The following is a 69,209-nucleotide window of genomic DNA, read 5'->3' on the forward strand; positions in this document are numbered from 1 at the left end:
GTGAAGGACGCGTCCTTCACGAGCCTCCTCCACTGAGGCCGATCTTGACACCGCTGGTACCAGTCATCGGCAAGTCCACTCAGCTCCACGTCCTCCTGCACCACGTCACTCCATCTCTTCTCTAGCCCGTGCCGCGCCCGATTAGCCCCCTCGATCCGGCCGAACAAAAGCTGTTTAGGCATGCGCACACACATACAAACACACGTGGTAGGGATTCTCCACTCGGACTCGCCGACTGACCCACGGAGACCCTCCCAGATCTTTCGGCCGGCCGACGGCCAACGATCGGAGTTCAAAACTTTAAAATGCTGCCTCTACTGCCGCCAGAGCATTCCCGGCTCTCATTCAATCGCGGGGAGGCTGTCGTGTTTAGTTTCGGTGAAGGTAGTCAACAACACGGCCTCGTTACTTAGCAGTGTATCTACGAGATGTCTGTGCCCAGTTCCTCTCCAGGGGAGTTCGGGGGAGGGTGTGTGTGGGGGGAAGGCCATCTGAGTGGAATGGAAAGTGACGGGGGGGGGGCAACCTACACCCCACCCCCACCACCCCCCCCCGGACCCACCATCCCCCCACCCCCGTATTTTCCAGTGGCTACCCACCTCAAAACTATTCAAACTATTTTTTTATTTTGCCACGCAAGTCCCCCGACTGAGCTGCGTGGCTATTTTCCAGAAGCGACCGCCGCTGTCACGAATCAGAGGGCTGCTCAAAGAAGTGGCTTATCACGTGGGAATTCATGGCAGCCAAACACTCTAACGGCGTGTTTCTACAGACCCAAAGAAACCCATAGAGACCCACAGAGATCCAGATAATCATTTAGAACCATAGAGACACGTAGAGAGACTCACATACTCAGTGTTCCTATGTCCATGCTAAAGAAACGCGTTGCAAAATTTTATTTTTTGGAACTAAAAATATAGATTTCTCAAAAGAAGCCAACAGCAAGTGAGAGTTCATCTTCTTGGTTCTTTCGGTAAAGTCACGTAGAAGGGATATAATAAAATAACAAAAATAAAACATAATAAAATAATTCTCACGACGTTTCGGCCACAACGCAAGCAGCCGTCCTCAGATGAAGACCAGGTCTGTCGGGGAGACAGCGTCTGAATGCCATGAATATGCTAAATTCCTCTTGATATGCACATTCTTTTGTTAAGGCGCTCTTCTTCCACCTCCAACCCAGCTTATATATAAGCTCCTAGCTTGGTAGTGTCTCATTCTTCACCTGAAGACGGCTGCTTGCGTTGTAGCCGAAACGTCGTGAGAATTATTTGATTATGTTTTATTTTTATTATTGTATTACTTCCCTTCTACGTGACTTTACCGAAAGAACCAAGAAGATGAATCCCTGCAGTCACGAAAGCTTTAAATCGAAATTCAAGTGAGAGTTATTTCCCGGCTCAAATGAAGCCGAATTGCTCATCTCCCCGCTTACAGCCCCTGCAGGCCTCTTAACTCCATCGACAAACAAACCCAAGTCTTTTATTCTCACCTTGCTCCTCATTCATTCTCACCGGCCGAATCGGTTGGCAATCAAAGAGCGGCGCCGTTTGTTGCCGGCCGCTTGGCGTTTTCGGCGCCCGCGAGCGATCAGGGAACGAATTGAGAGCGACGCGAAATTCGTGTCGCAGGTTCACGGGGGGGGGTGGGCGATGTCTGTCAGCGACAGCAAGGACGATACGGAATCAGATCATTTTGGAGGAATCGCATGAGCTATAAAAGCGCTTAATCACAGACGCCCACTTCAAATGTTGGGGCGATCAAAGGCCAAAGAATTCGCGAATCGGATATCCAATATCCACGTGTATGTATGCACGCATTTTTATTAACCGTGTGGAAAGCGGTGGCGCCGTGGTTAGCGCTGCGCTACGAACCCGGCGACCCGAGTTCAATTCCCAACACCAGTGACGATTATCTAAACCGGCCCTGGGCCTCCCCCCTAGGTCGACTCAGCCTCTCATGAGCACCTGGTCTAGTGTGTAAACATCGCCACTCGGAAGACAAAGGTGGACAGGCGTGGTGCTGGCCACCCACCTGCTCGTGTGCCGTGCCGGCCTTCGTAGGTGCTCGCTAACAGCACTTGCCCCTACAGTCTGTTAAGGTTTTGCGGGGGATCTTTGTATTAACCATCATACATTCGCAGTCAGGTTGCTTGCCGATATAAACGGGGATAGAGCTTTGCACGTCAACGTTTAAAATCGTATTATTAGCATTTTATTATTTTTAAAATATTTATTTTTCACGAGAGTTGTTGCCAAAGCCGAATTCCTGCCCCCCCCCACCTCCTCCCCCGTTTCGTTCCCTCCGCAGAACAAAAACGGGGACGGCAAAATCGATTCCCGGCGACCGCTGGCGGAAGACGAGGAAGCGGTCGACGCGGAGAAGAGCAGCGGCCGCGCGGCCGAGAACGGCACGGCCGAGCGGGCGGCTCACGCGGCGGGGCCTCCCGGCCACGTCGCCGGGAGGCCCCGCGAACATTCGTCCGAGAGTTCCGACTCGGGCGGCGAGGAGCGCGAGAGGTGCGCGCCGGGAGAGGCCTCCGCCCGCGGCGAGAGCCATTCGGCGGCGGGAGGAGAATCGGCGTTGCCGGCGAACGGCGTTCCGAACGGCCGCGGCTCCGTCACGCCTCCCCAGGAGGGCTCGGGTGAACCTGCCTGCGCCACCGCCGCTGACAACGCAGATAACCCCACTGGTGAACAGAAGCAAGGCGATGGTGGTGGCGGTGGCGACGACGACGCCGAGTCATTCAAACCGAAAGAGCCTCTCAAGCTCCCCGGAGCGTTGGCCAACAGCCTGAAGGATCAGCTCGCGGCCAAGTTTGGGGCCCTTCAGAAGGGGCCCATGGGCAAGGGGCCACCGGGCAAAGGGCCTGCGGCGAAGGGACCCGGCCGTCTGTCGGGAAACCCGACGATCGTGGACGACGCCCTCAGGGGGGTCCAGAACAACGACCCCGAGCTGACGGAGGTCAACCTCAACAACATCGAGAACGTCCCCATGGAGACGCTGGTGCAGTTCGCCGAGGCGCTCAAGAAGAACAAGCACGTGAAGGTGTTCAGCATCGCCAACACGCACTCGGACGACAACGTGGCGTACGCCATCGCCAACATGCTGCGTGCCAACCGCAGCATCGACAAGCTTAACCTGGAGTCCAACTTCATCTCGGGCCGGGGCATCGTGGCCATCATGCGCTGCCTGCAGTTCAACGAGGCCCTGCTGGAGCTACGCTTCCACAACCAGCGGCACATCCTGGGCACGCAGGCCGAGATGGAGATCTCGCGCCTGCTCAAGGCCAACAACACCCTGCTCAAGATGGGCTACCACTTCGAGCTGCCGGGCCCGCGCATGATCGTCACCAACCTGCTGACGCGCAACCTCGACCGCCAGCGGCAGCAGCGGCTCATGGAGCAGCGCATCCAGGAGGAGCAGCAGCAGATCAGGAGGATGCTGGCTGCGGGCCTGGCCGAGATGGGCGAGGTGGGCAAGGAGGGCCACTATGACGAGGAGGAGGAGGAGGGCGAGGAGGAGGAGGAGGGCTGGCCGGACGGGCTCGCCGCGTCCCCGCGACACAAGGTCCTCCGTGGCTCCCAGTCGCTTCCGGCGTCGCCGCCGGCGCCGAGGTCTCCGCGGCCGCCCGGCTCGCCGGTCCCGGCCGATGGCAGGAAACCGAGGAGCGTCGGCCGGACGCAGGCCGAGTCGCACAGATCGTCGTCGGCCAGCAGCGAGGACGCGATGGGCGGCGGCCGCCGCGGCGGCGAAGGCGGCGGCGGGTGGAACATGCAGGGGGTGCTGTCGCAGGAGGAGACCGGCGGCACGGGGGGTCCCAGGCTGAAGAAGAGGCCCGAGGGCGAGAAGGATTCGTCGTCGAAGGCCCAGTCGCGTTTTCTGCTCAAGCGCGAGCAGCACGACTTCCGGCACGTGCTGCAGCCCACGAGGAAGCGGAAGGTGAAGCAGAACCCCAAGCCCAAGGAGAACTGCATCCACGAGGACCTCATGTCGGAGATTCGGACGACGAACGTGGCCATGCTGAAGATGGTAAGGGGCCCGCCGCGTGCTCGCGAGAGAATTGCGCGCGGCCGCGCCGTTCGCTTGTCCCCTCTCGCTCTCTCCGTGTGTGCGTCTGCCCCGTAGAGTGGGCCACGATCCCCTCGTACGTTCACCGCGTTATGTCCGATTCTCGTCACGAGACCGCTCGTCATAGAGACAGGTTGTGCGGTTGAACTTCTTTCGCACCGTACGTAGCCAACTGTGCTAATCGAAGGTGACCGCCTTTGTTCGATGGCGAGCCAAAAGCCCCCTGCGAGCACGACCGGAGTTTGGCGTGAAACGAGGTAACGGTAAGGTGCCGACACCGCGACACCATGGGGAGGCAACAGAGTTCACGTTGATGATGATGCTGATGATGCTCTCTCACGCAAACCTCCTCAGCCCTCCGCACGCCAGCAGAGCCGCCCGGATGGAGAGTGGGGGTGGGGGGGGGGATGGTGGTGGTGGAAAAAAGTGACCCAGGGCCTCACACAACAGAGGGCCTCACAACGACCCTCTTAATGGTCGCTAATGAGTAAGGGGGCCAGATCCACGTGGCCGTCTGCCAGGGGCCTTCAGGGAGCTCTGTTGGGTGGCCCTGAATGCCAAAATCAAAACCAAACAAACACTGGCTTGAGTTCATGATATTTCCCCACACCTCCGATTAGCACGGTTTGGCTACGTACGGTGCGAAAGAAGTTCAATGTACGTACGTACGTATGGTCAGCGCGCTGATCCGGGCGTGGAAGTTGAACCAACGGTGAGCGAACTCCGCTCACCGCTGTCCACCGGCGTTAATGGGTGCACTGTAGTTAGTTGGGCGCCACGGTGGCTAGGAGATGTTAACTACCTCGCCTGGTATTCAGGAGGCCGTGGGTCCGATCCCGACCCTGACGCCTGCTGCTGTATATTTGGAGTTTGCGTGTCTCTCTCCCCGCGCGTGGATTTTTCTCCGGGTTCTCCGGTTTTTCCCTCCGCAATATTTGGCTGCTATAAATGACCACGTGATAAGCCACAACATTTGCGATAGCCAGGTCGCTCAAAAGAGCCATATAGCTCAGTGGGGCCTTACCGTGGTTTTTGTGGATTTTTCTCCGGGCCCTCGGAGTTTTCCCTCCACATTTAGAATCAAACATTGCGCGTTTAGAGTAATTCGGCTGCTATACACTTCCACACGACGGTGACGATGACGATCATGAGCCACTTCGCTGAGCTGCCGGGGTCACCGGCGGCGGCGACGTCGCCTGCTCGTGTCTGCCGCGTGTCCCTCCCGGCGCTCGCCCCCTGTGTGTGTCCGACGAGAGGCTGTGTCCAGCATTGCCTGCCTCGACCGGGGGGGGTGGGGGGTGGGGGTGGTGTCGGCGAACCAAAATAACCAGAAGAGATTAAACGACAAAAATTCGGTCAAAAAAAGTAAAAAAGCAGCTCAATATTTCGAGAGCCGCAACAATGCTGCGCTGTGGTGGTGAGTACGAGACGGCGGGTCCGGAATGAGTCACGAAGCAGCAGTCACTTAGAGCAGGGGTCACCAACCCCCGGGCCGCCGACCGGTACCGGTCACGTGTCCTGTTAGGAACCGGGCCGCACAGCAGCAGGAGGTGAGAGCTGTGAGTCCGTGCGTGGCCCGCCCCCATTGTTTTATTATTGACCACTTCCGTCCGCGCCTCTTTCCCGCACTGCGCACTTGTCTCAGTCACGGTGTTGGTCAGCCCACAAGCTCTAACCCCTAGTAGCCACAATGAGTAAAAAAAAAACGTCGCCGGAGAGCTTCTTTGAAAAGGGGGAAGACCCAATAATGACCGCCCCCCACCCCCCGGTCCGTGAAAAAAATTGTCTTCCACGAAACCGGTCCCTGGTGCCGAAAAGGTTGTGGACCGCTGCCTTACAGAGCCGCGGGTTGCCCACCCCTGGGCTCGACTGAAGCCAGGATCGCACCTGGGCGAGTAGTTGCACACGGTTGCGCAACTGTTCGCAACCGGTTGCAGACGTCCACGTGGTTAGAGATTGGGGAAATAAAAAGAACAACTCAACGCATCCGTCGATGCCACTGTGCGCTGTGAAGAAGGGCCATTGCCCGAAACGTCGCCCACTATATACAATTTTTTTTTTTTAAGTCGATTGTCGTTGGCGTTAACTGTGCTTGCACACCGCTGCCAACGCAGCAGCAGTTTGCGGAAGTAATAGTGAATCTCGATTTAAAGCTTTCGTGACTGCAGGGATTCATCTTCTTGGTTCTTTCGGTAAAGTCACGTAGAAGGGAAGTAATACAATAATAAAAATAAAACATAATAAAATAATTCTCACGACGTTTCGGCTACAACGCAAGCAGCCGTCTTCAGCTGAAGAATGAGACACTACCAAGCTTGGAGCTTATATATAAGCTGGGTTGGAGGTGGAAGAAGAGCGCCTTAACAAAAGAATGTGCATATCAAGAGGAATTTAGCATATTCATGGGAAATGCATAGGAGGTGGGCGGGGGGGTTTCAAAGTCATATTATGCCCATGCATTATGCAGGATCAGCAGCCGAAACGTCGTGAAAATTATTTTATTATGTTTTATTTTTATTATTTTATTACTTCCCTTCTACGTGACTTTACCGAAAGAACCAAGAAGATAATAGTGAGTCGTTTGTTGCGCGTGCAACCAAGGTGCGCAAATGATTTCCCAGGTGTGGACCCAGGTATAGAATTAGAAGGGGGCAGAGCCTCCAGCAACGAGGGGCTCAGCCAATCCCCCACACCCCCCTCTCCCCCCCCCCCCCGCCGTCCCCGATGTTACAGGGCTGGCATGTGTGTGTGCGTGCGTGTGTGTAGCGGTTAGCGCGCTGCGCTATGAACCCGGCGACACGGGTTCGATTCCCGCTCACGGCCAACACCGGTGACGATTATCAGAACCGGTCCCGGGCCTCCCCTAGGTCGACTCAGCCTCAAATGAGTACCTGGTTGCGGTGTGTAAACATTGCCACTAGGGAGACAAAGGCGGTCGGGCGTGGTGCTGGCCACCCACCCCCCACGTGTACCGTTCCGGCCTTCATAGGTGCTCGCTAACAGCACTTGCCCCTACAGTCTGCTAAGGCTATATGGGGGATCTTTGTTTTGTGCGCGTGTGCTGTGTGTGTGCTGTGTGTGTGCTGTGTGTGTGTGTTGTGTGTGCTGTGTGTGTTGTGTGTGTGTTGTGTGTGCTGTGTGTGTTTGTTGTGTGTGCTGTGTGTGTGTGTGTTGTGTGTGCTGTGTGTGTTTGTTGTGTGTGCTGTGTGTGTGTGTGTTGTGTGTGCTGTGTGTGTGTGGTGTGTGTGTGCGCACGCACGCGTTTTTCTCCCACCTGCGTTCGCAGCTTCCCAACCTAATGCTCCTCGTTACGTCGGTGCACGCTTCGCACGCCCATTCAACTCCGGTCTGCGTTACAATGACGAGCGCGATGACGCCGCCCCACGGGGCTCGTGCGTGCCGCTGAACGGTCGTTTCTCACCGCGCGCGCCACCACCGACGAGGGAGCAACTCGCGTCCTCGCCGTGACGCCGCGTTTGGATTTCTCGCGAGAGAAACAAAGACACGCGCGGTGTGTGTGTGTGACCACCGCGTGCGATGTGTGCGCTTGTGCGTTTGTTTGGTTTGTTTTTTTTGTGCACGGACGCTTAACGACCTGCTTTCTCTTTTCCAGACCCCGAAATCGATGGAACAATTGAAGGAGGAATATCTGAAGTAGCGAAGACGTGGCAATGAAAGTCCCCACTCTTAAACTTTCGCGGACATTTCGGAGACGCCGCGTCGCGACACCCTGCGGAGGCAACGGTGTTCACTCTGATGCCCTCTCACGTGACCTGCTTAGCGCTCCGCACGCCAACGGAGCCGCCCGGATGTAGAGCGGGGGTGTGTGGGGTGGTGGTGGTGTCAAAAGACAAAGAGGTCGTGTTGCGGTTCTGGGTAGCAGTAGTGTAGCGGTTAGCGTGCTGCGTTATGAACCTGGCGACCCGGGTTCGATTCCCGCTCACGGCCAACGCCAGTGACGATTATATGAACCGGTCCTGGGCCTCTCCTAGGTCGACTCAGCCTTAAATGAGTCCCTAGTGCGATGTGTAAATATCGTCACTGGCGAGACAAACGCGGTCGGGCGTGGTGTTGGCCACCCACCCCCTTGTGTGCCATGCCGGCTTTTATAGGTGCTCGCTAACAGCACTTGCTCCAATAGTCTGTTAAGGCTAGTTTTGGTGGCAAAAGTGATCCGGGGCCTCACACAAAAGAGGGTCCCACAACGGCCCTCTTAATATGTTTTGGCACGAATGGGTCAAAGGGCCGGATCCACGTGGCCGTCTAAACTAAACTATTTTATTTTACCAGGTAAAGCCCCCACTGAGCTATATGGCTGTCTTCAGCGACCTGGCTATCGCAAATGATAACCCAATGAAGTGGCTTATCACGTGGTCATTTATAGCAGCCAAATATTGTGCAGGAAAAAAAACGGAGAACCCGGAAAAAAATCCACGCGACCGCGGGGAGAGAGACACGCAAACTCCAAATATACAGCAGCAGGCGTCACGGTCGGGATCGAACCCACAAACAGGCGAGGTAGTTAACATTTCGCCCCCTGTCAGAGACCTCTCTTGAGTGGCCCTGAATACCAACATCCCAAATCCACTGGCTGCCGCCAAATGTATTGGCCGTGTTCAATATAGGGTCAGAAGAAAATGTAAAATCTGCATTTCTGAGAAATTCGTCTTGAGCGGTGCATCATCGTTGTTGTCAACATTCTTACACGGCACACGGGGGGAAGACTTCACAGGACAGCAGCTGCCTCAACAAGAGCATCATCCTTGGGAAACACCACGAAGTTAAGGCAACCCGAGTTAGAATGTTCGTGGACATCATCGCTCCACATCAAGCGAGCTTGTACCTCTTCTTGGTTCTTTCGGTAAAGTCACGCAGAAGTGAAATAATAAAAAAATAAAAATAATACATAATAAAATAAAACTCTGTCTTCTCGACAGACCTGTTCTTCACCTGGGGACGGCTGCTTGCGTTGTGGCCGAAACGTCGTGATAATTATTTTATTATGTTTTATTTGTATTATTTTATCATTTCCATTCTACGTGACTTTACCGAAAGAACCAAGAAGATGAATCCCTGCAGTCACGAAAGCTTTAAATCGAAATTTTATTATTTTATTTTTTATTATTTTATTATTTCCCTTCTACGTGACTTCACCGAAAGAACCAAGAAGCTGAATCCCTGCAGTCACGAACGCTTTAAATCGAGCTTGTACCTGTTCACACGTCTACTGTTAGCCGGCAGACTCCTGTGGTTTTAAATTTTTACTTTTTTGTTTACGATTGGACCCAGACATCCGCCGAGTTGCTCTCACCTCCTGACATTCACAATGTTGCCATCGCCGCCACCAAACACCAACCTGCCCCTGACCCACTGCCGCCACCTTCGCTACCCACTCTGGGCTAAACGTAAGCAGCTAAAAGTGGCCGTTGTGTTCTTTTTTTGTTGTTTCATTATAATTATACTCTTTGGGTTCTAGATTTGAAGCTTTCGTGACTGCAAGGATTCATATTCTTAGAATTTTCGGTAAAGTCACGTAGGTAAAACATTAAAAATAAAAAAAGTAAAATAAAATAAAAATCACGACGTTTCGGAGGCAACACAAGCTTCGGTCTTCAGGTGGAACCGTCACAGCCACGACAGCTGTCGTGATTTTTATTTTATTTTACTTTTATTAATTTTAATGTTTTACCTACGTGACTTTACCGAAAAAACCTAAGAATATACTCTTTGGGTCTTTCGGTAAAGTCACGTAGATAGAAAAATATATATTTTTTAATCACGACGTTTCGATCGCAACACAAGCAATCGTCTTCAGGTGAAAAAACACAACAGGAGAACTGCTGAGGCAGGAGAAAATCTGATTAAAATTATCACAATTTATAATTATCACAGTTTTGGGATTTACCACCAGTGACGTAGCCTCGGTGGAATTGAATTAAGTGAGCCCCCCTCCCCCCCACAGCCGCTGTGTACGTATGTATGTTGAACTTCTTTCGCACCGTACGTAGGCAAAACGTGCTAATCGGAGGTTCGCATCTTCAATGTCCCAGTGCCCCACGGGTTCCGCCACTGATCACCAAGCCCCCATATTTCTGCATCACCTCCCTCGCAATGTCTTTGAAGGCCCCTAGAACGTGTTTACACTTTGACCCCCAGGGTACGAATGCGAGATGTTAACTACCTCGCGTGGTATACAGGAGGTTGTGGGTTAGATCTCGACCCCGATGCCTGTATATTTAGAGTTTGTGTGTTCTCTGTACCTGTGATTGCGTGGATTTTTCTCCCGCTCCACCGGGTTTTCCCTCCACATGTGGAATCAACATGCGTTTGGAGTTATTTGGCTGCTATAAGCTTCCATATAATGATGATGATGATGATTGGCCACTTCCTTGAGCTATCATTTGTGATCGCCAGGTCGCTTCCGAAAAAAGAGCTACACAGCTCAGTGGCGCCTTACCTCGTCAAATAAAACAAATAGTTGAGTTGAGTTTAGAAAACCGGGCCACTCTGCTTCACGTGCAACGGCATCGATGGTTGGCACGGGCCCTGTAATGAGTAAGCATGGGGTTCACCACCACCGGCGTAGCCTGATTGGCATGGGCCCCGGGGCAATGGGATTACCTGGGATCTGCATTCTGTCGAATTTATTACTCACCCAGCCCCCCGATCTTCGTCGGCCGGCTCCTGGGCCGCTCCGGCCCGGGGAAAGCTGGCGCAGTTGCACCGCCTGCACACTCGATAGCTACTCTAGCTGATGTTGTAGTAGTAGTAGCAGTATGATAATAGTGTGTGTGTTGTGTGTGGTTTTTTTGTACTAAATGTGACTGGTAGATGCGTGTTGGTCAGCCTATGCGCTTCGGATATCATACAATGACTCTGCGGATGTATTTGTTTGTTTGTTTTCGATCTTCTCCCTGTAACACGTGGACATGCGTTGTCGTAATTTAACAAACGAGGCCTGGCAGAAACACCGACAATAAATTTGCGGTATTCGGACGGAAAAAAAAACTGATTGAATGACAGCTTTGCTTCCTTGCGACTGCGTTTGCCCAAGTCTGCACCGATGGATTTATCATTGAGGTACCTCGACGACAATTTACAGCCCTTTGTCAATCCGCTGCTGGATGAAGGCCTGTCCATACGTTCCAGTCATGGCGGTTGACTGACCATACTTCACCACGCCGGTCACTGTGAGTTGATGGATGGATGGCCTGGGGGGTGAACCAGTCGGGATTTCACTCACCACTCATTCTGACTGTGGCTGGGAATCGAATGCGGGCCATTGGGTCGATAATTAATTCAATGCGCTAACCACTGCGTCGCCACTGCTCCCCTATCATCTATGTAACACCGGTTAATGGATAAAGGGCTGAATTAAATATTTATATTTTGCAAAAAGAAAAATTGGCAGAGTATGGAACGCGTCTAAATTTAGACTTTGTGAATGTGTTTATTCAGGGTAACGGTCAAGAAGCTATTTCAACTCACGCAAGCTGCGTCTGATCATACTTTGAGCTGCCCCACGACGTCCGCTTGCTGCGATGATAATGCGACGCAATTTGGGCCTGCGCAGCAGCAGCAGCATCTGAATAAACAGTCGGGGCTACCACACCGCGCCTCATTGGCGTGCAGAGTTACCTACCTAACGCTGCTGCTTGCGTTGGCAGTGGTGCACAAACAACAACAACAACGACAACAAACCTCAATACATTGCGTCAATAACGCTCTTTTAAATAGCTTTGCCCAGACTCCACGTCGTTGCACCAAGATGCCAACTTGGCCCGCGCCGCGGGTAGAGCATCCGTGTGCTGTCGGTCTCCGTTTTGCACCAAACGGCGGCTGCATTCAAAGGTGGCGACCCTATGGGTGGGTCACGCTTGTGTAGCTGCTCGTGCAAAAAAACAAAAACCGGTCAAGCCAAAACGATCCGTTGTGCGTGAGTCCTCGTGCAAGGGAACACCAAGTAAGTCCCTACTGAGCTATGCAGTTCTTTTTCAGAAGCGACCTGGCCACAAATGACAGCTCAAAAAAAAAGTGGCGTATCATAACGTGGGGCATTTACAGCAGCCAAACGCTCGAAACGCGTGTCGTTCCTAAATGTGGAGGGAAAGCCCCGGAGGATCCAGAGACATATCCACGCGACCACGGGGAGAAAACATGCAGACTCCAAATATACAGCAGGCGTCGCGGTGGGCATCGAACCCACAACCTCCTGTATACCAGGCGAGATAGTCAACATCTCCCAGCCACCGAGGCGCCCTAGTGTGGATACTTCTCACTTCTTCCAAGTATTCTGGCGAGCATGGAAGAGCAGACCAAAGTGCAACACAATCTGGAGGGAGCTCTGGAAAGAGTTCCCTGTAATTGCAGGAAGCCATTCCAGTAGCGGTGACACGAGCATGGGCTGCGCCTCCGCCTTGCTCTTAGGGGCCGTCCATAAATGACGTCACGCACCTGGGGGGGGGGGGGTCAGACATTTGTGACGATGTGTGACGAGGGGGGGGGGGGGGTTAAAAAAATGTGACGTCACATCAAAATGCGCAACTATAAATAAAATAGAAAACACGTTCTACTTAATAAAAAATACTTTTTAATCAATGTTTTCTCCTACAACATCAGAGTGCAGCGGCACATTAAATACGCACTACAATGGCAATAGTTTAAAGCGATTTGAAGCATGTCTTTTTTTTTTGGGGGGGGGGGGCAGAGCTTTGTGACGTCATGTGACGAGGGGGGGGGGGTCAAAAATCGTCTAAAATCGCGTGACGTCATTTACGAACGGCCCCTTACTCCAGTAGGCTGATTCTAAAAAGCGCATTTGGCAGAGTTTCTCCGACGTGAGATCGCCAAGCGAGTTTGCGAGCCGTGTTCAGGGGCGTCAGATGGTTGCAGCGCTCTCTGAAGAGGGCGCTTTGAGACGTTCAAACTAAAATGCGCGCTTGAAAAAGCCCTCCCGGCACGTTGAGCGGATGCATTTTTGATGCGCGCGAGAGCGAACCGGGCGCGTGTTAATGTTTAAACGGCGCTATTTGCGATTTGCGCGCGGACAGCGCAGAGAGGAAGAGAAAAAATTAACCCGTAAAAACAAAGTTTTTCACTATAAATCCTTTATATGCGTGGCATCGGTTTTTGGGCGGCTAGAGTCATCTCGTTCTCTGGCTTGAGATGGCTGCCACCTATGGGTCAGATGATTGCCTGCCACCATTAAGCAATTGGTAATTAAATATATATATTTTTCCAAAAATGTTGAAAATTTTGGGAAAAAAATTTCACGAAAATAAATTGTCACGCACAACGAGTCTGTGTGCAAAATGTCAGCTCGATTGGATCAAGGGAAGTGGGTTAAAAACGACCGAAAGATTTGCACGGTCGTAAGCGCGCAAGCAAGCAAGCAAGTGAACTTAATATAAAGGATTTAAAAAGAAGGAAAGCCAATTGTGCTGCGGGTCGTTGGAACGAGGTCTTTACGTAATCGCGTCCTCGGCCTCTTCCCGCGCCGTTCAGAAAGCGGGGAACGCGTGAGGTCTGCGTCGACGGCAATGCGGATACAACTTTGGCGGCGTGCTGGTGAACTCTGCGATGGAACGGAGAAGCCGTGAGTCAGAGGTCGTAAACGGGTTTTGATTCCTTACCCGTACCCGTACCCGGCCGAACCAGGGTCGCAAATGGGTACCCGTTCCCTACCCGTACCCGTACCCTACCCGAAATGAGTGACAAACGGTTACTCACCAGTGACTCACGGCCTACCCGTACCCGGCCGCACCAGGGTCGCAAACGGGTACCCGTACCTGGCCGGGTACGGGTAGCCGGGTATCGGGTAGGGTACGGGTATCGGGTACCCGGTTGCGACCTCTGCCGTGAGAGCATGGTTTAACCTTTTTATTTGTGACCTCCCTCTGCCAGCCCCCTGATTCCCCGCCAGTGGCCTCGCTCCCCCGTGAATCCTTGGACCCAGAGCCACACTCAATGCGGCAAAGCAGGCCGACAACAAAAACGTCGCCCCTATCAGCAGGATTATCCTAACGTCGCTATCCGACCGCGGCGGACATTTGCTCGATCGGTCACCGCCTCGTGCGCTTTCGGATGCGCTTCTGCGGCCGTTCTGGAACACTCCTCAGTCCGACAATAGGAAACCAGCGGAGCTCTGCACTTTAAAATCGGAAAGATTTAAAAGCTAATTTATTTAAACCGGCTTTTTGTAACATTGGACCGTTTTCATACTGCTTTTTGTGTTGAGGTTGTTCTTCCACCGCACCTCTGATCAGCACGTTTGGCTACGTACGGCGCGAAAGAAGCTCAACATACACGCATGTGGAACCTCTTTCGCACCGTACGTAGCCAACCGTGCTGATCGGAGGTGCGGTGGAAGGACGGCAATCTACGTACGTGTATGTATGTTGAACTTCTTTCGCACCGTACATAGACACCAGTGGTTGCCACTCCATCGTTCGTATCGACTGCCGGACGTCGTCCCTTCCAGCAACGTTTCGTATCACTCCATCTTTAAAAAAAAAATTAACCCGTAAAAACAAAGTTTTTCACTATAAATCCTTTATATGCGTGGCGGCTAGAGTCCTCTCGTCCTCTGGCTTGAGATGGCTGCCACCTATGGGTCAGATGATTGCCTGCCACCATTAAGCAATTGGTAATTAAATATAATTTAAAAAAAATTCCTAAAAAGTGTAACATTTTGGAAAAAAAATTTCACGAAAATAAATTGTCACGCACAACGAGTCTGTGTGCAAAATGTCAGCTCGATGGGATCACGGGAAGTGGGTTAAAAAAACGACCAAAAGATTTGCACGGTCGTAAGCGCGCAAGCAAGCAAGTGAACTTAATATAAAGGATTTAAAAACATCCCTCGATACCCCCACCATCACAGCTTACAAGAAAGCACCAAACCGCTGCTTGGAATGTGGCCGCCCACTTTTGGAAGGGCACATTTCTGCGCCAGTTGTTGCCCGGAGGCAGTTGTTGGCCGAGAGCCGAAAACCGTCGCAGTTCGCAACTTTGCATTGTGCCAGCTGTTGCAGCCATTATCCCATGGTCTAGAAATCATGTCACACGATGCAACAGCAAAGGTCCCCCATGTAGCCTTAACAGACTCTAGGAGCAAGTGCTGTTAGCAAGCACCTATGAAGGCCGGCACGGCACACGAGGGAGTACGTGTATATACGTATGTACGTTCAACTTCTTTCGTACCGTACGTAGCCAACGGTGCTAATCGGAGCCGCGGTGGCGAGCACCGCGCCCGGGCTGTCTCCCTAGCGGCGATGTTTACACTCCGCACCAGGTACTCATTTGAGGAGGCTGAGTCGACCTAGGGGAGGCCCAGGACCGGTTCAGATAATCGTCACCGGCGTTGGCCGTGAGCGGGGATCGAACTCGGGTGGCCGGGTTCGTCGCGCTCCCCACGTGTAGTGACAGCACATCAGCCTTCAAGACGCTACTGCGCCTGGTAATTGTCATTTCTCCCACACGGTATCCATGCCGTCGTCTACGCGACCGCTGTGTTGAGAAACCGCTGCTCCAGAGTGAACCCACCATCGAAAATACGACCCGTGTAGCTGCAGCGTCGTAGCACCGAGAATTCCGCACACGCGCACAAGACTGATGCCCTGCCCGTGATGTTCCATTCCGTGATGATGATGATGGGGCAGGTGGGGGGGTATAGCAGGAGGGGGACACGTCTCCTGTTTCTCCACTGGGGTGAGATTGCCACGGGCAAGAAGACGGTGGTTGGGCTGTACGAGGTTGCTGGTGATGTTATTGTCATCGGCCTCACAGTTGGTGTCAATGTTGCTTTCGTTGCGCTCGGGGAGGTATAAAAATAGAAGCGCCACTGTTGGCGGCTGTCGGAGTCTCGGACTGTGACGCCTCCCAACCGCCCCCGGTAATTTTCTCACCGCTCGACCACGGCGGCCAGAAATAGCGACTGTCTCATCAGGCGCATGCACACTGCTAGAACATTCCATGTGCTACTGCTGCTGCCACGACTACGGCTCCTGCTGCTGCTTCTGCTGCTTGCTGTTGTGTTGCAATGATGACGTCGTCACCTTTCAATCCAGCCTCCGGTCCCGATGTGTTTTCTGGTTGTGCTCGGGACGAAGTCCGACGATTCGGGCCACGTGCTCGGTTGCGGAGCTCTGCTTCTTCGGGAATCGTCGAATATATCTGGTGCACGTGGTTAGAGCCAAGAAACATGGGTGGGATATCAACTGCGTTTGTCTAGAGCTGGGGTCGGCAACCTTTCTAAGAAGGAGGATAACCATTCTTTAACCGCATCAGACGCTGCACAGCCACTTGTACACACACAGCGGGTGTACAGCAGGTGGCAACAACTACACACATTCTCACTTAAACACAACAGGTAATGGGATACACGGCGTATATTTAGCGTTTGTTCCCCATTAGTTGTTCTTTAACAACACAGTTTGTGACTGTTGTACATGTTCTTCTCACCAAGACATTCCACAGTTGACCCCATTCCCTTCCATATTTGATAAATTATCTCGACTTTAAATTATGTTCAAATTATACGGATTTTTTTTAAAACGGCTGCCCGTCAGGGGGCAGCCAAAGAGCCCCAGGTTGGTAGCCCCCTGGTCGAGAGAGAGTGGCACTCTGTCTGGGTCGATACTTCAGGACGTTAATCCACACACGCGCTAGGATATTAATAGCAGCGCCCTGGTTTACTGGGGATATACGCCTTGGTGAGGCTTAAGACTCATTTTCCAGGGGGGTTCTGCATTGGCATCTTTGATTTTATTAATGAGTGGTTTGGCTTCATAGCTCCACGCGGGATTAAAACACTGAAAGGTCCGCACAGATGGATTCCAATGCCCTTGCTGTACTGCTGCCTCGCAAACCCAATGGGTTGAGGATTCATCCACCAACCTTCACTTTAAAAGAGCTGTGCTTACAGTAGTACACCAGCACACGTGTGTATCTGTGTGTGTGTGTGTCGGGAATGAGTACCTGGTGCGGTGTATAAACGTTGCCACTGTGATGACAAAGTTGTCCGGGCGTGGTGTTGGCCACCCACCCCCTCGTGTGCCGTGCCGGCCTTCATAGCTGCTCGATAGCAGCACTTGCCCCAAACGTCTACTAGGGCTACACGGGGGACCTTTGTATTTGTACACGATCATGGGGGGGGGGGAGGGGGGGGGGGTAACGGTTAGCACACTGTGCTCCTCTTGACGAGCATCAGTGGCGAGTGACATCTGAGTCAGTTCCGCGATGCGATGCTCAAAAATAAGTGTTGTCGGGTGGGGCGTCAAACAGTGGGCAGCAGCGACACCACAGTGCTGATTCTACCTAAGCCAAGCGGAAGCTTCGAGTCGCCAAACGGCTCCATGTGGGTCATGGATTCATGAACACAAAAAAATTAACCCGTAAAAAGAAAGTTTTTCACTATAAATCCTTTATATGCGTGGCATCGGTTTCATTTTATTATTCATTTCTATTTTTCTTAAGTAAGCAAGCAAGGAAGCAAGTGAACTTAATATAAAGGATTTAAAAATGAAAGATCACCTCTTGACATGCCCCGTATATTCCCGAGGGCACTAGCGTTGACCCGTTTTACCACTTTCAAGAACCTGGCGGCTTCAATTTAACTGCTCTATAAATAGTCTCCACTATACAGCGTGGGGGCAGGGATTTCATGCCATGTGGTTAGTCAACATTTGCGTCATCATGAAATGGGCGGCTAGAGTCCTCTCGTCCTCTGACTTGAGATGGCTGCCACCTATGGGTCAGATGATTGTCTGCCAGCATTAAGCAATTGGTAATTAAGTATTTAAGTTTTTTTCCCTAAACAGTGTCAAATTTTGGAGAAAAAAAAATCACGAAAATTAATTGTCACGCACAACGAGTCTGTGTGGAAAACGTCAGCTCGATTGGATCACGGGAAGTGTGTTAAAAAACGACCGAAAGATTTGCACGGTCGAGAGCAAGCAAGCAAGCACGCAAGCACGCAAGCAAGCAAGCGAACTTAATATAAAGGATTAAAAAAACAGGGGTGCATAAAAATATCAGCTCGAATTCAAATCGGGGTTAACGTAACAAGATAATTAACATGAATTGCTAATACAGTAAAACCTTGGATTGCGAGTAAATTGGTCTGCGAGTGTTTTGCAAGACGAGCAATTTTTATAAATAAATATTAATTTGATAAACGAGCGATGTCTTGCAATACGAGTACTGTAGTACGTACAGTATACGCTTTGTCTGCCGAGCGCCACGTGATCACAAGTGAGCCGATGGTTCTTCTCTTTCTCTCTCGCTGCGGGATTGTGGGTAATTGTCTCCCATGCTTGGTCTCAGTCGGCGTGTCTCACTCGTATAGTCAACATCCGTGCGAGAGTATACTGTTTACTATGGTGTTGTATAGTGTTGTGACCACGAGTGTGTGCGTAAAGCATCTTTTTTATTTTGTGTCCAAGTGTAGTGACTGTTCTTTAGTAACTGTACTGGAAGTGAAAGTCGTTCTACACAATAACCCTCCTCCTCCTCTCTCTCGTCTCCCTCACACCAGCCACGATTAAATTTGATGAATAAATTTGATTACTCTATATTAAATAAAAATAATAAAAAAAATGAAAAGTTATTTTATATTCATCATTTTTATATGAATACATACTTTTGGGTTGTGGAACGAATCATCTGAGTTTCCATTATTTCTTATGGGGAAATTCGCTTTGATATACGAGTGCTTTGGATTACGAACACGTTTCCGGAACGAATTATGCTCGCAATCCAAGGTTTTACTGTAAATGTATCTCATCTCTACCTCTTCTGTCATCTCAACGCACCTCCATTTTTATCCATTTCCATCTCGTCTCACCACATCTCTGCCTCTTGTCTATATCTTAGCTCTTCTCTTATCCCACTAGGAGTTCATATCTTGAAAAGAGGTGGGGGGGGGGGGGTGGTGGTGGCAGGCCAAAAATAAATGATGCTTAGGGTCCCCAATTGGCCAGCACCACCACGGACCGTGGACGTCTCGAGACGAACAAATCACTGCAAACACCAGTGCAGAATTCCCCTCCATTTTTAGCTCAGCACCAATGAGAGGCCGATCTTTAAAAAAAACTCGTCCAGAGATTGTCTGCTTAGGGGGCCATCCATTTAGTCGGTACGCCAAAAATCTGTCAATTTTAACCCTCTGCCCCTCCCTGTACGCACGCGTACTTTTTACACCCCCCCTCCCCCCGAATCCTATAGAACGGCCGATATTTAATCCACGCAGAAACGATCAAGGATTAATAATATTAACGTGTTTAAGCAAACAGATAGTCCACCGCCGGACTATCTAACTCATTTGAAGGCCAATGTAGACAAATTATTATCGGGGCTTCACCGCCCCCCCCACCCGTTTCCTATGCGTACGTAACATTGTCAGAAGACCGCCCCATACGCAAGCGTACGCATTTGGGTTACCCCCTCCCTCCCCCCTCCATGCGTACGTACTCAATGGATAGCCCCTTAAACACGCGCTGATGGAAAATATTGATATGCTGGTGAAACCAAAGTGTAACCTCGCCTGGTATGCAGGAGGTCGTGGGTTCGATCCCGACCCTGACGCCTGCTGCTGTAGATTTGTAGTTTGCTTGTCTCTCTCTCCCCGTAGTCGCGTGGATTTTTGTCGGGGTCCTCCATTGTTTTTTTCTCTCCACATTTAGAATCAACAGCACGCGTTTACAGTATTTGGCTCCTATAAATGTCCACGTGATACGCCGCTTCGTTGAGCTATCATTTGTGGCCAGGTCGCTTCTGATAAAGAGCTACACAGCACAATGGGCCCTACCTGGTAAAAATACAAAATATAGTTTAGTAGTTTATTTTAATTTTTTACTCAGTGACCCTCTTTCGGAAGAGCTCTATACGGGTGGTCGTCAATGTCATTCTGCCAGTAGTGTTGCGAGCAACTAATATACGCAGGGCTGAAGCTCGGCCTTTTAATTTACCGTTGCACAGTGAAGTGTGCCACCCATGTGTCTGTTTGCTAGACATCCATTAGCATTGTATTTCAGTTTTTCAGTTTCATTTATTTGGTATAGCCCTGTGAGCCATTTGGCTCTTGAATCGGGTTCAACCGCAAAAAACAAAAACATGAACAAGAAAACATCTTAAAGTGACTAAGCGCAAACAGAAAAATCTAGGAAAAACAGCAAAAAAATATTCCAGAATAAGCACCGTACACCAACGCTGTGTGCAAAAATCCCAGTGGGATGCAAGTCAAACAACAACAACCACAAGACAACTTAAATTAAAGCCATCAGTCTAACTCTGTACGACAACAAACAAACATGGCCAAACCAAAAAAACTTTTCGAAATCACCAAAATAAAGCCATAAAAGCAATGTAACAGTAATCATAGGAACTGTGACCGAAATTTAACAATAAACGACATAAACAATGAGGGTACCGACAGTCCCCTACTTACGAACCCCCGACTTGCGAACATTTGCACTTACGAAAACGAACTTCCATATGATATTTATTTTGTCACGTGAACTCGCTTGCGAACCGAACCACGGGAACTGTTTATGGTGTTTTCGTTTGCAGTGTTGCATGCAAATGTACAACATTTCTTCTTATTTATGAGTTTAACAATTCTTCCCCTTGTAGAACCGTAACACGTTTCATAACACTTGCCGTATGGGCATTTAAATACATATGCATTATTGTGTACCGACTTATGAACCGTTCGACTTACGAACGGACATTAGGAACGGAACCCGTTCGTAAGTTGGTGTGGCACATTAGGAATGGACCACTCTTTTAATTATTTCCTTGTGCAGCAAGGGAGTAAAGTGTGGTTCTGTGAAAGTCCTTATGTGCTGTGCAGTGCATCAATGTACGTGTGTACAGCAGCATGTGATGACTGGGTTGGGCCTGTAGGTGGCTGGCAGGGTTATTGAATAACCGCACTTGTACGCCAGTCACGTGGTTAATGGCGACTCGGTTGCGGATTGCTGTGTGACACCACGTGCTCTTGCATTTTACAGATTAACCACAATAAATGTCTTCTTGGTTCTTTCGGCAAAGTCACGTAGAAGGGAAATAATACAATATTAAAAATAAAACATAATAAAATACAATTCTCACGACATTTCGGCCACAACGCAAGCAGCCGTCCTCAGGTGAAGAACAGGGCTGTCTGAAAGACAGCGTCATTCAGACGCTGTTTGTTCATTCAGACGCTGTTTGTTCATTCAGACGCTGTCTTTCCGACAGACCTGTTCTTTACCTGAGGACGGTTGCTTGCGTTGTGGCCGAAACGTCGTGAAAATTGTATTTTATTATGTTTTTATTTTTTTATTTCCCGTCTACGTGACTTTACCGAAAGAACCAAGAAGATGAATCCCTGCAGTCACGAAAGCTTTAAATCGAAATTTCACAATAAATGTGTTTGCCCTCGATTTGGTACACCTGCCCACATCCTTCATTTCGAGTGTGCAACATTGGGGTCTGTCTGTACTTTAAAGGCACAGATTTAAGAAAAAAATTCCTTTGATTCAAGCTGTACATTTTTCTAAAGGGGGTAAACCCCCCTGAAATATTGCCAGATAGACACATCATACGGGATTATCCACACCTGCCATAGAGTAAAATCCTGAGTGCAGACCGGATTTCATATTACTGTATAGCAATGTCTGTTTCCACTACACAAACGTGAGAGGTCTGAGACCTGATCAAAGCTTAATTTCCAAAAGGCTGCTTAGGCCGGCTTGGACTAGCGATTATCAACGTAAGGCACTATCACCAGACTACAAGTTACACCCATCCATACTAACCCTGTATTATTGTACCGAATATTCCTAAAATCCTCTAATAGCACAGTACCACGAGGCAGAGGTCGCAAACGGGTTTTGATTCCTTACCCGTACCCGTACCCGTCCGGGAACCCGTTCCTTACCCGTACCCGGGGTACCCTACCCGAAATGAGTGACAAACGGTTACTCACCAGTGACTCACGGCCTACCCGTACCCGTACCCGGCCGCACCAGGGTCGCAAACGGCTACCCGATACCCGTACCCAGCCGGGTATCGGGTAGGGTACGGGTATCGGGTACCCGGTTGCGACCTCTGCCATGAGGACAAAATATGGCGAGTTGGCTGTGAGCCTGATTATATCCCTCTGCGCGTGCAAACATTTGAAGGCGCTCATAATACACCACGATTGGCTCGATCAACATTGCAATCCGTTACAGGTGTCAAACACTACATACGGAGTCCATACGTATATCCTGTTGTTCATTTTAATCAATGTCTATAAGTTTTAGTAATACAGTAACGTAAATTGTTTAATATAGTATAATAGACATTACATGTGTTTTAAGAAATTTGTAAATTAATTGGCGGATTAAGTTTCTCCGCACACTTTGTCAAGAATTTCACGTTGCCATAGAAACACAATAATCTCATGTTGTCATAGAAACCCAATTTTCTTATTCACGTTGTCATGGAAACCCAATATTCACTCACGTTGTTAGGGAAACCCAATAATCTCACCCACGTCATAGAAACCCAATGATAAAATGCCTTATAAACTCAATAATCTCACCCACATTGTCATCGAAACCCAATACATGAATATTACCACGTTATCATATAAACCCAAGAAGCTCACCCAAGTTGTCATGGACACCCAACAATCTCATGTCACAGAAATCCAAAAACTTCACAGCAAAGAAACTCAACAATCTGAACCACGTTGTCATAGAAACACAATATTTTAATGTTACCATAGAAACCCAAGTTTCTCACCAACGTTGTCAAGGAAACCCAAGAACCCCCCCCACCCCACCCCCCGCGTTGCCGTGGCAACCCGACAAAACTCCATCGTGGTGTGACGTCACCAGAGTTTGATCTCTATGATTGGTCGACACGCACGCGAGCCGGCCGCTGATTGGCTGATGGGGGTTTCCCCGTCATTTCTTTGAGTTGCAGAAGAAGAAGCAGACCCTCGGAACGCCTCTGCGAGCCGGTCTGCAGTTCCTTTTAAAAGTATTCTCCCTCTTTTTCAAAGTGTCCGTATCTTTAATAAGCAATAAGCGAGCGGCAAGGTCGGTTGGTCGTTCAGACGACGGCGTGTGTTCTGTGGGGAAATGTTCATCCGGTGCGGGCATCCTTGAGGCCTGTGACCCGCTCCACACAAAGCCTGAGACAGCCTGGGCCAAGCGCTGTGAAGGACGGGGCCGTCCATAAATGACGTCACGCACCTAGGGGGGGGGGGGGTCTGACATTTGTGACGATGTGTGACGAAGGGGGGGGCGTTTGAGAAATGTGACGTCACATAAAAAGGCGCAACTTTAAATAAATACGGACAACACGTTCTACTTAATTAAATAGACGTTTTTATGAATGTTTTCTCCTACAACATCAGAGTGCAGCGGCGCATTAAATACGCACTGCAATGACAATAGTTTAAAGCGATTTGAAGCATGTTTTATTTTGGGGGGGGGGGGCAGAGCTTTGTGACGTCATATTTAAAGGGGGGGGGGTCTGACTATGTGACGCCGTGCGACGATGGGGGGGGGGTCAAAATCGTTCAAAATCGCGTGACGTCATTTATGGACGGCCCCCAAGTACTCATTTGAGGCTGAGTCGACCTAGGGGAAACGCAGGACCCGGCGCGCGCGTGACGTCACTAGTTTGTTTTGTCGTGAGCGGAAATAGAACGGGGGTCGCCGGGGGGTCACGGCGCAGTGGGCTAACCACTGCGCCACCGCTCCTCGCGGTACAGACTCACAAAAGCCGTGCGTAGTCCACTGCTGGATGAAAACCTCCCCAAGCAAAACGATTTCACCGCTCCGTCTTCTCTCGTGGACGATTTTCTCACTTTGGGGGGGTTCCGTTCATTGAGCCCTCAGGGTGTTTTTCCTCTCCACGTTTAGAATCAAACTCGCGCGTTGAAGAGTATTTAGCTGGTGCTATAAATAGTCCACGTGATGATGGTGATGATAAGCCATCATCTTTGGTTCTTTCGGTAAAGTCACGTAGAAGGGAAGTAATAAAATAATAAAAATAAAACATAATAAAATAATTCTCACGACGTTTTATTTTTATTATTTTATTATTTCCCTTCTACGTGACTTTTCCGAAAGAACCAAGAAGATGAATCCCTGCAGTCACGATAAGCCATAATCTTTGGTTCTTTCGGTAAAGTCACGTAGGTATGAAATTTAATTTTGATAGAAATTTAATTTTAATTAAAATTTAATTTTTATTTTATTTTACCGAAAGAACCAAAGAGTATGATTCCTGCAGTCACGAAAACTTCAAATCTAGATTGATGATAAGCCACTTCGTTGAACTATCATTTGTGGCCAGGTCGCATCTGAAAAAAAGCCTTATATCTCACTGGACCTTGTAAAATGAAAATAAAACGTCTTTAATTTCGATTTAAAGCTTTCGTGACTGCAGGGATTCATCTTCTTGGTTCTTTCGGTAAAGTCACGTAGAAGCGAAGTAATAAAATAATAAAAATAAAACACAATAAAATAATTCTCACGACGTTTCGGCCACAACACAAGCAGCCGTCCTCAGGTGAAGACCAGGTCGACAGACCTGAGGACGGCTGCGTGTGTTGTGGCCGAAACGTCGTGAGAATTATGTTATTATGTTTTATTTTTATTATTTTATTACTTCCCTTCTACGTGACTTTACCGAAAGAACCAAGAAGAAAACAACGTTTTTAGTTTTAAAAACGTGTGAAAAGCACGCCGCCTTTGTGCATTGTCCAAATAAACCATCGGGCACCTTTCTGAAGATGTCCACTTAGGTCATCTTCAAGATGAATATGAGCGATGCTACACTGCCGGCAATCATCCCTTCTAACAACGTGGCCTGCCCAAGTCCCGCTTAGTTTTCTTAACAGTAAATAACACAGTCATGTAATCATCTCACTGGAAGTTTGTGCATCGCTTCTACATACGTATCTACTTTTTTTGTTCTAATTTAGAAAAATTCTAAACAATTAAGTGAGTTTCAAGAATGTGCGTTTCATAGGCAACGTTTTTCCCTTAAAATAAAAAAAACCACATGGTTGACAATGCTGTTGATTCTCTCTTCAACACACCGGTGGGCTAAAGAAGTGAATTATTTTGTCCTTTGAAAAATGTGACACATTTTATACTGTTTGGCCGTGTCGGGTGTTGGAGGGTTACGACACATTTATAAATAACGCGATCTGACCCAAAAACCTATATTATGAATAATATTGGTCGCGAAAGCCTACGTGTTAAAATGCACACAGCGTAATAATGACCAGTGCATTACAGAATGACAGTGCATGTTCAGGTGGTTATCTCTAAAACACTCAAAAGTTTAGCTGCCAAAGGTCATTCATCGTCAATTATTAATATCCACGTAGCTCATCCTCGCAGCGGATTTTGGTTAGCCATCGAACAAAGACGGTCACTGCATCGCACGCTTTCAGATGCGTTTCTGTGGCCGTCTGGAACGCTCTTCTGATATTAGGAAGCCACTGGAGCGTATGCTCTTTAATTTGTATTAAAAACTCGTTTTATTTTTAGAACTGCTTTCTGCGTTTCGTTTGTTGTCCTTCCCCCGCACCTCCGATTAGCACGCTTGGCTACTTACGGTGCGGAAGAAGTTCAACATATGTAATAATTTCGTGACAAAACGCGAGATTTGCAAGTGCAATTTAAAGCAATATTGACCATCTGTGACTCGAGGATGTCACGTCACTACACAGGGTCGTAGGTTATATATTCATCAAGTGTATTTTTTTTCACGTCCGACTTGCACAATCGAACGAAGCCTTTTAATCTGTAATTGCCATCACCGTTACAGCTCGTTTATGGCGATTACAATTTAGCGGTGGGTTAACAAAAGCGCGATTACATGCTACATGCCAAGCTAGTTCATGTCCAGTGACAAGCAAGCAGGGCTTGATTCCAATTCTGCAGCGTGACCTTGCGTTGAAGTGGTGCAAACACAACCTCAGCGAGGGGAGGAACGACCCGGTCGTTGTTAAACAAACATGAAACATAATGTTGCACGCTGAACAGCGCTAGCAAGAGATGCAATCTGCCTGTGTCTGCCGAACATTCTGCTCGTGTTCTCACCACCACTGAGGACAGGCCGCAATAACCTAATCTATTTTCTGTGGTTCTTTCGGTAAAGTCACGTAGATGAAAAAAAAATGAAAATAACTCAATTAAATCACGACGTTTCGGAGGCAACACAAGCTTCCGTCATCATGTGGAACAGCCACAGCAAAATTACTGTAGTGAGAGAAATTACTGTAGTGAATAGTGAATAATTTGTCTGTAACGTTTCCACCTGATGACGGAAGCTTGTGTTGCCTCCGAAACGTCGTGATTTAATTGAGTTATTTTCTTTTTATCATTATTATTAAATTATTTTTTTCATCTACGTGACTTTAACGAAAGAACCAAAGAGTATGGATCCTTGCAGTCACGAAAACTTCAAATCTAGAATTAACCCAATTTATTAATTGTACTTTGACACACGCGGTACTTCGTAGGTGAACCTGTGTGTCGTAGCGCCTTCAGTGGCCGCAGTTCAGCCCCCAAGTGTTTGCCGCTTCGCTGAGCTGAACCATTATTCGTCCATCTTCTTGGTTCTTTCGGTAAAGTCACGTAGAATGGAAATAATAAAATAATAAAAATAAAACATTATAAAATAATTCTCACGACGTTTCGGCCACAACGCAAGCAGCCGTCCTCAGGTGAAGAACAGACTGTCTTCTCGACAGACCTGTTTTTCACCTGAGGACGGCTGCTTGCGTTGTGGCCGAAGCGTCGTGAGAATTTTTTTATTGTTTTATTTTTATTATTTCCATTCTACGTGACTTTACCGAAAGAACCAAGAAGATGAATCCCTGCAGTCACGAAAGCTTTAAATCGAAATTTTATTATTTTATCTTTATTATTTTATTATTTCCCTTCTACGTGACTTTACTGAAATAACCAAGAAGATGAATCCCTGCAGTCACGAAAGCTTTAAATCGAAATCATTCGTCCAGTCATGGGATTCTTTTCATCGCGTTACAGAGTGATTCACGCGGCACACAGACGCGCGTTTGTTATTTTATGACGGCGGGGCCTGTGGGTGTTCGCCAAACCGGTGAACTTTGAAAAGAAACCGCCACTGCTGTTAAACATTATTCCGGAATTCTAGATTTGAAGCTTTCGTGACTGCAAGGATTCATATGCTTAGGTTTTTTCGGTAAAGTCACGTAGGTAAAACATTAAAATTAATAAAAGTAAAATAAAATAAAAATCACGACAGCTGTCGTGGCTGTGACGGTTCCACCTGAAGACCGAAGCTTGTGTTGCCTCCGAAACGTCGTGATTTTTATTTTATTTTACTTTTTTTATTTTTAATGTTTTACCTACGTGACTTTACCGAAAAAAACCTAAGAATATTATCCCGGAATTGCATTTCATTTGACTCTAATGACAAACGAGAAGGGGATAAGGGAGGGGTTTAGGCTTCATCATGGGGGGGGGGGGTGCACATCCCCCTCGAGTCACTCGACGCCACGAGGCCGTTTATTTCCACGTGTTGCATTGACCTCCGAACCCGCTGTGATAGCATCCCCTTTCGCTGTCGAGCAGGGAGCGGGGACGAGAAGTGGAGTACTCGGCCCGTGACCACCGGTGCCTGAGTGTGGCGCACGGCAGACGGCACGGATAGCGAGCGGGCGAGCGCGCGGGAGAGCGAGCGAGTGAGCGGCATGCTGGCCAAAGAGAAGATCGTCATCGGCATTAGTGGGTGAGTGTCTTGATGCAGATTATCACTGAATCGTAATCACAATGATTCCCGTAATCCGGTCATTTATTTATCCAGGAACGACTCGCCGGGCCTCAAGATGTTCTGTTCATTTGAGTCGTGCACTGGGCTGGTTTGAGCAATCTGTTCACTTGGGCTTCGTCAATGTTTATTTATTAACACAGTTGCTGAGCGCAGGGGGCCCCGAGGTCAAGGGGTCAGCGACGATTGCACACACCGTGCACACAAGAGACGTTAACACTCAAACAGGGCCACAATTGCACTCAAAAGTTCACAAACCCACTTGCTTATACAACGGTTGTACTGTAGGTACTGTATGTTGAACTTCTTTTGCACCGTACGTAGCCAGTCATGCTAATCGCGCATTATTTGGCACGTTGTGGTGGCGAGATGTTAACTACCTCGCCTGGTATGCAAGAGGTCCTGGGTTCGATCCCGACCCTGACATTTGTATATTTGGAGTTTTCACAGTCTCCCTATGGTCGCGTGGATTTTTCTCCGGGTCCTCCGTTTTTTTTCCCTCCACATTTAGAAACATGCATTTAAAGTGTTTGGCTGCTATACATTTCCACACGATGAGCCACTTCGTTGAACTATCATTCGTGGCCCAGGTCGCTTCTGCATCAGAGCGATATAGCTCAGTAGGCTCGTTAAATAACAATAGCTGACTAATTTAGTTTCATTCTAGATTTGAGGCTTTCGTGACTGCAAGGATTCATACTCTTAGGTTTTTTCGGTAAAGTCACGTAGGTAAAAAATAAAACTAAATAAATTAAAACAACTAAATTAAATCACGACGTTTCGGGCGCAACACAAGCGTCCGTCATCAGGTGGGAAAGCGTGGCCTGCTGCTACAGTCTGCATCAGCAGTAGGCCACGCTTTCCCACCTGGTGTTGCGCCCGAAACGTCGTGATTTAATTGAGTTGTTTTCATTTATTTCATTTTGTTACCTACGTGACTTTACCGAAAAAACCAAAGAGTCATTTAGTTTAGTCGATATTTTTTTGCTGTGCCGCCATCTCCTGGCGAGCCAGGCTATGTCACTTCGACTCACACGCGCGGGGTGTTTCGCAACATCTGTTGCGGTGATCCATCAACCCTCGCTGCTGCATCCACAGTGATGGATTCCAGGCGTGCGCCACCACCACCACTACCCGTTCATTCGCAAATTGATGTCGCCAGGAGACACGGGCCTCTCAAACGTAGCCAACATTGACACAGAGCGCAATCTCTCCCAGTGTGACCAACGCAGGTAAAACCTCCTTAAGCCTCCGACTTCAAAAGGCACTCCCCAACTGCAAAGTCATCCACCAAGATGACTTCTTCAAGGCGAGTACAAAGCAACGTACAGAGCAGCGTAAAAAATTAAACGCTTGAATTCGTGCTGCCTGTTCCAACGGGAAAGGTGGGATTATCGGGACCTAGGGATATATGTCAGAGAGGAGTTGGGCTACAGATTTACAAAAGAAGATTGGAATGAACGGTGGAAGTTGCGGGGAGATATGAATTTTCAAGCCGTGCAAAGGTCCTCACACGTATACATTGAAATACACGGGTGGTGGGTGGCTGGGGTAGCACTGTGCCACCATGGCCATGATCCGGGTTTGCAAATCTGGGTTCTCTCCTCGTGTGATTAACCGTTTCCCATTCCAAGGATGACCGCAAGTGGCAGGGTGGGTGTCCCGTTCACCGCTGAATCTCGGAACACGCAAGCGGTTCAGATATTGTAACTCACCGCAGAGAACTGTAGCTACACGACCGCGCTCTATGATAGCTGGCGCCAAACTGTGCCACCGCACGCACTCCCGCGTGGCCTTGTGGGAGCATCGGTACCGAGAAAGTTGTTTTATTTTAGTGTTGCTTCCAGACATACACGTGCATCATCGGACCGGGAAAGGGTTGAACCGGGTTCTCAGTTGAAGTGAGTTGATGGTTGGTGGTCTCGGCCCGGTAACTAACAAATGCAGGTACAAAAACACCGAATTACATTTTATCTTCCAACAATTTATCAACAAATTCCAGATTCAAATTAAGAGATTATAGTTTTTTTGTCTTCTTGGTTCTTTCGGTAAAGTCACGAAATAATAAAATAATAGAAATGAAACAAAATAAAATATTTTATTATGTTTTATTTTTATTATTTTATTATTTCCCTTCTACGTGACTTTACCGAAAGAACCAAGAAGGTGAATCCCTGCAATCACGAAAGCTTTACGTCGAAATATATTTTGTTGCTTTCACCGTCATGTGGAGAACATCTCTGCAGCAGGCCGCGCGTGTGGGAATAGTGAAACACGGCCACAGTCTAATGAAGAGCACACTGGACTTGCGATCCAGAAGTCCGCGGTTCAATTCGACATCCTGGTGCGGCGGTTGAAACATTGGGACAGGTTTCTAAAATCCCCCTCCCCTCTGCTGATGTCCACGTGGTGGTGTGAAGTGGTTTCCCCACACAGTTATAGTCCATAGACAGGTTTAGTAGGTGAAAGTGTTGCCACTCCTGCCCCTTTGAAGACAACTGACCGTTGTTGAAGTGTAGAGACCACACATTACCACCTTTGAGCTCCCTCGAGTGGAGGCCCTTCTGCCAGAAGTGGTTGTGAGCAAACAATTGCAGGGCCGCACCTTTTCCCCAGAGGTCGCAACCGGGTACCCGATACCCGTACCCTACCCGAAACCCGGCTACACGTACCCGGCCGGGTACGGGTACGGGTAGCCATTTGCGACCCTGGTGCGGCCGGGCACAGGTACGGGTAAAGAATCAAAACCCGTTTGCGACCTCTGCTTTTCCCCTAACCTTTTAACTAATTGCACGACTTAATTTTGGCATTGTATTCTAAATGGTCAAATGCCAGGTTACTTGTGAATTTTACTATTTTTCAGCCTCCAGAAGAAGTCGTGATGGATTCAAATGGCTTCTACCAGTATGACGGTACGAACCGATTTGCTATCCACCTTTAAGGTGTATTATTCACCACAACAATGTGTATGTATGTTGAACTTCTTTTGCCCCATACGTAGCCAACCGTGATAATCGGAGGTGTCGGGGAAGAACAATAACAAACACACATTTTTGCATCTTATGTTGGTTGTAGTCACTGCGTACATCTATGTGTAGGGCACCACGGTGGCTAGGAGATGTTAACTACCTCACCTGGTATGCAGGAGGTCGTGAGTTCTACCCCGACCTTGACGCCTGCTGCTGTATATTTGGAGTTGGCGTGTCTCTCTCTCATTATCACGGTGGCTAGGAGATGTTAACTACCTCGCCTGGTATGCAGGAGGTCGTGAGACCTACCCCGACCTTGACGCCTGCCGTATATTTGGAGTTGGCGTGTCTCTCTCTCATCATCACGGTGGCTAGGAGATGTTAACTACCTCGCCTGGTATGCAGGAGGTCGTGAGACCTACCCCGACCTTGATGCCTGCTGCTGTATATTTGGAGTTGGCGTGTCTCTCTCTCTCTCCCCGTGGTCGCCTGGATTTTGCTCCGGGTCCTCCGGCTTTTCCCTCCACATATAGAATTAATGTGCGTTCATAGACTTTGGCTGCTATAAATGTCTACACGATGAGCCACTTCGTTGAGCTATCATTTGTGGCCAGGTCGCTTCTGAATAAGAGCTACGTAGCTCAGTGGGCCTTACCTGGTAAAATAAAACAAGTAAACCCGTAAAAACTAAGTTTTTCACTATAAATCCTTTATATGCGTGGCATCGGGGTGGCTAGAGTCCTCTCGTCCTCTGGCAGCATTAAACAATTGGTAATTACATATTTGAAAAAAATTCCCTATACAGTGTAACATTTTGGAGAAAAATTTTTCACGAAAATGCATTGTCACGCACAACGAGTCTGTGTGCAAAATGTCAGCTCGATTGGATCACGGGAAGTGGGTTAAAAACGACCGAAAGATTTGCACGGTCGTAAGCGCGCAAGCGAACTTAATATAAAGGATTTAAAAAATCTTTTTTGTTTTTGCCGTTGGCGAGTGCGCTCCCGCACGACTTTCTATTTCACTCCAGTCATCACCGCCTTGAACATGGACGCGATGATGAACGTTGTGAACGCGTGGATCAAAGACCCCTCTGGATTCAAGGGATTGTCTTCTGAGTCCCACATCGCCAGTCAGCCCCTGCACTACGATCCCGACGCTCCCCACATCCTGATCATCGAGGGCTTTCTCATGTACACCTACAGGTCAGTGAACGTGTACAGGTGTGTCTTCATGAACACCTACAGGTGAGTGAACGCCTCCCCTTGCTTAACGTGTACAGGTGTGTCATCATGTACACCTACAGGTGAGTGAACGTGTACAGGTGTGTCTTGGCCCATCACCGACGACGACGACGACGCGCCGTGACCGCGAGCCAACGGCTTTGACCCTGGAAGCATGTCGAGGGGGGGTAGCGATGAAGAGTCCACCATGTACTCGAACTGTGTTGCTCTTCGAGTTGCTGTGTTCACAAGCTGTGTGACGTCACCACGCCCGCTCCTGTCCCACCTCGCGACTGATGCCACCGGTGTTGTCTCCGCAGGCCGCTTTTAAACGTGTTCGACTTCCGATATTTGCTGACCGTTCCGTTCGACGAAGCCAAGAGGAGACGAAGGTGAGATTGAATTCGGTAGCGACGACAGCACTAATTATTCTTTAACCGGCCCATCAGCCTTACAAAGGGCTATAAAGTGAGCGCCGCTTAGCGTGTACCACGGAGCGACTGGCTCCTTCCATGGGAATGTAGAATCTGCACCGTTGGCTCAGGTGTAGCGACGGGGTGTGAGCACCCACCCCATTGCTCATGTGAATGGAGAGATTTGTTTTACGTAATCCTGGAGATGGTAAAACCCTCGCTTGCTTAGTGAACAACAGATGCGCAACGCGGACTGTATAAAGGAGTTGAATGTATAGTGATAGGTTTTTACCCTTTCAACTTGTATAAAACTGACACCTTTATAAAAGGCATCATGTTTGCAATAACCACAACACAAGCAGTCAAAATGCAAACAAAAAGAAACAACTCTGATGATGATAATGATATGCACTGTCCTTGAAGTTGATTGGTCCACACCCGAGACAGCTTTTCTTAGAGCCTAGTCTCCATTGGTGTTGGAGCAGATGACGCCAAAAGGCATATAAAGGTGTCAGTTTTGTACCAGTTGAAAGGGTAAAAACCTATTACTATATTTTGCCACTGGTAAAGGAGATGTCTCATAGTGTAAATGCTTGCCTCGAGCTCTCAATACTCTGATAGTGCGCTGTTTTTGAGTTGTACGCCTTTTGGCGTCATCTGGACCAACACCAATGGAGACTAGGCTCTAAGGAAAGCTGTCTCGGGTGTGGACCAATCAACTCCAAGGACAGTGCATATCATTATCATCATCAGAGTTGTTTCTTTTTGTTTGCATTTTGACTGCTTGTGTTGTGGTTATTGCAAACGTATGATGCCTTGTATAAAGGTGTCAGTTTTGTACCAGTTTAAAGGGTAAAAACCTACTACTAAACCGTGGTGTAGTCATTTATGCAGCTCGTTTGGATAGAGGCCGGCTGAATTTAAGAAAAATCACGTCCGTAGTTTCAAACGGCTGCGCGCAGGGGGATCTAACTGGCGACCAGTGTATGCGGAACGTCTTTCGCACCGCACGTAGCCAACCGTGATAATCGGAGGCGCGGGGGAAGGACATTGCACCGAGGCATCATCCTCGCTCGCATCGGCTCGCCAGGTGATTGCGTGTGCGCGGTGTCCCCTTCGATTTTCCCCGGTCCCCAGCACCAGGGTGTACTGCCCCGCGGATCCTCCCGGCTACTTCGAGGGCCACGTTTGGCCGATGCACCTCGAGCACAAGGAAGAGATCCGCAGCCTCGGTGTGCACGTCGGTAAGGGCCCCTAGCGGTGTCAAAGTTTCATTGACCGAGAGGTGGCCGAGTGGCCCACAGGTCGGAGGGTTGAGCCAGCGCTGCTGAGATCCTGGGTTCAAATCAAGGCAGCCGCTGCCTTGTGACACATGCGCTCGGCCTGTTCTCCTGTAACCCGGTAGTCGTTGCGTTCCTGAAGAAAAGCGCGTTATGGGAAAAATTGCGTTGAAATGCTTAACATATAATGTGGGGGTAAAGCACAGTCCGCGATAACACGTGGGATGCGTACGCTGGCTGTACAAAGATCTGAGGTGCGTGGATAGAATCTAGAAGCATCCAGCAGCATCCCAATGCCTTGTGATGACGATGCTACTCCGAGGCAGCCGTACGATCGCTTATTCCTACTCACGCGACGTAGTTCTGTCCACTCAATCGTGTTATATCCACTTCGCGTGATGAAAACACGAGTTGTTGGAGAACAGAGCGTACATAGATATATCCAATAATAATCATTGCTTATCTTCTTGGTTCTTTCGGTAAAGTCACGTAGAAGGGAAATAAAAAATAAAAACATAATAAAATACAATTTTCATGACGTTTCGGCCACAACGCAAGCAACCGTCCTCAGGTAAAGAACAGGTCTGTCGGAAAGACAGCGTCTGAATGAACAAACAGCGTCTAAATGACGCTGTCTTTCCGACAGCCCTGTTCTTCACCTGAGGACGGCTGCTTGCGTTGTGGCCGAAATGTCGTGAGAATTGTATTTTATTATGTTTTATTTTTAATATTGTATTATTTCCCTTCTACGTGACTTTGCCGAAAGACCCAAGAAGATGAATCCCTGCAGTCACGAAAGCTTTAAATCGAAATCATTGCTTATTAACCCAGGTAAGCTGAGTCCGATGGCTCTCTTTCAGGAGGGTCTTGCGTTGGGGTGTTTGGCCAACGCCAGGTGCATTAAATTTCGATTTAAAGCTTTCGTGACTGCAGGGATTCATCTTCTTGGTTCTTTCGGTAAAGTCACGTAGAAGGGAAATAATAAAATAATAAAAATAAAACATAATAAAATAATTCTCACGACGTTTCAGCCACAACGCAAGCAGAGAATTATTTTATTATGTTTTATTTTTATTATTTTATTATTTCCCTTCTACGTGACTTTACCGAAAGAACCAAGAAGACCAGGTGCATTGTTCACGTTTAGCTTGGGGAGGAAAATGGAGAACCCGGAGAAAACTCGTGCCGAACAGGGGGAGAAGATGCCAAATCCCACGTGGATATGAGTCAGTAATAGAACTCGGGTCCTTTGGGATGTGAGGCACAGGTGTTTCCATGTCGCCACATGGTTAAACCGGGTTTTTAAGTGCAGTGAGTTGATGGGCTCAGGCCAATTCATCAATGTCCGCACAATAAGACGTCACATTTTGTTCTGTACTGAATGTCGCTCGATTCCAGTTTCGGGGATTCAACATATTGGTTTGGCTGTCATGCAGCAAACCTTGTTCTCATAAGCAGAGAGATTAGGAAGGTGCTACGTTTTACCGCATGGCATGGAGGTAACTTGATGGGATCTTAGAAGTAGTTATAAGATATCCGCTCCTGTGGACTATTCTCTAACACGAAGAGTCGCACATGCCACTGAGAAGACTAGCAGGATATAATTGGGGAATACCTACAAAAAGGAAAAGATAAAAAAATTAACCCGTAAAAACAAAGTTTTCACTATAAATCCTTTATATGCGTGGCGGCTAGAGTCCTCTCGTCCTCTGGCTTGAGATGGCTGCCACCTATGGGTCAGATGATTGCTTGCCACCATTAAGCAATTGGTAATTACATATAAAAAAAATTTCTTAAAAAGTGTAAAATTTTGGAAAAAAATTTTCACGAAAATTAATTGTCACACACAACGAGTCTGTGTGCAAAATGTCAGCTCGATTGGATCACGGGAAGTGGGTAAAAAAACGACCGAAAGATTTGCACGGTCGTAAGCGCGCAAGCAAGTGAACTTAATATAAAGGATTTAAAAAGATAAGACGTGTGGGTGTGACGATTTGATGTTTCAGCAATTAACATCGCCCCACCAATGTTGGATGTTGATGTCTTTGTAAATCTGGTGGAATGGCCATAAGCCTGACTCGCTCTTGTCCAAAAGCAAGCTTCACATTTTACGTTGACAGTACTGCCAAGAAGAAGGGCCATTGCTCAAAACTTGGTAGGCTTCCCATGGCAAAGCGGTGTTCATGACGCACAACTCCATCACGACGTGTTTTGTGCGTCCCTTAACACCCGCATGTCAGCCAAGACCCAATCTCCCAAACGAGTGGCGTTACGATTGTGGTCGCGCTCTGACCCGGCGGGAGAGCGAGCGGATCGCAATCGGAATGTTGCCTGTTAAAATCCCGGTCGTGGTTTGACCGAGCCCATCATCCCTCTGGGGATCGTGAAGTGAGTACTACTTTGTGAGGAAGTTAACATTCAGACGCTGTCTCCCCGACAGACCTGGTCTTCACCTGAGGACGGCTGCTTGCGTTGTGGCCGAAACGTCGTGAGAATTATTTTTATAATGTATTATTTTATTATTTTATTATTTCCATTCTACGTGACTTTACCGAAAGAACCAAAAAGAAGTTAACAGTAGTTTTTTTTTTAACCAATCTTATCATAAAAAACTCCTCTCCAGGTGCCTACCCTGGCTCCTCCCCCCTCAACCAGTATATATACAAGGTCGGGTCTCTTGGAATTTCTCTTTACTTGATACAGCAATCGTGCTGCGACGGTTCCACCTGAAGACGGAAGCTTGTGTTGCCTCCGAAACGTCGTGATTTATTATTTTATTTCTATTATTTTTATTATTTATCTTTTATTTTTTACCTACGTGACTTTACCGAAAAAACCTAAGAGTACTAACAGTAGTTGTCCTATGGATAGACTCACCCCTTCCACCACTGGGTCAGGGCTACGAACAGGAGGTGAACACCACCTCCAACGCTCATATGAACAGATGACCGCTTTGGCTTTGAATCTCAGACGGGTGGCATTGCTGTACCATTGGGGTTCCTGTGCCCCACAGAACCTTACCTGGACGGGACGAGTTCCCCGGACGAACTGTTCCGGTTGGCATACGACGACATCAGTGCCAAGGTCCGTCGATTGTCGTCCGGCGTGTAACGGCTTCCGTTGGACTAAACTAAACACTGCACTGTTTATGTTGTCAGGTGGGGCCCACTGAGCTGTATAGCGCTATACTCTTAGGTTTTTTCGATAAAGTCACGTAGGTAAAAAATAAAATTAAAAATGATGAAAGTAAAATAAAAATAAAAATCACGACGTTTCGGAGGCAACACAAGCTTCCGTCTTCAGGTGGAACCTTCACAGCACGATTGCTGTTTACAGGTGAAACCATCACAGCACGATTTCTGTATCAAGTAAAGAGATACCGCAATCGTGCTGTGACGGTCCACCTGAAGACGGAAGCTTGTGTTGCCTCCGAAACGTCGTGATTTTTTTATTTTTATTTTACTTTTATTAATTTTAACTTAATGTTTTACCTACGTGACTTTACCGAAAAAACCTAAGAGTATGAATCCTTGCAGTCACGAAAGCTTCAAATCTAGAACTGTGTAGCTCTTTTTGAGAGCTGTGTTCGCCTCTAAAGCCATCCGCTGGATTCATAACAATCCACCCAAACACCTGAAACTGAGCCAATCTTATCGCTCCTTCTCCACGGTGGGCACACTCTCCCATCGGCATCATGGTATTGTTACAACTTTTTAAACTATAACTAAACTATACACTTTTTATCTTACCAGCTAGGCCCACTGAGCAGTGTAGCTCTTCATTTTGAAGATTGGCGTTCGCCCCTAAAGCCATCCACTGGATTTCTAACTAAGACGTCAACTTATATTTCGATTTAAAGCTTTCGTGACTGCAGGGATTCATCTTCTTGGTTCTGTCCGTAAAGTCACGTAGAAGGGAAATAATAAAATAATAAAAATAAAACATAAAATAATTCTCACGACGTTTCGGCCACAACGCAACCAGCCGTCCTCAGGTGAAGAACAGGTCTGTCTTTCCGACAGACCTGTTCTTCACCTGAGGACGGCTGCTTTGTCTTCCCGACAGACCTGTTCTTCACCTGAGGACGGCTGTTTGCGTTGTGGCCGAAACGTCGTGAGAATTATTTTATTATGTTTTATTTTATTATTTTATTATTTCCCTTCTACGTGACTTTACCGAAAGAACCAAGAAGATGTCAACTTGTGATTACTACCCAATTTAGAGATACTGCCACGGTTATGTGCAGCTCGTTTCCATCTCTTGGCACAGCAGTTGAAACAATACGTAGTTTTTGTTTTGTTATTCCACCCCCCACCCCCCCCCCCCCCGCTTCTGTCCACACCTCCGCTCAGCATGGTTGGCTACGTACGGTGCGAAAGAAGTTCAACGTACGTACATCGATTGTTGTCCTTCCCCCACACTTCCGATTAGCACGATTTGGCTCCACGTGGTGCAGAAGTTCAACATACATATATGCATAGTTTGTTGTCCTCGCACCTCCGGTTACGACGGTTGGCTTTGTATGGTGCGAAAGAAGTTCAACATACATACATTCAGACGGACACAGCAATATAAATGTGTGCATCACAGGTAGTCGACTGGCAAGACGTGCGGGGGTAAATGTGGGATGTTTGCACACAGCGTTGGTGTACGGTGCTTTTTTTCCTGGAAGACTTTGCAGTTTTTTCCTGGATTTTTCTGTTTGCGCGTATTCACTTGAAGATGTTTTCTTGTTCGTGTTTTTGTTTTGTTGCGGTTGCACCCGATTCAACAGCCGAATGGCTCACAGGGCTATACCAAATAAACTGAAACTGAAAAAGTACTCCAACCCCTTCCAAGCGTGGAAGAGCAGGCAAAGAATGACCCTCTAGATCAGCGGCCCCCAAACTTCTTGGCACCAGGGGACCGGTTTCGTGGAAGACAATTTTTTCACGGACCGGGGGTGGGGGGGGTCATCATTGGGTCTTTCCCCCTTTTCAAAGAAGCTCCCCAGCGACGTTTGTTTTTTAACTCATTGTAGCTACTAGGGGTTAGAGCTTGTGGGCTTACCACAACTGTGGCTGAGACAAGTGCGCAGTGCGGGAAAGAGGCGCGGACGGAAGTGGTCAATAAGACAATGGGGGCGGCCCACGCCAGGGGTCGCAACCGGGTACCCGATACCCGTACCCTACCCGATACCTGGCTACCCGTACCCGGCTGGGTGCGGGTACCCGTTTGCGACCCTGGTGCGGCCGGGTACGGGTACGGGTAGGCCGTGAGTCACTGGTGAGTAACCGTTTGTCACACATTTCGGGTAGGGTACGGGTAGGGAACGGGTACTCGTACCCGACCGGGTACGGGTACCCATTTGCGACCCTGGTGCGGCCGGGTACGGGTAAGGAATCAAAACCCGTTTGCGACCTCTGGCCCACGCGCGGACTCACCACTCTCACCTCCTGCTGCTGTGTGGCCCGGTTTATAACAGGCCACGGACCGGTAGCGGTCCGTGGCCCGGGGGTTGGGGACCCCTGGTCTAGCGGGACTCTCTCTCGAGGGGCTCTCCTCCAGAGCTCCGTCCAGTGCAGGCCCTTCTGCCAGCAGTGGCTGGGAGCAGACAAATGCAGGGCTGCACCTTTACCTTTTGCTCAATTGAGAGCGATACGGAAGAGGGCGAGCATGGCAGTGGTAATCTTGTGTGGTTGGTTTGAACTCGTAGGGACTGTTATTGTGACACGACGCAGTGTTGTCGTCTGCTCGTGATTCGTAAAACTTGAAAACCATGAAGGATTTTGTAAATGATGTCGCCGCCTTTCATTAAAATGCTGCTGAGTAAATGGTTGTTACTTTTCAATGAAAACTTGTTTTTGCACGCGACAATAATAACTTTGGCAAATGTTTATCAGTCAAATGAAAATGTAAAAAAGGAACATGTATAGCTTCATATGGAGCAAGGATACAAATATCTAATTTCTCATGGGGCAAGTGGAGGCACAACGACTGACACAATGCACTGTTCGCAGACCATCACGTGACCTGAGTTTGATTCCCAGGCACGGCAAACATCGGTGGCGAGTGATACATGAACCGATCCTGTGCACCCCCCCTCCCCAATTTCGTATCAACCCGCACTGATCAACACGGTGAAGTATGGTCAAACAACCCCACAGCTCACATACAGTGGGGGAGACTGATTTTGATAAAAACGTGTAGCAAACAAAAAAGTAGAATGTTAGTTCGTAAACTGTCCCCAATTCCAACTGCGCCGTTGCCATCTTACGAGACGACAACATCCATGATGCAATCTCACAGAGAGCAACGCTTCACACAACAGGCTGCAGAAGCGGCAGAGGTCGCAAACGGGTTTTGATTCCTTACCCGTACTCGGCCGCACCAGGGTCGCAAACGGGTACCCGTACCCGGCCGTACCCTACCCGTACCCGCCCGGGTACGGGTAGGGTACGGGTATCGGGTACCTGATTGCGACCTCTGGGATGAAGCCATGTTGCAGGCGCGGGTGGGTTGATTCTAGGAACTTGAATTGTGAGAAGAGACAAGACGTTGGGAAATGAGTGACAAACGGTTACTCACCAGTGACTCACGGCCTACCCGTACCCGGTCGCACCAGGGTCGCAAACTGGTACCCGTACCCGGCCGGGTACGGGTAGCCGGGTATCGGGTAGGGTACGGGTATCGGGTACCCGGTTGCGACCTCTGAGAAGGGGGCAGGGGCGATGGGGCGGGTCAAAGGGCAATTTAAAAAATTCCTTCAAGTGCCCTCGTTCTCCTGTCCCCCAAACTCCGCTATGAGATTGTTATCGCTCCGCAGTCAAGCTGTGATGTTTTAACTCTGGCAGCTGCCACACAGACAAATGAAGCCTACGAAACTAAATTGACTGCAATGGGTGTTTTTGTTGTTGTTGTTGTGTAGTCATTCGGTGACCGTGCTGAGACCAGTAACTGTGACCGCGTCCGTCCAGTGCTCGCTGAGCTGCATTGGCTGCTGGTTGCCGAACGAATAATTCGTCATCAGGTCGCACTCGTTACACGCGCAAAGTGCTCGCCACAAATGAACCACAGTAACTTGTGTGAGCTCGGCAAGGTGCGTAAATCATCACGCGAACTCCGGTCATCCTTGCAGCAGCGGATTTTGGCTCGTCGTCGAACAAAGACGGTCACCATCTGCAACCGTCTGGAACACTCTTGCTTCCGATATTAGGAAGCCGCTGGAACTGTGCACTTTCAAATCATCGAGATTGAAAACTCAATTCTTTAGAACTGCTTTTAACACGCTTTCTATTAACTCGCTCTGTCTGTTGTTGTTGTCGCATAGCTTCCAAATGCAGAATCGCCAAATGATGTGTTTCATACTTGATTTGAAGCTTTCGTGTCTTGCAGGAATTACCAGGCTCTCATAGGGCCATTCGACCTTCTTCTTTCCCTCGGTCCCTTCGGGGTGGATTCATTGACATGCTAATTTCTCTGCGCCACCAGCAGCCACCAGCAGACCCACCTCTCTCTCTGCCCAACCCCCACCCCGCCCCCCTCTCTCTATTTAAGGCCTCGACACAGAGGCATTGGGTCTCTGTGTGTCTATGTTGTGTGTCTCTCTCTGCTTGTGTCTGTCTGTGTGTCTATGTTGTGTGTGTCTCTCTCTGTCTCTTTGTTTTCTCTCTCTGCTTGTGTGTCTGTCTGTGTGTCTATGTTGTGTGTGTCTCTCTCTGTGTGTCTCTGTGTTGTCTCTCTCTGCTTGTGTGTCTGCCTGTGTGTCTATGTTGTGTCTCTGTGTGTCTATGTTGTGTGTTTCTCTCTGTGTGTCTGTGTTGTCTCTCTCTGCTTGTGTGTCTGTCTGTGTGTCTCCGTGTCTGTGTTTTGTCTCTCAAATTTAGCTATACCTGCTGACGACTGCCTGTGTTGCAAACGAAACGTCGTCCTCTATAATTGAATTTCCTTTCTTTCTACGTGACTTCACCGAAAGAACCAAAGGGTGATGTGTTTCATTTTGAGACCATCAATCCGTTACGCTTGAACCCAGTTTATCCGCGGGCATCAGCTTCAACCCGGATTCAAACCCAGGCCCTCAGCGTTGCCGGCTCGACACTCTACCCTCTGAGCTTTGTGGCCTCCCCGTAGATCCATATATATTTGTAAAGAAATTGCATCTTTTTTAAAAAATCCTTTATATTAAGTTCACTTGCTTGCTTGCTTAGGACCGTGCAAATCTTTCGGTCGTTTTTTAACCCACTTCCCGTGATCCAATCGAGCTGACATTTTCCACACAGACTCGTTGTGCGTGACAATTAATTTTCGTGAAAAATTTTTTCCAAAATTTTACAGTTTTTAGGACAAAAATATTATATTTAATTACCAATTGCTTAATGCTGCCATGCAATCATCTGACCCATAGGTGGCAGCCATCTCAATCCAGAGGACGAGAGGACTCTAGCCGCCACGCATATAAAGGATTTATAGTGAAAAACTTTGTTTTTACGGGTTATACTTGTTATGAGTGTTTGAAGACGACTCAGACTTGAAAACATGGACGAGTACAAAATGTTTAATGTCCCACTGCATCAGAATTCTGCAACGGTAGAGTTGCTCCGGTAATGAACGATATTCTGCCGTCAGCCTCTGTAATTGTCGTGTCGTTCTACATCAGCCAACACGCGGCGTTTCCGCTAAACGTTTTGCTTTACAAATCCCACGGAAGCAGTGCTTAAAATACAAAACACGTGAATTCTCAAGCCGATAAGTGTCCCGTCCGCTGAGCTGTGTCAAGGAGCATGAACCAGCATCACGGCGAACTCCGCTTATCCTCGCAGCAGCAGCAGCAGCAGCGGCGGCTTTTGTGTGGCTATCGAACAATGTGACCGGTGCTGTGTACTGGACTTAAAAAAAATTAACCCGTAAAAACAAAGTTTTTCACTATAAATCCTTTATATGCGTGGCATCGGTTTTATTTTATTATTCATTTCTGTTTTTCTTGAGTAAGAGTTTCATTTTTATCACATTGGTATTTTAAATTAAATATTAAAAAAAAAAATTTCCTAAAAAGTGGAAAATTTTGGAAAAAAAATTTCACGAAAATAAATTGTCACGCACAACGAGTCTGTGTGCAAAATGTCAGCTCGATTCGATCACGGGAAGTGGGTTAAAAAACGACCGAAAGATTTGCACGGTCGTAAGCGCGCAAGCAAGCAAGCAAGTGAACTTAATATAAAGGATTTAAAAAAGAAAAGTCCTCTATCGCAGAGAGCTTCCCTGAGCCTGCTGAGCATGCTTTAAAGGATACAATTGCCGATGAATGTCCCCGCATGTGCTACACAACCAACATATTTGAAAATGCACGCTTGCAATGGAACGACACCAGCAATAAATAAATCCATACAAACAGATCACCGGCCAACGCAGCCTTCACCGTTCTGCCATGACGCCTGCGGCTTCAAAGTCTCCAACCAGCAGTCCCCCCCCCCCCACCTCCGTATCCTAAAGCAACAGCCGCCATTCGCCACGAAGTGACGGTGATGTCGCCACGGCGCTTGTGCCAGGCCAGGTGCCCGTGGTGAGGCCACGTGAAGTGTCGAAGGCTCACTGCTGACAGGAGGTCACGGAACAGACCCAGGTGGTGCCATGTGTCAACTGACTAAGATGACTGGCAGCTGTAAGCCCCTTACTGTGCCGACTTGCTCCGTTCTAGCCGCCCGGCGCTCCGCTCATTGTGAATGTCACTCCTCTGCTCTCCACGTTGTTGTTGGAGTACGACTGCCTCCGTAGATTTTTGTGCAGTTCTCCTATAAGGCGGTGGATGTTCCTGAAGAACAACGCGTTACGGAAAAATCGCGTTGTACTAATTAATATATTGTAGGGTAAAGCACGGTCCACGATGACACGTGAGATGCGTACGCAGGCCGAACAAATGTTTGAGGCGCGTGGGTAGCATCTAGAAACATCCAGCAGCATCCCGCTGTCTCGTGCGATGATGCTACGCCGAGGCAGCCGATTCCTACTCGCGTGACACAGCTCCGATCGCTCGATCGCGTTCCACCCGATTCGGCAGCCCACGTCACGAAAAACAAAAATTGTGTTCCCTAACACGTCCGTCGCAGCGCGTCCAATTCCCGTCGCGAAACAAAAACCCCAAACGTGCTTCGCGACGGGAGACCGGAACGGCACCCGGCCCCCGCTCCCCCGCTCTCAGAAATCCGCCGGCCTCGTCTTCATCTCCACGAACTTGAAGGTGTACTTGCGCCCCGAGCGGTAGTCGCTCAGCAGGTACCACGTGCCCCAGAAGATGCCGTCGGTGATGGCTCCGCGGTACCGGCCACCCCGGTAGTAGCGGCCGTTGAGGTTGGCGGCGAAGCAGGCGTCGAACCACCAGCCGGCGGCGTAGTAGGCGGCGCAGCTGCCCGCCGCGTACGCGTCATGGTCGCGGTCCGGCGTCGAGAAGGGCCGCCCGTCGTGGCTGTAGCCGCGCCGGTAGGTGAGGGCGTTGCCGGCGTCGCCCCGGTAGGCGCGCGCCGTCAGGCGGTAGCGCTCGCGCTCGGGCGCCACGCGGAAGCGAGCGTAGAGAGCGTGGCGGCGCACGCCGTGCCAGTCCTCGAGCTCGACGCGCAGGCTCGCTCCGCCGGCGCCGGTACCATCGCCGGTGCCATCGCCACCGCCGCCACCGTCACCGCCGGCGCCATCGAGGCGTCTCGCACGGCGCTGGCGGGTCGGGGTGGGGGCACAAAGAACGGCGATGGTCAATCAGTCACGGTCAGTCGTTATCTGACGTGCCGACATCGCCCTCGATAGAGTCGGCTTCGGTGCACTTTGCAGCGTAACAGGAACGGTACAGGGCCATGGAACAACACAATGATGACTGTGACCATGATGATGACTGTGACCATGGTGATGACTGTGACCATGGTGATGACAGTGGCCATGGTGATGACTGTGACCATGGTGATGACTGTGACCATGGTGATGACTGTGACCATGGTGATGACTGCGACCATGGTGATGACTGCGACCATGATGATGACTGTGACCATTGTGATGACTGTGACCATGGTGATGACTGTGACCATGGTGATGACTGTGACCATGGTGATGACTGTGACCATGATGATGACTGTGACCATGATGATGACTGTGACCATTGTGATGACTGTGACCATGGTGATGACTGTGACCATGATGATGACTGTGACCATGATGATGACTGTGACCATTGTGATGACTGACCATGGTGATGACTGTGACCATGGTGATGACTGTGACCATGGTGATGACTGTGACCATGATGATGACTGCCCATTGTGATGACTGTGACCATGATGATGACTGTGCCCATTGTGATGACTGTGACCATGGTGATGACTGTGACCATGGTGATGACTGTGACCATGGTGATGACTGTGACCATGGTGATGACTGTGACCATGGTGATGACAGTGACCATGGTGATGACTGTGACCATGGTGATGACTGTGACCATGGTGATGACTGCGACCATGGTGATGACTGCGACCATGATGATGACTGCGACCATTGTGATGACTGTGACCATGGTGATGACTGTGACCATGGTGATGACTGTGACCATGGTGATGACTGTGACCATGATGATGACTGCCCATTGTGATGACTGTGACCATGATGATGACTGTGACCATGGTGATGACTGTGACCATGGTGATGACTGTGACCATGGTGATGACTGTGACCATGGTGATGACTGTGACCATGGTGATGACTGTGACCATGGTGATGACAGTGGCCATGGTGATGACTGTGACCATGGTGATGACTGTGACCATGGTGATGACTGTGACCATGGTGATGACTGTGACCATGGTGATGACAGTGGCCATGGTGATGACTGTGACCATGGTGATGACTGTGACCATGGTGATGACTGTGACCATGGTGATGACTGTGACCATGGTGATGACAGTGGCCATGGTGATGACTGTGACCATGGTGATGACTGTGACCATGGTGATGACTGTGACCATGGTGATGACTGTGACCATGGTGATGACTGTGACCATGGTGATGACTGTGACCATGGTGATGACAGTGGCCATGGTGATGACTGTGACCATGGTGATGACTGTGACCATGATGATGACTGCCCATTGTGATGACTGTGACCATGATGATGACTGTGCCCATTGTGATGACTGTGACCATGGTGATGACTGTGACCATGGTGATGACTGTGACCATGGTGATGACTGTGACCATGGTGATGACAGTGACCATGGTGATGACTGTGACCATGGTGATGACTGTGACCATGGTGATGACTGCGACCATGGTGATGACTGCGACCATGATGATGACTGCGACCATTGTGATGACTGTGACCATGGTGATGACTGTGACCATGGTGATGACTGTGACCATGGTGATGACTGTGACCATGATGATGACTGCCCATTGTGATGACTGTGACCATGATGATGACTGTGACCATGGTGATGACTGTGACCATGGTGATGACTGTGACCATGGTGATGACTGTGACCATGGTGATGACTGTGACCATGGTGATGACTGTGACCATGGTGATGACAGTGGCCATGGTGATGACTGTGACCATGGTGATGACTGTGACCATGGTGATGACTGTGACCATGGTGATGACTGTGACCATGGTGATGACAGTGGCCATGGTGATGACTGTGACCATGGTGATGACTGTGACCATGGTGATGACTGTGACCATGGTGATGACTGTGACCATGGTGATGACAGTGGCCATGGTGATGACTGTGACCATGGTGATGACTGTGACCATGGTGATGACTGTGACCATGGTGATGACTGTGACCATGGTGATGACTGTGACCATGGTGATGACTGTGACCATGGTGATGACTGTGACCATGGTGATGACAGTGGCCATGGTGATGACTGTGACCATGGTGATGACTGTGACCATGGTGATGACTGTGACCATGGTGATGACAGTGACCATGGTGATGACAGTGGCCATGGTGATGACTGTGACCATGGTGATGACTGTGACCATGGTGATGACTGACCATGGTGATGACTGTGACCATGGTGATGACAGTGGCCATGGTGATGACTGTGACCATGGTGATGACTGTGACCATGGTGATGACTGTGACCATGGTGATGACTGTGACCATGGTGATGACAGTGGCCATGGTGATGACTGTGACCATGGTGATGACTGTGACCATGGTGATGACTGTGACCATGGTGATGACTGTGACCATGGTGATGACAGTGGCCATGGTGATGACTGTGACCATGGTGATGACTGTGACCATGGTGATGACTGTGACCATGGTGATGACTGTCACCATGGTGATGACTGTGACCATGGTGATGACTGTGACCATGGTGATGACTGTGACCATGGTGATGACTGATTATGGTGATGACTGTGACCATGGTGATGACTGTGACCATGGTGATGACTGTGACCATGGTGATGACTGTGACCATGGTGATGACAGTGGCCATGGTGATGACTGTGACCATGGTGATGACTGTGACCATGGTGATGACTGTGACCATGGTGATGACTGTCACCATGGTGATGACTGTGACCATGGTGATGACTGTGACCATGGTGATGACTGTGACCATGGTGATGACTGTGACCATGGTGATGACTGTGATTATGGTGATGACTGTGACCATGGTGATGACTGTGACCATGGTGATGACTGTGACCATGGTGATGACTGTGACCATGGTGATGACAGTGGCCATGGTGATGACTGTGACCATGGTGATGACTGTGACCATGGTGATGACTGTGACCATGGTGATGACTGTGACCATGGTGATGACAGTGGCCATGGTGATGACTGTGACCATGGTGATGACTGTGACCATGGTGATGACTGTGACCATGGTGATGACTGTCACCATGGTGATGACTGTGACCATGGTGATGACTGTGACCATGGTGATGACTGTGACCATGGTGATGACTGTGATTATGGTGATGACTGTGACCATGGTGATGACTGTGACCATGGTGATGACTGTGACCAGGTGATGACTGTGACCATGGTGATGACAGTGGCCATGGTGATGACTGTGACCATGGTGATGACTGTGACCATGGTGATGACTGTGACCATGGTGATGACTGTCACCATGGTGATGACTGTGACCATGGTGATGACTGTGACCATGGTGATGACTGTGACCATGGTGATGACTGTGACCATGGTGATGACTGTGATTATGGTGATGACTGTGACCATGGTGATGACTGTGACCATGGTGATGACTGTGACCATGGTGATGACTGTGACCATGGTGATGACTGTGACCATGGTGATGACTGTGACCATGGTGATGACTGTGACCATGGTGATGACTGTGACCATGGTGATGACTGTGATTATGGTGATGACTGTGACCATGGTGATGACTGTGACCATGGTGATGACTGTGACCATGGTGATGACTGTGACCATGGTGATGACAGTGGCCATGGTGATGACTGTGACCATGGTGATGACTGTGACCATGGTGATGATTGTGACCATGGTGATGACTGTCACCATGGTGATGACTGTGACCATGGTGATGACTGTGACCATGGTGATGACTGTGACCATGGTGATGACTGTGACCATGGTGATGACTGTGATTATGGTGATGACTGTGACCATGGTGATGACTGTGACCATGGTGATGACTGTGACCATGGTGATGACTGTGACCATGGTGATGACAGTGGCCATGGTGATGACTGTGACCATGGTGATGACTGTGACCATGGTGATGACTGTGACCATGGTGATGACAGTGGCCATGGTGATGACTGTGACCATGGTGATGACTGTGACCATGGTGATGACTGTGCCCATGGTGATGACTGTGACCATGGTGATGACTGTGACCATGGTGATGACTGTGACCATGGTGATGACTGTGACCATGGTGATGACAGTGGCCATGGTGATGACTGTGACCATGGTGATGACTGTGACCATGGTGATGAATGTGACCATGGTGATGACAGTGGCCATGGTGATGACTGTGACCATGGTGATGACTGTGACCATGGTGATGACTGTCACCATGGTGATGACTGTGACCATGGTGATGACTGTGACCATGGTGATGACTGCGACCATGGTGATGACTGTGACCATGGTGATGACTGTGACCATGGTGATGACAGTGGCCATGGTGATGACTGTGACCATGGTGATGACTGTGACCATGGTGATGACTGTGACCATGGTGATGACAGTGGCCATGGTGATGACTGTGACCATGGTGATGACTGTGACCATGGTGATGACTGTGACCATGGTGATGACTGTGCCCATGGTGATGACTGTGACCATGGTGATGACAGTGACCATGATGATGACTGTGACCATGGTGATGACAGTGACCATGGTGATGACTGTGACCATGGTGATGACTGTGACCATGGTGATGACTGTGACCATGGTGATGACTGTGACCATGGTGATGACTGTGACCATGGTGATGACTCACCCGTCAAAGGGACAAGTGGGAGTCTGCACTGTGCATGATGGGACCCGAATAAAAAAAAATGTATGGGTGCCCCACCGTGTATCGTGCAGTCTCCAACTATTATCTCCCAGGCCTCGATAGCTGTTTGCTGTGAAATTGTACGTTTTGTCTGCTTTTTTTTCTCAAAGCCACAGTGTTTTTGACGAACGTGTTGAGTTTGCATCGCCTGTGCAAGCAGGATATATCACCGAATGCTCTGCTATGGTGGCTCTCTGCTGTGCATTCGGGCGTTCCAAGCTCCAAAGTTTAGTTTCATCGGAGATCGGAGCCCGATGAAACTCAAAGATCCACCGGGCGTCTGCTCAAGAGCGCAATGAAGCGGTTGAACGCGATGACGCGATGTGTCCTTGTGTAATCCACCGATGCACGTGAAAGTGGATGGGCGGGCGGGCGAGCAAGCGGGCGGGCAGATGGACGGACAGACGCACACGTGTGTGGGCTGCCGGTTGGTATATACACGCAGTCCCGGAGATACGAAGGTCCGACTTACGAATATCCGCACTTACGAAAGAACCTCCATCAGTTTAAATTTCGATTTAAAGCTTTCGTGACTGCAGGGATTCATCTTGGTTCTTTCGGTAAAGTCACGTAGAAGGGAAGTAATAAAATAATAAAAATAAAACATAATAAAATAATTCTGACGACGTTTCGGCTGCTTGCGTTGTGGCCGAAACGTCGTGAGAATTATTTTATTATGTTTTATTTTTATTATTTTATTATAATAAAACATAATAAAATAATTCTGACGACGTTTCGGCTGCTTGCGTTGTGGCCGAAACGTCGTGAGAATTATTTTATTATGTTTTATTTTCATTATTTTATTACTTTCCTTCTACGTGACTTTACCGAAAGAACCAAGATAAACCGCCATCAGGTTTGGTCGTGCTTACGAACCGAACCGCGGAGCTATTTTGTTTGACGGAGTGATCCTCCGCGAGCATCTGGCTGGGACTCATTACACCCCTTCCAACAAGCGATCAAGATAAGTGAAAACAAAGCAGATTTTTTTATTTTCATTGTTACTTTTTTATTGTTATATTTACTATACAGCATTTATTGCAGTGTTACAAACAAATCTGCAATATTTCTGATTTACGAGTTTAACGCTTCACTTTTTTTATTGAACCATAACACATTTTATAAACACTTACCATACGTGTGCACTCCACGGTACAATTAAATATCGAGTTCCGACTTATGAACCGTTCGTAAGTCGGGGACTGCCGGTGTCTATATATACAGTGATACCTCGCTAAACGTCGTTAATTCGTTCCAGAAGATAGGACTTATACCGAAAATGACGTATTCCAAACGAATATTTCCCATAAATAAAGGGAAAGGAAAGAATCTGTTCCGGAGTATAAGAAATTATATTTTATATGGCATATTATACATTCATTGGGTAGTATAAAATAATTTAGACACAACTTATTACTAAAATGCATAAATAAATTAAAATAAATTGAAATAAAAAATTTATTTAGCATCACTTTACGTTGCTGAGAGGAGTTGCTAGCCTACGAGGATGGTGGTGAGGAAGGGGAGGAGGAGGAAATGTTATTTTTTGGAAGGAGAGTCCCCTTCCATTAAAACTTCAGGAAGCTGAAATTCTGGGGGGTTTTTCTCTTTTCCGTCTTTTTTCTTGACTTGGACCTGGTTGAGGCTCACCAGGTTTGAGTTTTACTAAAAACCTGTCCATTGAAGTTTGTTTTTGCCTTCTTCTAAGAATATTCCTGAAGTGTGACATTGTCTGGTCATTCCACACAATACTGTTACAACGGCTTGTTAGAGCCGTAGCAGTATTGTGTACACGGGTACTGTATGCAGTGACTCATCCCGACCCATACAAGTTCTAGCCAACGCGTCGTATCCCAAGCAAGACGTCGTATACCAAGACATTTTTTTCTCGTCAAAACACGACGTATACCAAATTCGACGTATTCCAACGCGGTCGTATACCGAGGTATGACTGTACATTTTTAAAAGCGCGACCGCTCTTACCGCCGCGCCGTGCCTCGCCAGGTGAGCGCCGGCAGGGCCCCAGGTGAGCTCGTGCAAGCGGTCGTTCCCCAGCCAGTGCTCCCCGCTCGGCACGCCGAAGCCGCGCTTGTACTCGCCCCACGTGCGGTTGAAGTCGACGGCGCCGCTCTGCCGTCGCTGGAACACCGTCCAGCCACCGCCGTCTGTCCCCATGTCGCAGAAGGCCTGCGTGTGCGCGCACGCGTGTGTGCGCACGTGTGTGTGTGTGCGTGCGTGTGTGTGCGCGTGTGCACGTGTGTATGGGGGAGCGGTGGTGTAGCAGTTAGCGCGTTGCGCTATGAACCCGGCGACACGGGTTCGATTCCCGCTCACGGCCAACACCAGTGACGATTATCTGAACTGGTCCCGTGCCTCCCCTAGGTCGACTCAGCCTCAAATGAGTACCTGGGTGCGGTGTGTATAAACATCGCCACTGGGGAGACAAAGGCGGTCGGGCGTGGTGCTGGCCACCCACCCCCTCGTGTACCGTTTCGGTCTTCATAGGTGCTCGCTAACAGCACTTGCCCCTACAGTCTGTTAAGACTATATGGGGGATCTTTGTCTTTATGTTTGTTGTGTGTATGGGAGAGCGGTGGTGTCGCGGTTAGCACGCTGCGCTACGAAACCCGCAACCCGAGTTCGATTCCCGCTCACAGCCAACACCAGTGACAAATATTTGAAATGGTCCGAGGCCTCCTTTAGGTCGATTCAGCATCAACTGAGTACCTGGTGCGGTGTGTAAACATCGCCGCTGGGGAGACAAAGGCGGTCAGGCGTGGTGCTGGCCACGTATACACTCGTGAAGGCTGGCACCTCTGCTCTGAATCCCTGCAGTCACGAAAGCTTTACATCGAAGCTTAGTGACTTCTCTGTTTTCCACTGCTGTCGGTTTTTTATTGTTTGATATAACTCGCTGACCCACGCCCCCTCGTTGGACACCTGTGAAAAAAGAGCTTCAAAGCTCATCGGATTCCTCCTCCAGTCCAAACAAAGACTCCCCATTCCGATTCATCCGTGGGCTTCCATCGGACACCGTGATGCAATCTAAAAGTCAGCAGACGGCACGGACGGTTGGAATTTCACGTCTTGACTTTCGAGCAAACATCTGACGGAGTCGCCGGGGCCAGATCAGAGGGTCCGGCCCATGCGGCGTTTCAAGGTTCAAGTTTAGAAAAGTTTATCTTTGGGTCCTCTCTGTGTTATTTTTGGAAACTTGGCATCGCAGCTCGCCACGGTCGGTCGCGAAGCTGCTGAAACTCGCGATTGTGCGTGGCATTTCAGACGTTCTACGAAATATTTCATCACAGGGTGCGTTTAAAAACTAAACTGGAAAAGCAATTTTTTTTTATTTTATTTTACCAGGTAAGGGCCCCACTGAGCTACGTAACTATTTTCCAGAAGCGACCCTGGCCATCACGAATGATCGTCACGTGGAAATGTAGAGCAGCCAAATACTCTGAACGCGTGGTGTTGATTCTAAATGTGGAGGGGAAAAGCCGGAGGACCCGGAGAAAAATCCACGCGACCACGGGGAGAGAAACACCGCAAACTCCAAATATACAGCAGCAGCAGGCACCAGGATCGGGATCGAACCCACGACCTCCTGCATACCAGGCGAGGTAGTTAACATCTCCTAGCCACCGTGGCGCCCCACTTTTAAAACAAGATTTGATCATACGTCAAAGGTGATCTCCTGCTGCTCAAATAAGCAGTGAGGCATTGGTGCTCATCTCCTAGGTATAGCCCTGCAAAGCTAATGGTGGGAATTCCACATTCCTATGACGGGGTCGAATATCTCCACAGGAGACAAACCATTTGACTCCCCCCACAATAGCACTGCTGTACTCATTCGATTGATCCCGGAGGGATGTTTGAATGCATATTGAACATCTTTCCCATCGTACGTAGCCAACCTTGCTAATCGGAGGTGCGGGGGAAGAAGTGATGGGCCAAATCAACCCCCACCCCCCCCCCCCCTAACCAGGATACGACCCGACAACATTTTTCGATCGCGAGCTGCTCTCGGCCTTGTCTAAGACGTGCACGCAATGCATGATGGGAGTCGTGCCTTTTCCGTTTGTGAGCAGCACCTCTACGCTCTGTGGAACCAAGTTGCTCTTCCAGCCTGCCCTGGTGCATTCTCCTGCTGACAACATTTTCTCATCGATGGCTTTGAATCCTACTGCTTTGTGTTCTGGCTCTTAGCAACACCGTCCGTCTGTCTCCCTCTCTTTTTTTTTACGATCAGTGGAAACAAGAAGATGCTCGGTGTATTCGGCACTTTGCCTCGTTCATCATTTCGTATTTTTTAAAAATAATAACTTTGCTTTATGTAAACCCCCACCTCTCGCTCCCTCTCTCGCTCACTCTCTCGCTCTCTCTCTCGCTCACTCTCTCGCTCACTCTCTCGCTCACTCTCTCTCGCTCTCTCTCTCGCTCACTCTCTCTCGCTCACTCTCTCGCTCACTCTCTCTCGCTCACTCTCTCTCGCTCACTCTCTCGCTCACTCTCTCTCGCTCACTCTCTCGCTCACTCTCTCTCGCTCACTCTCTCGCTCACTCTCTCTCGCTCACTCTCTCGCTCACTCTCTCTCGCTCACTCTCTCGCTCACTCTCTCGCTCACTCTTTCGCTCACTCTCTCGCTCACTCTTTCGCTCACTCTCTCGCTCACTCTCTCGCTCACTCTCTCTCGCTCACTCTCTCGCTCTCTCTCTCGCTCTCTCTCTCGCTCACTCTCTCGCTCTCTCCCTCTCTGTGCGACTGTCTGTCTGCGATGGGAGGGAAACGTAACCTCGAATGGCTCCCGAGACGCTGCGGGCTGGATGGTGTAGATGCCATCGTCGGTGATTCCCTGCTTGAAAATCTCGGCGCAGTCCTGGGGGAAGCCTCCATCGAAGTAATCCGCGTCTTCGCCTGCAACGAGCAGCAGGGCCGGGTAGGGTCGGGGGGGGGGGGGCAGCCACAGGTGTCAAGAGGTCCGTGGATCCGGCAGCGCACGTGGTTTCACCAGTTGATGGTGCCCAACATGTATGTATAGTTTTAAACAAGTTTGTCAATCATGCTACACACGTCACCCTTCTGTTGCTCTATATAAGAACGGGAGACAGAGCAGAGCCCTCACCATTCTGGCGAATTACCCGATGATGCTGGATGCAATCACCAGCGAAACGTCGTACTCAAATTGTAAATGTTGTGGTTTCACGCTTCAACACACCGGTGGGCTAAAGCAGTGAACTAATTTGTCTTTTGTCAACGTGACACTTTTTTACTGATTGGCTGTGTCGGGTGGTGGAGGGTTACGACACATTTATAAATAATAACGCGATCTAAACCCAAAAACGTTGATTATGAATTGTCAATCATGGTTGATGATTTAAAAGTATAATATCGAAATGAAGGGCGATCCGGACAGCAGCAGAAAAGCGCATCCAAAAGCGAGCGGCAATGCGGTGACCGCCGCCGTTGTTTGATGGCCAGCCAGAAGCCACTGCGAGGAGTGCACGTGATGTTTTGATGTTACAGCCAAGAGCTGTGGATGCCACCGTCACCGCCTCGCTAGCAACGCGTTAGACCCGGCGCCAGATCCCGCAGCAGCAGCTGTTTGCACAGTGGACACGCAGAGACCCACTCGCACAGAGACCCACACACTCGCACAGAGACCCACACACTCACACAGAGACCCACTCAATCATACAGAGACTCACACACTCACACAGAGACTCACTCACATAGAGACCCACACACTCACACAGAGACCCACACACTCACACAGAGACCCACACACTCACACAGAGACTCACTCACACGGAGACCCACACACTCACACAGAGACTCACTCACACGGAGACACACACACTCACACGGAGACCCACACACTCACGCAGAGACCCACACACTCACACAGAGACCCACACACTCACACAGAGACTCACTCACATAGAGACCCACACACTCACACAGAGACTCACACACTCACACAGAGACTCACTCACATAGAGACCCACACACTCACACAGAGACCCACACACTCACACAGAGACTCACTCACATAGAGACCCACACACTCACACAGAGACTCACACACTCACACAGAGACTCACTCACATAGAGACCCACACACTCACACAGAGACCCACACACTCACACAGAGACCCACACACTCGCACAGAGACCCGCACACACGGAGACTCACACACTCACACGGAGACTCACACACTCACCCATATACTCACAGGGAGACCGATAAACTCACAGAAACTCACACAGATACATAGACTCACAGAGAGACCCATAGACTCACAGAGAAACCCATAGGCTCACACAGAGACCCATAGATCTGGCCTCCAACGCCGTTCTGGGTGCCAGTGCCTCTCCCGACATCCTGCACCACGCGTGACACCCACCCAGCGCAGCTGCTTTTTCGCAGCTGCTTTCGGCGAAAGTGGCTGCCCTCTGACAATGAGTGAACACTGCTGCCGAGGGTATTTGGCCTACTCTTCCATGCTGGACACGTGTCCTGGAAGGGTCGGCAGAAGCCACACTTAACCCCACCGCTCATAACCCGCCGATCAACTGTCTGCGGCGTGCCAATTAATACGGTGACATCGTCATCGTCATTATCATCAGACGTGGTTAATCCACTGCTGCATGAAGGCCACCTCTCACCTGCACACGCAAACAAATTTCCTCGCTCGGATGTCCGGTAGGTTTCTATTCCATCCCTCGGCTTCCACTCTGTTGTTAGTCTTGACCATCTGTGATCATCGTCCCTTCGAGCAAACGCGTCCTGCCCAAGCCCGACATACGGGCGCCACGGTGGTGAGATGTTAACTACCTCGCCTGGTATACAGGGGATCGTGGGTTCGATCCCGACCCTGACGCCTGCTGCTGTATATTTGGAGTTTGCGTCTCTCTCTCTCATCATCACGGTGGCTAGGAGATGTTAACTACCTCGCCTGGTACACAGGAGGTCGTAGGTTCCATCTCGTCCCTGACGCCTGCTGTGTATTTGGAGTTTCATGATTCTCTATCCGTGGTCGCGTGGGTATGTCTCCGGTTCCTTCGGTTTTACTCTGCACGTTTAGAATCAGCATTCGTTTAAGAGTATTCGGCTGGTGTAAATGTCCTGCCCAAGCCCGACATACGGGCGCCACGGTGGTGAGATGTTAACTACCTCGCCTGGTATACAGGGGATCGTGGGTTCGATCCCGACCCTGACGCCTGCTGCTGTATATTTGGAGTTTGCGTGTCTCTCTCTCATCATCATCACGGTGGCTAGAAGATGTTAACTACCTCACCTGGTATACAGGAGATCGTGGGTTCGATCCCGACCCTGACGCCTGCTGCTGTATATTTGGAGTTTGCGTCTCTCTCTCTCATCATCACGGTGGCTAGGAGATGTTAACTACCTCGCCTGGTACACAGGAGGTCGTAGGTTCCATCTCGTCCCTGACGCCTGCTGTGTATTTGGAGTTTGCATGATTCTCTATCCGTGGTCGCGTGGGTATGTCTCCGGTTCCTTCGGTTTTGCTCTGCACGTTTAGAATCAGCATTCGTTTAAGAGTATTCGACTGCTGTAAATGTCCACGTGATGATGATGATAAGGGGCCGTTCATAAATGACGTCACCCGATTTTGGACAATTTTTGACCCCCCCCCCCCCTCGTCACACGGCGTCACAAAAAGTCAGACCCCCCCTCCCTCAAATATGACGTCACAAAGCTCTGCCCCCCCCCCTCCAAACCATAAAACATGTTTCAAATCACTTTCAACTATTGTCATTGTAGTGCGTATTTAATGTGGCGCTGCACTCTGATGTTGTAGGAGAAAACATTTATTAAGAAGTCTATTTAATTAAGTAGAACGTGTTGTCTATGTTTATTTAAAGTTGCGCATTTTGATGTGACGTCACATTTCTCGAACCCCCCCCCCCCCTCGTCACACATCGTCACAAATGTCTGACCCCCCGCCCCCCTAGGTGCGTGACGTCATTTATGGACGGCCCCTAAGCCGTTTCGTTGATCAGCTATCATTTGTGATGGCCAGGGTCGCTTCTGATAAAAAAAAAGAGCCACACAGCTGAGTGGAACCTTACATCTGGAGAAATAAAAAGTATTTTACGTTAAAATAGTTTTAGATAAAAAAAAGTTTTAACTAAATTAAGAAGTAATAATAAAAATAATAAAAACTTTAAGAAATAAATTAGAAAAATCTATCAATTTATAATAATCATGATTTACTTTTTGGTTCTTTCGGTAAAGTCACGTAGAAAGAAAATGTATTAAATATAAAGTACGACGTTTCGATTAAACGTTTCGATTAAACGTCGTACTCTATTAGTTCATTAATTAATTTCTACGTGACTTTACCGAAAGAACCAAAGAGTATATTCTTGGTTCTTTCGGTAAAGTCACGTAGAAGGGAAATAATAAAATAATAAAAATAAAACATAATAAAATAATTATCACGACGTTTCAGCCACAACACAAGCGTTGTAGCCGAAACGTCGTGATAATTATTTTATTATGTTTTATTTGTATTATTGTATTAGCCGAAACGTCGTGATAATTATTTTATTATGTTTTATTTTTATTATTTTATTATTTCCCTTCTACGTGACTTTACCGAAAGAACCAAGAAGATGAATCCCTGCAGTCACGAAAGCTTTAAATCAAAAATTAACCAAAGAGTAATTCCTGCAGTCACGAAAACTTCAAATAAAATATGATTTAACAAAATTAAAAAAACACAAATTATAACAAAAAATTCCAACGCTTATAATTTACAAAAAATAAATTATCCGACGAAAAAAACCTCTCTCTGTCTCTCTCTCTCTCTGCTTTGCAACGCGGTGGGACCGCACCTCGCCTCGAGTGCCCGTCTCGTGCACGCGCGCGCTGCTCCCCCACGCTCCTAGCGGGCACGCGCCGGCTCGCTGGGCACAGCGGCGCGTCTCTTGGCGCAGAGCCACGAAACTCGGAGTTGTTTATCGCCGCTGTCCAGACAGCGCGCCGCCACCGCTACCGCTACCACCACTACAGCTACCACCACAGCCACCACCACAGCCACCACCACCACCACCACAGCCCCCACCACAACCATCACCACAGCCACCACCACCACTGCCACCACCACCACAGCCACCACCACCACCACAACCACCATAACAGCCACCACCACCACAGCCACCACAGCCACCACCACAACCACCACCACAGCCACCACCACCACAGCCACCACCACCACAACCACCACAACAGCCACCACCACCACAGCCACCACAACCACCACAACAGCCACCACAGCCACCACCACCACAACCACCATAGCCACCACCACAGCCAACACCACCACAGCCAACACCACCACAACCACCACAACCACCACCACAGCCACCACCACCACAACCACCACAGCCACCACCACCACCACAACCACCACAACAGCCACCACCACCACAGCCACCACCACCACAACCACCATAGCCACCACAACCACCACCACAGCCACCACCACAGCCAACACCACCACCACAACCAACACCACCACAACCACCACAACAGCCACCACCACCACAGCCAACACCACCACAACCACCACAACAGCCACCACCACCACAACCACCACAGCCACCACCACCACAAACACCACAACCACCACAGCCACCACCACCACAAATACCACCACCACAGCCAACACCACAGCCACCACAACCACCACAACCATAACCACCACAACCACCACCACCACCACAGCCACCACCACCACAACCACCGCCGCTGGCACTGTGCGCCGTGACCCCCCTGCTGCGCCTTCTGCCTCCCCCCACGTGGACAGAGTTCCGCTTCGCACCGACAACAACACGGACACGACGACGCCTCTCCCGGTGCCAGGGGACCCGCTCGGGTTGACGTCTTCTCCAAGCGCTTTCATTTCACTCCGATTTTCTACTTCACTTCTTGTTTTTATTTCACCAGGTCGAGCCTCCGCTGAGCTACAGAGCCCTTCTTGAGATGCGAACCAGGTCATCACAAATTATGAGCTTTAACGAAGTGGCTTATCAACATCACGTGGGAATGTATGGCAGCGGAATTACTCTGAATTGCGTGTTGATACTAAATGTGGAGGGGAACAAAACGGAAGACTCGGAGAAAAATCCACACGACCACCGGGGAGGCATGCAAACTCCAAAATATACAGCAGCAGGCGTCAGCGTCAGGATCGAACCCACGACCTCCTGTGTACCAGGCGAAGGGTTCAACATCTCCTAGCCACCGTGATGATGATGAGATAGAGAGACGCAAACTCCAAATATACAGCAGCAGGCGTCAGCGTCAGGATCGAACCCACGACCTCCTGTGTACCAGGCAAAGGATTTAACATCTCCTAGCCACCGTGATGATGATAACGATGAGATAGAGAGACGCAAACTCCAAATAAACAGCAGCAGGCGTCAGGGTCGGGATCGAACCCACGACCTCCTGCATAGCAGGCGAAGGATTTGACATCTAGCCACCGTGATGATGATGAGATAGAGAGACGCAAACTCCAAATATACAGCAGCTTGCGTCAGGGTCGGGATCGAACCCACGAACCTCCTGCACACCAGGCGAGGGAGTTAACATCTCCTAGCCACCGTGATGATGATGATGAGATAGAAACACGCAAACTCCAAATATACAGCAGCAGGCGTCAGGGTCGGGATCGAACCCACGACCTCCTGCATACCGATGAAGGATTTAACATCTCCTAGCCACCGTGATGATGATGAGATAAAGAGACGCAAACTCCAAATATACAGCAGCAGGCGTCAGGGTCGGGATCGAACCCACGACCTCCTGCATACCAGGCGAAGGATGTCACATCTCTTAGCCACCGTGATGATGATGATGATGAGATAGAGAGACGCAAACTCCAAATATACAGCAGCAGGCGTCAGGATCGAAATCGAACCAACGACCTCCTGCATACCAGGCGAGGGAGTTAACATCTCGTCGCCACTGTGCCAACCCCCTTATTTTGTCCGACTGCGGATATGGGGACGCGTGGCTTTGTTTATTGAAAATCCGTTCGAGTGAGCATCAGTGACCAAACTCCCCTGATGATTCCTAATATGGACAAAACCGCCGTCATCGCTGCGTCCGGTGAGTCGGTCACATCTGCTGAAATGTATTTTCATGGTGGCTTACGCCAAGAGTGTCGCCAAGCCGCGCTTCGGGATCTGGTGGGTGGTTTCTGCACAATGCACCAAGGTCGAATGCTCTTTGTGCACGCTTTTTTTTAGTGAGGTAATGTCTCACATTAACATCGTGATAATCCCTCACATTAACATAGCCACTTCGGTGCCCCCATCGAGGAGGCCGCTCTCCTCCTATCTTACAGTAACATGCTCATTTATCACGTTAACATCACTAGCCCCGGCCACTTCTTTATGACCCTTGGGCTACACCCATTTCAAACCTTTTAAAATAGTCTGCAGCAGACCATGCTTTCCCACCTGATGACGGACGCTTGTGTTGCGCCCGAAACGTCGTGATTTATTTTATTTTCTACCTACGTGACTTTCCCGAAAGAACCAAAGTGCATAGATTCCTGCAGTCACGAAAGCTTCAAATCAAGATTAATGTCATCAATTAGAGATTTGATCAAAAATATAAATATTTCTGAAATGGCCGTTGTAACATTCTCGTAAGATCGTATTGACCGCTGAGCGATTGGCTAGAGGACGCACACAAATACACGTACTGCCCTTTCTGCCAATCCACTGCTGGATGGGATGCCTCCCAATGCCGTGAAGATGAAGCAGGGATGATTATTGACCAAATGTTGGGACGTGAGGGTTGGTGGAGGCGGGGCGCATACATGTTTGGATTAGAGCACAGTACAACAATGTACTGTGCTGCTTCACTCACTCACTGCTGCATGTATGTTTAACTTCTTTCGCACCGTACGTAGCCAAGCGTGCTAATTGGAGGCGCGGGGGAAGGACAACACACGACACGCAAAAAACATTTCTAAAGAAATGAGTTTACAATTGCGATTTCAAAGTGCATAGCCCCAGCGGCGTCCTAATGTCGGAAGGAAGTGAGTTCCAGACGTCTAAGCACTACCCTGCTTAGCGCCTGAGATCTAAGCAAGAGGTGGGGGAGGGGGTGGGGTGCAAGACATTTGGAAAGGTGGATATGTCAAAGATTGCATACGAGGATGGATACTACCAGAATCCAGATGAAAATCTTCACTCGCATCGGACGCATCTGCAATGAAATGCGGGTGGACAATTAGCGTTCTTCATCGGGGTGGACAATTAGCGTTCTTCATCAGGGTGGACAGGCTCACGAGACGGCAACTGTCGTCAGCCCGCGTCGGGATCCGTTGTCACGTGATGTCTGCTCGATCGAGCGTCTAGGCGGTGCTTCGTTCCTGCTCTGAGCTAGTGGTGGAAATTCCACGTTGGTATGGCGGGATTGAGGGTTAGATTCTGTACTGGACAACCGCCGCTGCTGATCCCGCCTCCCCGCAGATTGGTAGGTATTTTGTCAACCCCCGGAGAGATGATGGGCTGAGTCACGCCTGCCCCCCGCACCCCCCCCCCCTCCGTTCTCCCCAGCCAGGGATTGAACTCGTGACCTTCTGATTGCGAGCCGCTCGCTCTACGGCTGAGAAGGAGCGAAGCTAAACGTGTGGTTATTTGAATGAAAGGGCTCCCTGTTTGCACTCTTCACGTTGACCTGATATGAGTCGAGTCACTTCCCGTTGTCCGAAACAAAATTGGCTCCCCTTAGAAGCCCCTACACTGGCTTCATGAACAACAACAACCACAACAACCACAACAACAGACTCAACGCGATCGTCAATACCACTTTTGGCGTCATCTGATCCAACACCATGTGAGACTAGGCTCTAAGGAAAGCTGTCTCGGGTGTGGACCAATCAACTTCAAGGACAGTGCATACATTATCAGAGTTGTGTTTTTGTTTGCATTATGACTGCAGGTATTGTGGTCTATGCAAACATGACTCCTTGTAAAAAAAGTATCAGTTTTGTTGCCAGATAGAAGGGTAAAGAACCAATTATCAACACTATGGTCGTAAAAGAAAATATATTTATAAAACAAGCGACATTAACTCCCGATGGCCACAGTCAACTCCCGATGGCACGTGGTGTTTGGCGAGAAGCTCATCCAGCAGTGGATCGACGTACCGAGCGTGCCGTCGTACTCCTCAGAGTCTGGGATGAAGCTCTCCGTTTCCTCGAGGGACTTTGGCTGGAGGCTTCCTGAGGAATGAGCCGAGAGACACGAGAGAGGGGGGATGGAGAGTGAGAGAGACTTTCTTGACTTTTAAACAACTTGTATTGCCGCCAGCAGCAACAGCACTGGAGGCGATTCCGATACGAAGTACACAAATTCACCAGCAAACAAATAACAAACATAATAAAATAAAACATAATGAAATAATTCTCACGACGTTTCGGCCACAACGCAAGCAGCCGTCCTCAGGTGAAGACCTGGTCTTCACCTGAGGACGGCTGCTTGCGTTGTGACTTTACTGAAAGAACCAAGAAGATGAATCCCTGCAGTCACGAAAGCTTTAAATCGAAAAATAACCAACACTTTAAATCAACTCGCTGTGGCCCTAAATGCGCCGCGCACATCGGTGCAGAAGACGGGGAGCTCTGCATGCAGATGTGAGCTACCAGTCGAAGGCCGTTGGACTGCGAGAAGGGCTGCGTGCAGATGCTGCACTTGTCGTAAAATATATTTTAAAAAATATTACAAATATTACATATAAAACATAGGGGGAACATAGACATGGAGTAGGGAGAGAGGGGGTCGAGAGAGGGGATAGAGAGAGAGAGGGTAGAGAGAGGGGGTAGAGAGAGAGGGTAGAGAGAGAGGGGGTAGAGAGAGAGGGGGGGGGGGTAGAGAGAGGGGGTAGAGAGAGAGGGGGTAGAGAGAGGGGGGGTAGAGAGAGAGGGGGTAGAGAGAGAGGGGTAGAGAAAAAGGGGGGGGTAGAGAGAGAGAGGGTAGAGAGAGAGGGGATAGAGAAAGAGGGGGGGGGGGGTAAAGAGAGAGGGTAGAGAGAGAGGGGGTAGAGAGAGAGGGGGGTAGAGAGAGGGGGGTAGAGAGAGAGGGGGTAGAGAGAGAGGGGGTAGAGAAAAAGGGGGGGATAGAGAGAGAGAGAGAGGGTAGAGAGAGAGGGGGTAGAGAAAGAGGGGGGGGGGTAGAGAGAGGGGGTAGAGAGAGAGGGGGTAGAGAGAGAGGGTAGAGAGAGAGGGGGTAGAGAGAGAGGGGGTAGAGAGAGAGGGGGGGTAGAGAAAAAGGGGGGGTAGAGAGAGAGAGAGGGTAGAGAGAGAGGGGGTAGAGAAAGAGGGGGGGGGGTAGAGAGAGGGGGTAGAGAGAGGGGGTAGAGAGAGGGGGTAGAGAAAGGGGGGGGGTAGAGAGAGGGGGTAGAGAGAGGGGGTAGAGAGAGAGGGGGTAGAGAGAGAGGGGGGGGTAGAGAGAGAGGGGGGGTAGAGAGAGGGGGTAGAGAGAGGGGGTAGAGAGAGGGGGTAGAGAGAGAGGGGGTAGAGAGAGAGGGGGGGGTAGAGAGAGAGGGGGGGTAGAGAGAGGGGGTAGAGAGAGGGGGTAGAGAGAGGGGGTAGAGAGAGGGGGTAGAGAGAGAGGGGGTAGAGAGATAGGGGGGGTAGAGAGAGAGGGGGGGTAGAGAGAGGGGGTAGAGAGAGGGGGTAGAGAGAGGGGTAGAGAGAGAGGGAAGGGGTAAAGAAAGCAGAGCATGAAATCTTTCATTTAAAAAGGGGTGGGGGGGTTACATGAAGCAAAGCATTGGAAAAAAACGAAATGATGAACGAAGCAAAGTGCCGACTACACCGAGCATCATCTTGTTTCCTCTGATCGTAAAAGAGAGAGAGCGAGGGGGAGAGAGAGAGCGAGGGAGGGTCGCCGTGAGAGTGTAAACGCAGCATCCCAACACCCGATAACCGTCGTCAGTTGATCCCCGAAATTTCGTGGCTTCAACTTTTTAAATCCTTTATATTAAGTTCACTTGCTTGCGCGCTTACGACCGTGCAAATCTTTCGGTCGTTTTTTAACCCACTTCCCGTGATCCAATCGAGCTGACATTTTGCACACAGACTCGTTGTGCGTGACAATTAATTTTCGTGAAATTTTTTTCCAAAATTTTACACTTTTTAGGAAAAAAATAATTATATTTAATTACCAATTGCTTAATGGTGGCAGGCAATCATCTGACCCATAGGTGGCAGCCATCTCAAGCCAGAGGACGAGAGGACTCTAGCCGCCCGTTTCAAAGACCAATGTCCTTATATACGACTTTCCTTATATTTAATTTAAAATACCAATGTGAAAAAAATTAAACTCTTACTCAAGAAAAACAGAAATGAATAATAAAATAAAACCGATGCCACGCATATGAAGGATTTATAGTGAAAAACTTTGTTTTTACGGGTTAATTTTTTTTCCCACCAGGTGAGGCCCCACTGAGCTGTGTAGTAGCTCTTTGTGTCAGAAGCGACCTGGCGATCACAGATGAAAGCCCAACTAAGTGGCTCGTCATCATCATCATCATCACGTGGAGATTTATAGCAGCCGAATAACTCTGAACGCGTGACGTTGATTCTAAATGTGGAGAGAGTAACCGGAAGACCCAGAGAAAAATCCACGCGACCACGGGTAGAGAGACACGCAAACTCCAAATATACACCAAGCGTCAGGGTCGGGATCGAACCCACGACCTCCTGTAGACCAGGCGAGGTAGTTAACATCTCCTAGCCACCGTGATGATGATGAGAGAGAGACGCAAACTCCAAATATACAGCAAGCGTCAGGGTCGGGATCGAACGCATGACCTCCTGTAGACCAGGCGAGGTAGTTAATATCTCCTAGCCACCGTTATGATGATGAGAGAGACACAAAAACTCCAAATATACAGCAGGCATCGTCAGGGTCGGGATCGAACCCACGTCTCCTGCGTACCAGGCGAGGTAGTTAACATCTCCTAGCCACCGTGATGATGATGAGAGACACGCAAACTCCAAATATACAGCAGCAGGCGTCACGGTCGCAGATGTCCAGATGATGGGTACGGACACGATACAATGTGGATTCATATTCAGCATCTAAATACAACGACATCTCAACACACTGAGAGAGAGAGGGAGAGGCGGGGAGTAGAGAGGAATTTCTTGAACCTAAACAGGGGCAAGGAGTGAGAGGTAGGGGAGTGCGTGGAGGGGAGTAGAGTGAGATGAGAGGGGATAGGTAGGAGAGTGCGTGGAGGGGAGTGGAGTGAGTTGAGAGGGGAGGGGCAGGAGAGTGCGTGGAGGGGAGTAGAGTGAGATGAGATGGGAGAGGTAGGAGAGTGTGTGGATGATCTTGGTGACACTGCGATCTTGGGAGTGACCGGGGTTTGGATTAGGAGCGAGTGGAGGGATCGAGGCGAGATGCATTCCTCCGAACGCGCTTACCGCTCAGCAGAGGCTTGGGCCCACCGCTCACCACTCGTGCCACCGAATTGAGAAGGAGGATGAGTGAAAGCTTCATCGTGACTTTCTCCAGAGCTTCTACGAGACAAAAACAAAGATCCCCCGGTGAGCCTTGACCAGACTATATTCAGGTGGAACCGTCACAGCACGACTGCTGTGACCGTTCCACCTGAAGACGGAAGCTTGTGTTGCCTCCGAAACGTCGTGATTTTATTATTTGGTTCTTTCGGTTAAGTCACGTCTAAAGATAAAATAATAAATTAAATTAAATATTATTTAATTGTATTTATTATTTTATCTTTAGACGTATAATAAATTAAATTAAATATTATTTAATTTAATTTATTATTTTATCTTTAGACGTGACTTAACCGAAAGAACCAAATAATAATTCCTGCAGTCACGAAAGTTCTAAAATTAAGATTGTCGTGATTTTATTTTTATTTTACTTTCATTAATTTTAACTTTTTTGCCTACGTGACTTTACCGAAAAAAAACCTAAGAATATGAATCATTGCAGTCACGAAAGCTTCAAATCTCGAACTTGACCAGACTGTTGGGAAAAGTGCTGTTAGCGAGTAGCACCTATGAAAGCCGGCACGGCACACGAGTGGGTGGGTGACCGGCAACACGCCCGGCCGCCTTTGTTTCCCCAGTGGCGATGTTTTTTTACGCACCGCACCAGGTACTAATTTGAGACTGAGCCGACCTAGGGGAGGCCTAGGGCCGGTTCAGATAATCGTCACTGGGTGTTGGCCGTTAGCGGGAATCGAACTCGGGTAGCCGGCTTCGTAGTGCAGTGTACTCTCGCACGCACGCACAGACACAGCGGAAAGGAGCGGCGATCCACATTCCATTTGCCCTGAATTCAGACTCCACTTCGCATCTTCCGAATTTCCCAAATTGGCAGCGCCTGGCATTTGGTGATTTTTAAAAAAAGAAAACGCCAAAACGCGTGACGGAGTAGCCAGATCGACTGGACCGGACTGGACGTAGCGCCCGCTCTATCAGCCACACGAATCTGAAATATCCACGAAAAGCCTTTTTGCACGGAAGGGCGGAGAGATGCACGTCTGGAATTACAATTGCGAAGCGAAAGTAAAATTAATCAACAAGCATAACCGCTAACTTTTATTGCGTACGTTTTTATATATAAACACATATGTACACATGGCTATCTATATATAGCCAGGTGTACAGGTGTGTATATATATCGGCAGGTGAGAGAGTTAATGAAGCCAAAAGTCACACAGGTCGCACCTCCAATGAGTGCGATTTCGCACCTCCGATTATCGCGGTTGGCTACATACGCCGTGAAAGAAGCCCGAGACACACACACACACATCTACACACACATCTACACACACACATCTACACACACACATACACACACATCTACACACACACATACACACACATACACACACACACATCTACACACACACATACACACACATACACACACACATACACACACATCTACACACACACATACACACACATCTACACACACACATACACACACACATCTACACACACACATACACACACATACACACACACATCTACACACACACACAAATCTACACACACATCTACACACACACACATACACACACACACATCGACACACACACACATACACACATACACACATACACACACACATACACACACATCTACACACACACATACACACACATCTACACACACACATACACACACACATACACACATCTACAACAACAACAACCGCCATTCGCCACTAAGTGGCGGTGACGTCACCACGACGCTTGTGCCAGGCCATGTGCACCCTGAGGCCACGTGAAGTGTCGAACGCCCGCTGGCAGGAGGTCACGGGGCAGGCCCAGGTGCCACGGGTCGACTGACCGAGATGACCGAGATGACTGGCTGATGCACCACCTGTGCCCCCTACTGTGCCAACTTGCTGTGCTTTAGCCACCCGGCGCTCCGCTCGTTGTTGTGAGCGTCGCTCCTCCGCCCTCCGTTGTTGTTGGAGGGCGACTGCCTCCAACTGCCCAGTAGCGTCCTTCACGAGCCTCCTCCACTGAGGCCGATCTTGACACCGCTGGTACCAGTCACCGGCAAGTCCACTCAGCTCCACGTCCTCCTGTACCACATCACTCTACACACACACATACACACACATCGACACACACATCTACACACACATCTACACACACACATACAACATAACAACAACCGCCATTCGCCACTAAGTGGCGGTGACGTCACCACGACGCTTGTGCCAGGCCAAGTGCACCTTGAGGCCACGTGAAGTGTCGAACGCCCGCTGGCAGGAGGTCACGGGGCAGACCCAGCAGGTGCCACGGGTCGACTGACTGAGATGACCGAGATGACTGGCTGATGCACCACCTGTGCCCCCTACCGTACCAACTTGCTGTGCTTTAGCCACCCGCTCGTTGTTGTGAGCGTCGCTCCTCCGCCCTCCGTTGTTGTTGGAGGGCGACTGCCTCCAACTGCCCAGTAGCGTCCTTCACGAGCCTCCTCCACAGAGGCCGATCTTGACACCGCTGGTACCAGTCATCGGCAAGTCCACTCAGCTCCACATCCTCCTGCACCACGTCACTCCATCTCTTCTCTAGTCCGTGCCGCGCGCGTTTAGCCCCCTCGATCCGGCCGAACAAAAGCTGTTTAGGCATGCGGTGGCTGGGCATGCGGGCTACATGATCCAGCCAACGTAGCCTTGCCTGCCGGAGGAGCTCACCGATGGGACTTTGCCCAGATCTTTCAAGGATTTGTGAGCTCCTCACACAATCCAGCCTGGTTAAACCCAGGATGGATCGTAGGCAGGCCAGCCTAAATGTTTCCAACCGGCGAAGATGCTCCATTAGGGGGGTCCACGTTTCGCAAGCGTAGAGAAGGGAGGGAATGACCGTGGCTGAGAAGACCTGAAGCTTCGTGCAGAGCGACAGACCAGGTAGCTTCCACACAGCGTTACGCAACCGATGAAAAGATATTGCCGCTCGACTGATTCGGAGTGAGACCTCTGCTGATAAACTTGAGCCGGTCACACACACACATACACACACATCTACGTGTATGTCCACCCAGCAGCAGCATTACATATGAATGAGTAAACCACAGTTTGCGATCCAGAATGAACACCTCATTCGAGACCCAAACATCATCACAACCTGCTCCCTTTGACATTCACCAAACCTCTTCGAATGCACCGGTGGTGGAACAGTCACGAGCTTGAGAACATCAGAATCACAGAATATGTAATTGGACTGGAAGAATCCGATGAGCTATGAAGCTCTTCGTTCACAGATGCCCAGAAGGGGCACGGGGTCAGAACGTAACGACAACACGATCGGAGTGCACAGCAAGATGCCGAAGCTCACATCTCCTTCATGAATGGAAT

The 69,209-nt window shown here is 49.2% G+C and overlaps 2 protein-coding genes across 3 annotated transcripts; one reads left to right on the top strand and one right to left on the bottom strand.

Annotated features, from left to right (window-relative positions):
* Positions 1-23,026: 23,026 nt before the first annotated feature.
* LOC144946176 (nicotinamide riboside kinase 1-like) lies at positions 23,027-37,178 on the top strand. Of its 2 annotated transcripts, none has more exons than XM_078874990.1 (8): positions 23,027-23,085; positions 27,690-27,846; positions 29,104-29,194; positions 30,749-30,797; positions 31,885-32,059; positions 32,398-32,469; positions 33,628-33,734; positions 36,784-37,178. In XM_078874990.1, exons 2-8 carry the CDS (start codon positions 27,809-27,811, stop codon positions 36,879-36,881), a joined length of 630 nt encoding a protein of 209 aa, XP_078731116.1. In that variant the 5' UTR covers positions 23,027-23,085; positions 27,690-27,808; the 3' UTR covers positions 36,882-37,178. The 2 variants fall into 2 exon arrangements, with proteins under 2 accessions (XP_078731116.1, XP_078731117.1); XM_078874991.1 differs by having other exon boundaries at positions 23,027-23,065.
* Positions 37,179-43,940: 6,762 nt separating this feature from the next.
* On the bottom strand, positions 43,941-65,858 carry LOC144946256 (fibroleukin-like). Its single transcript, XM_078875150.1, has 5 exons — positions 65,783-65,858; positions 62,498-62,572; positions 54,061-54,239; positions 51,159-51,485; positions 43,941-44,450 (listed from the first exon to the last, which is right to left on the bottom strand). Exons 1-5 carry the CDS (start codon positions 65,856-65,858, stop codon positions 43,941-43,943), a joined length of 1,167 nt encoding a protein of 388 aa, XP_078731276.1.
* Positions 65,859-69,209: the final 3,351 nt, after the last annotated feature.

This window comes from Lampetra fluviatilis, chromosome 40 (genome assembly GCF_964198595.1).
Source record: "Lampetra fluviatilis chromosome 40, kcLamFluv1.1, whole genome shotgun sequence".
NCBI classification, from domain to species: domain Eukaryota; kingdom Metazoa; phylum Chordata; class Hyperoartia; order Petromyzontiformes; family Petromyzontidae; genus Lampetra; species Lampetra fluviatilis.

Excerpts from the sequence above, each read along its gene's own strand:
- LOC144946176 (XM_078874990.1), top strand. The coding sequence starts at position 27,809 with ATGCTGGCCAAAGAGAAGATCGTCATCGGCATTAGTGG. Across the intron at positions 30,798-31,884 it reads TGGCTTCTACCAGTATGACG|TCATCACCGCCTTGAACATG; the intron begins GTACGAACCGAT and ends ATTTCACTCCAG. Across the intron at positions 32,060-32,397 it reads TTTCTCATGTACACCTACAG|GCCGCTTTTAAACGTGTTCG; the intron begins GTCAGTGAACGT and ends TTGTCTCCGCAG.
- LOC144946256 (XM_078875150.1), bottom strand. The coding sequence starts at position 65,858 with ATGAAGCTTTCACTCATCCTCCTTCTCAATTCGGTGGCACGAGTGGTG. Across the intron at positions 62,573-65,782 it reads GCCCAAGCCTCTGCTGAGCG|GAAGCCTCCAGCCAAAGTCC; the intron begins GTAAGCGCGTTC and ends CTCATTCCTCAG. Across the intron at positions 51,486-54,060 it reads CCTCCCATCGCAGACAGACA|GCCTTCTGCGACATGGGGAC; the intron begins GTCGCACAGAGA and ends GCGCACACGCAG.